Genomic DNA, 60,948 nt, shown 5'->3' with positions numbered 1-60,948 from the left:
CCCGCGCACCAGCCATCCGCAGCACACGTCCGCAGCTGCCCAGCATACACGCACCACCTGTCGCGGGCTCCGACGCAGCGCACAACCAGCTCAGTCCACACGTCGCCCGTCCGCCGCGACACCCACACCCACACCCACCGCACGCGAAGCAGGCCGTCTCCACGCACGCCGCCGGCCGGCCGCGTCCTTCCGGAAGCGAGCACAACGAGGCGACGGTTAACAACGGTCGAACCGCCGCGGCGCCGGGCGAGCGGTCTTGTGAGTGCGGCAGAGCCGGGCGGACAAGACCTGCCGCCGCCGGCGAAGCTCAGAACCCCGCGGCGAGGGCGGCGCGTCGGCCGCGGCCCGGTCCGTCAGGCGGCGCGAGCTCGGCGCCGGTCCACTACTCAGTCTTCTTGGCCTCTGCTGCCTCGGCCTCCTCGGGATGGTCCTCGTACCTGAGCGGGAGCGGTCGGGGCGTGAATGTCACGACCGTGTGAAGATGCCGGAGCGAGCGACACTCCCAATGGACGTAAACACAGATTTCAAGCACATCAGCCACACACTCCATGGCATGCAGCACAAATTTCGCGCAACGCATCTGCACGTTCCCGACGAATCAATCCAGTAGGTCTCGAAAAAGTCCAGTCATTCGGTCCCCGGAGACCCCTTTCCGCACACCGCCTGCCCCTAGAGCGCTACAGCGGCCACCAGGGACTGCCGCCCAACCTGCCGCTCCGGCTCAGCGAGAAGCGGCTGCGGACACTCACTGGAACATGGTCTTGATGTCGCCCCGCACCAGGGCGAGCAGGAGCGGGGTGCCCAGGCACGCGGGCACCAGGTACAGCAGCGCCGGCTGCGCGTGCTTGTACACGTGCATGATGAAGATGGTGGTGAGCAGGCCGGCCACATAGGCCGCGAATGTCATATAGAAGTACACCTTCGAGCCCCGCTTCAGACTGGAATCAAAGAAGCAATGTCAGCTCTCGGAATATCTAGGCGACGGGCAATTGCATTTGCACTGGGTCACAATATTGGATAAAACAAAACAATTGCCATGAAAGCGCAGCCAGGTGTTACCCCTGACGCGTGCAATACCGAGTCGTATGTGTTCCACGCCGAGAGCAAGGGTGGCGACGGGTGCCGGGTCACCGGTTTGTCCGGTCAGCTGACACTGGTGACACCAGTGACCCCTGGTGCACAGGGTCCTGCCTCTGCCGAGGCTGTACGGGCGGAGGCAGCAGCGGCGCTCACCTCATGTCAAAGCGGAGCAGAAGGGCGATGAAGATGCCCGGAATGACGATGTCGCCCCAAGCCCAGCATGGCGAAGTTGTTGGCGGCCAGGCCCTTCTCCAGTAGATCTTGCGGGAAGACGACTAGAAAAGAACGTCAGGATATGTCACGGGGGTGGCGTGCAGGCCAGAGGCTGCGCCCCAGTGAGAGCGCGTGTCAATGACACGGCCGCGCGGACCTGGCTCCCTGGCCACTGGGTGACATCCTAGTCTCCGCACCGCCCCCTCGGAGGGGCTGCTGTGGAAACCCCTCACCGCGCAGTGCAGCATACATTAACACAGACACTCATCGTTCAGCCTTCGTAATGGCCGAGTTCGGCCCTGGTCTCCAGTGCGTATGTCACAACCTTCCTCTCCACACTGCACATTGCCAAGAGCATTGAAAGCCCGTGGCTGGCATTTTAAGACAGGTGTGACGCGTTAATCTGTTTATCGCCGTCGCTGCTCCTCCGCTTCTGCCTCCCCCTCCCCCCCCCCCCCCCCTCCACACCGTAACCACTCTGACGGCGCGGGGGTCTCACAGGGAGCCCACCTGCCCCGTCCCGGCTTTCACGTACGCTTGATGGGCGCCTCGAATGAGCGGGCGACAGTAACCATGACGTCAGTGCCGAACACCCAGAAGATGTCGTAGATGAAGAGGCCGCCCAACAGGATGACGCCCGTCAGCACGCTGTTCAGGTGCAGCATCTCCACCCCGTTCACGGAAAACGCCAGGCCGAAGATGTTGTTAGCGATCCAGTGCTGAGGGGAGACGGGGGGGGGGGGGAGGGTCAAATGGGTGCGGGACGAGAGCCTGGTCACACTCCCAACTCATCTGGTCAGTGCGGTCTTTGTCCTATTCTCAGCCTCCTGATCTTTGCCGGAGCCCCTCCGTATAACAGCCTAGTCCCATAAAAAACAACAACAAATTGAACTTCACTGCTTCCATATGGAGCTGGCGGCTCCTGACCTTGAACTGCGACGCCACTCTGCCCGGCTCAGCCAAGCCCACCTTATAAGCGAGCTTCGCCATGTCGGAAGCATTTTTCTACACATCGGTCTGCATACGCTCCTGTTCTATGGATGGGGGAAGAAGACACGGGAGGAGAAGGTCACGTGTGACGTGGCCCACCCGGTCCTGGGGTTGGGAGTTTAACGTCGGCCGCGCGACTGACGTGACTGCTCAAATGACTTATATTAAGCATGGAAAGGACTGGCCGTGAAACAATTCGAACGCCACACTTCTCGGGCCGTTTGTGCGCCTCGGACGCCGATCTGGATTTTCCGGCGGGTCTGTTCGGATTTAAGACGCCATTTACGAGGGTCGCACGCTTCTCATGACCTTCTGTGGGCTCGGTGCGACCAGCAGCACAAGGATTTTTCACACCTACAAAAACCTTTGGCGGTCTTCTGGTCAATTGAAAACAAATAACCAGCTATGCCTACGCAAAATGCAAAGCTATTTTGCCTTCGTTGTAAAGGAAGATCATCTGCGATACAGTATGCCACACGCGAGGACCGATACTTTGCACAGAGCTCTAAGTTCCTCGGGAATCAGCCTTATATGCATTTGGAGGCATACTTCTGCTTCATTCCACCGCTTGATTACGCCCAAAGTGGGCACACCGGTTAAAATAGACTTCAAAGAACAAAACGTCCAAAAAACTGATCGTTTTCAATATGTGTCCTCCCTCCATGTATGACTTATAATACGCCTTACCGCTGCGCACACCCAACGTGCGCCTACGACTACAGCTTGCAGACGGGTGTTGCCCGGGTTTCTTGCGGCTAGTACTCTCCGGGAGGGTATTCCCCGACTTCGTTGCGTACGCGGCCCCCTGGCGAGTACGTCCAGGGATCCCCAGCCGGTCACCTCCAGGCGGGTATTCCCTGACTGTTGCGTACGCGGCCCCCTGGCGAGTACGTCCAGGGATCCCCAGCCGGTCACCTCCAGGCGGGTATTCCCTGACTGTTGCGTACGCGGCCCCCTGGCGAGTACCGTCCAGGGATCCCCAGCCGGTCACATCCAGGCGGGTATTCCCTGACTGTTGCGTACGCGGCCCCCTGGCGAGTACGTCCAGGGATCCCCAGCCGGTCACATCCAGGCGGGTATTTCCCCGTCTTTGTTTTGGCGAGCTTCCACGAAATGAGTGCTTTCCAGTGTTCCCTGTAGTCAGCTGCCTCCAGAAAGGCATTCGACACGTTTCTTGCACCAAGCTACCCGTGATTGGTCAGGCGCAGAACAATGGGGTGATGGTGACCCCACGGCGGTGACGTCAGACCCAGAGCGGCCATGACGCGACTGCTCTGTGTTCATGCCGTCGCCGGGGACCGAGCACATCGACACCACTCCTCTTGGACAAGTGTGCTTGAGCATGGGGGGCGGACGGGGGGGGGGGGGGGGGGGGTCAACGGGCACTGTATCGACAGGTGTGGCGCGCCACGAGGCACTCACAAACACTGGCCAGTACGCGACGCTGCACATTTCTGAAGAAGCACGGCCATACCGCTCTTAGCGGGTGATCTCGTCTTCATCCGGCCCGTCTGACCATTCCGCCCCCGTCTCCCACCGTTTGGACGTCACTCCTCCTGCCTCTGACCGCACCATGTCGTGGCCCGCATGCCCCCCCCCCCCCCCACAGCCCCAGCGGCAGGTCGTAACGACTCCTGTCCGCGCAGCGGGCGCGCGTCACGACTGAGCGCCGTCGCTGAGCTTCCATACTCCCGAGATGCTCGCCTAGACCTGGTGTTCTCACATCGCACGATGTGGCGTGCTTCAGTTCAATGAGGTTTTCTCAGAGAGCGGCGGCATCCAAAGCCTTTTGGGGTTACAGCGTTTCGTGCGCACCACGAACAAAATGCTGTTTTTTGCAAAGTGGGCGAAGGTCCGGAATCCTGTCCCATGATATGGAGTCACCATGACGGAACAAAAAAATCACCTTTCCAGTCAACGAGCTTACACGCATAGTCGGCGCCATTCCGGGCGCATTTTTTTCGATTTTTTTAGATTTAATCCGAGCCTTTTTAATGGGTGAATTTCTGGAATCAAAGCTCACCCAAAGCAGTGGTTGTTGTGCAAGCCCTAACCCCTACCATCCGATCGCGCAATTTCAGGTCAACAGCAGAATTTGGTGGCGAAAGCTTAGTGTGGCGCATTGTTCGGCACGGTCCGTCCCGCTCTCTGACGTCATCTGGTTTTTATCGCGGCCGCTGCCACAGGCCGTTGACCATACCTGTCAAGGGCAAATAGCAAGTGCTTAAAGCGACTACTAAAACTCACCACGCCACGGTTGGGTGACTGAAAGGCACGCGCTCTAACCAACTGAGTCACCGGGACGGACGGGAGATGCCGACCGACAAGGAGGGCCGGGCCGGTGTGACTCCATCCCGGAGTGAACCCGAGCCCGAGGGCAGCGCGGGGCGGGCGACGCAACCTTCTGGACGAGGTACCAGACGCCGACGGCAGCCGACAGCGCCAGGCTGACCAAGTCGTGTGTGCTGAACTTGAAAGTCGATGAGATCCTCTGTGGCATCCTGAGTCAACCTCAGGTGGTACTGGATGAACGGCACCGAGGCTGGCAGCAGTCGGCCGACGCGCTCGCTGATAAGGTGCGTCAGCGCCAGCACGCCCAGCATGAAGAAGTAGCCCGTCAGCAGCAGGTTTATGTACTCCTTGCTGAAGATCTGCAGCATAATGTGACATGGTTTGAGGGATGCTGCAAGACTTGATGAGATGTGAACTTGGACTTTTCAATAAAGATTTTGAGGTGGTAATCATGATGGTAAACATTGCGTGGTAATCGTGATGATACAAACTGTATTTGCAACAAAGTTCATAAACAAGTTAAAAGAAGCAGCTTTTCTGTTACCCTTGCTTTATAAGTGTATGGGATGTGTTCAAAACTTCAGACATGGATGCCTTAACAATGATTAACAATGACAACATAAACTTTAATTAATGATTTTCCTGCCAAAGCTTTTAAAAATTAGACAACTTACCTTAAAAACAATGTAGATTCCAAATAATGCACAACTGGCTATAATTGGAAACATTGCTGCATCCTTTCGGGTCATCCTCTCAGGTTTCTCTCCTGTGCGTTCACAGTTTTCCTGAAAGAAAGACATCAACATCAGCACCTATGAAATCACCCAATTCCTCTGTCAGGTGGACATAGGCTTGCAATGCTAGTGACTACAGACATATGTACAGAAAGGATTGAGACATTACTATCCATTTTCATAGTTTATTGGGCTCACATCAATTTGGCAGTGTTGCATGCACACAGTTTGTTTGAAAATTGTATTGTTTCTTTCTCTTCCTACCACAGGAAATGTAGGAGAGGGAGGGTGACACTTCCCTCCATCAGTTGATTTCCCATCCCCAGCCACCATGTACAAACCTGTGAAAGCACTGGCACACTGTCTGCACTGCCATGGATGGCACCCCTTTAATATTATTATTTCCTTAAAAGTTCCATCAGCAAAGTATGCACATTGCTGATATCCCAGTGGGCTGAAAAAAGTTCTAAGTATTTCCACATTTCATAAAGAGCTGTATGCTCTAGCTCCTGAAACCATGTTGGCCTGCTGGTGCAATGGGTGGACAGTCATGGGCCAACCAGGACTGCACTTCAGAGAAGACACCACACATGCTGTGTTCAGTCATGGTAGGGTCATGCCACAGCCACACTGATGCCATGATGACTGTAACTGGAGCAAGGTTTCTCTGCATCAACTTGAATACTTGGTGCCATCCCAGGCTTGCATATCAGCCTTAATATGGACATTTCAGAACTTTGAGCCAACAACCCTCCATAGCCTTCAGTGGTTTCCAATGACTTCACACTAGTGGTTTCCAATGACTTCACACTCAGAGCTGCAGACACTTTATGCTGAGGTTTTCCACCACCATCCCAAAAACAGACCCCCCATAATGCATGTTACACAAATTATGCACACAAATTCTGAAAAACAGCAAATCCCAACTGCAATAACCTTGCTTACATATCCTGTTAGACCTGCATGCTGTGGATAAGCAAAGGCAAAACAAATACTCACTTTCTGGTCTGCATGATGCTTGATGGAACGAAAGGACCCAAAGAAGATAGGCAGCAATGCCATAATGACCAAGCTGCTGTAGGCAATCGCCATTCCCTCCGGGGTAGCCGGAATCTTTCCAGTACCATTTTTCACAGCTTCCGTGATGTTCTCGACAGTTTCAGTCACATTTTCCACAGTTTCCACTGCTATGTCGTCCATGGTTTCTTCTTCGAGTCACGAAGGTTTACGGCAAATGGGTGAGCGAATATCCTCAATCGCTTGCAATGACAAAACCCGTCAACAGCTCTCCATATGCTGACGTCCGCTTTCAGTTCCGCCGGTAAGACTGCATGGGCCAACGCGGGGTATATACCGTATGGACCAAATACTGAACGTGTAACAAGCTGTGCTGCCAAATTTGAAGATTTGCTTTGGGAATCGAAATTTTTTAGCAAAGGCGCAATCCCCTCGGCATCAGTCCTCGGATCCATATCATATTGTCCAAGGTACAGAATATCCAAAGATACAGAATGTCCAAGGAGCAAAATTCCAAAGGTAAAGAATGTCCACAGTTCATAATGCCCATAGCACACAATGTCCAAAATGAGAAGCAACTTCCAACATGGTGCAGAGTGGAAGGGGACATTGTGTACCTTTGGGCATTAGGTACCTTGGACAATAGGAACGCCTCCCCAGTCCCTCGAGGCTTCAGAAGGGCATTCTGTGCAGCACAAATGTATCAGGAATCCAAAAACAGGGCCCCTATGGCGACGCAGTGAACCCCTTGTCTGAAAGCCTCTGAAGGCCTCTTACGCCTAGATATGGTCCCTCTATGGCGAAATTCCGGCTACGTCACTGGTGTTTTCATAGTTTCTGAATGGAAAGCAGAACTTCGAAAACTTATTTCTCGCCTTAGACGATATACAATTTGAAGATGATGAATTTAAAAAATCCTACACATTGGATATTCTGTACTTTGGACCCTACGTACCCTGGACAATGGGAACACCATCCGTCCACACATAGCCGGTTGTATTGTGATTTGGGCTTAAGGGCGCGTCGACAGCCGCGGCCATGTTACGCCCGTTACATTTCGTTCGAGCCGATCTAAAATATATCTCCATTTTTCCGGTATTCTTCCGAGGAACAAGGCTTTTACAACTCCCTTACCGATCTGGAAACGATGTCGGAAGGCGGGGCCCGCGCGTCACCCGTTAATTGCCCGCCTACGCGCCCGGGCATACATTTTGCACGTTTCTTCGCCTCACTGCGTCAAGTCTGCGTGTCTAGGAAGTGTCTGGGAAACCAGAGGTACGGGGTTCGATTCTGCGCGGTGCCCACCCTTCGTACCAGGGTGAGAATTAGGCGACGCCATACAGCATTATCAGCTGAGTGCGTCGTAGATCCCCGATGACGACGGAAACAGCGGAGTCAAACTCATCCAGCACATTTTAACATCACTTTATTGTTCACATCAGACGACCTGCTCAGCTACTCACATAACCTTGACGATGCAATTTCTAGCGTCATGAGGTGAAAGATGAGAATGATGCTACCCTTTTCGTGATGCATGACAGTGTACAAACAAGAGACGCCGCATTACCCGGGCTAATTCAACCGAATGCCAACGGACAATTTGGGAACGAAAATCAGTGAAACAATACAAAATAGAGTACCCCAACCTCATGCAGCTTGCAGCGCGTGGGTGCTCCAGTTCTCTCCAGCTCCGCAAAGCGCGCGCCCGCCGCCGTCCGGCAACCAATCAGCGTCGGGAGTGGGACACATTCGACCAATCAGCGTCGGACACGTGACACACTGCACGAACCAGCGTCGGGAGTGGAACACGCTCCACCAACCAGCGCCGGACGTGGCACACAATCGACCAATCAACGTGCCGGCACGCGGCGACCAGCAGTTCAGCCACGATGGATGGGGAAAATGCTGTACGTATAAAACCAGTTCGGCGATCCGTCGGCTCTTCACGCTGTGGACATGGGCTCGGGGGCGGCTGCGGCGGCGGCCGTGTCTCCGGCGCCCGCCTGCTTGGTCTCCTGCTTGACGGCGTCCTTGGCCTCGGCCGGCTTGACGTCGCCCTCGTCGGTGGCCATCTTCTCCGGAGAGCCACCCTCCGTCCGCAACTTCTTCTTCTTGCCCGAGCTGGCGGCACGGACAGCGCTGTCACACACGCACGCACACAGAGGACGGCGTGATGACGACTCAGCGGCACCGAGTGTGGCACGCGCAGGGAAAGTAACGATGCCGCGATCCGCAGATACATAGGTCAACACACTGATAACGTCATGCGGTGACAATCGAAACGATGAAGTGCTCGACATTTGTGTCGGCGCTGCGCGCGCGCGTCCCCGAGCTCACCTCTCGTCACGCCGACCACCCTCGCCCTCGTCCTCGCTGTCCGAGAACTCGTTGTCGCCCTGTACCCGCTTGTCGGAGGCGCGGATGCTGACGCGCTCGTCGGGCGCGTGCGTCTTGTCCTCGTCTTCGTCCTCCTCCTCGTTCACGGCGTCCTCAGGAATATTCTGGGCCTGATGGCGGCCAGGAAGGGTCGGCACACCATTCCGGACCACGGACACGGCACTAATTCCACGTCAGCGGTGCTAGTACACGACATAATCAAACCAATGTGGGCACACTCCACACTTGCGGGCCATCACTCGCAGACATGCCAAGAACTCAAACACTACGTGCGTACACTCAGATTCAGCCATATGATTTAATAAAATTACAGCGAAAGCGGTAGAGGAAACACACACACGGTTGCTGCGGCGGAAAACGCTGAATGATGACAGCTTGGCAGAGGAAGCTCCCCTGTAGTGTAACAAAAGGAAATTCGCCAAATCGCATTGCCACCACCATAGGGACATCCAGCTATCCCTAAACGATCGCGAGGAGGAGATGAAAGGCGCGCGGCACCTGGCCACTCACCTGCACTCCTGGCGCGTGGGGCAGCATGCGCAGGTTCTCAAACAGTCTGGTCTTGATCTTGTCCAGGTACTCAGGCGTGTTCTGGTTGGCCATGTTGGACGGGCTGATGTGCAGCTTGAAGTCGGGTCCGAAGTACTCGAAGTAGTCGTTGTAGGGCAGCTCGTTGGCCACATCCACGTTGAGCGCCACGGCCGTCTCGTAGGTCCAGCAGCGGGCCACGTTGCGGATGGTGTAGCCGCCGCCGCCCAGCAGCAGCAGCGGCAGGTTGTACCGCTTGATGAACTCCACGCACTTGGCGACCTGACGGCGCACGTCAGGTGGCCGGTAGGCAGCTCCGACCGCTCGGAAGGGCGGAGACCGTCACAGGGTGAGAGGAAGCGCCGCAGTCGGCATGCCGGTGCGGCGGTAGGCAGCTCCGACCGCTCGGAAGGGGCGGCAGACCGGTCACAGGGGTGAGGAGGAGGCACCGATCAGATCGGCTAAACACGGCGCGGCCCGGTCAGGCAGCACCGACCGCTCGGAGGGGCGGCAGACCGTTCGCAAGGGGTGAAGAGGAAGCACCGACCATACCAGCTGTAGACGACGAAATCGGAAAAACACGTGCAGTCACGTAGATAGACGAGCGCGGGCGTCCAACATCGTTTCGCAAGCACCACGGCTTTGCCCTGCGAGTGACAACGCGATATCCAAAGAAATGGTGCATTTACGCACGCGGTCATGCAGACTTCCACAGCTTTTGCAGGTCATTAATTGGGTGTTTACGGGCATCCATCTTAATGCTTTCCTCTGCCGCGTTCCAACATCCCCCCCCCCCCCCCACACACACACTAAAAAGTGTTGCAGCCGCCTTTAGCCTCTGCCTGTCGAGTCATAGCAGTGCTCTCACTGCCACCTCACCTTTGAGCGCCAGGTCAAAGTGACCTTGACTGCTGCCCCCCCTTCCCCCCCCCCCCCCACCTTCTGAGTGCAAGCTGAAGCGACGTTCTGATTGCCCGTCCACCTTTGAGCACAACGTCAAAGCGGTGTTATCATCGCTGCCCCACCGCTATTGAGCGTGTGGGTTCGAGGAGTAGCTCCGACCGCCTCTCACCTTTGAGCGTGAGGTTGAAGCAGCCGAGCCGGTCGCCGGAGAGCGAGTCGGCGCCGCACTGCAGCACGATGGCCGACGGCTGGTACGTCTCCATCACCTTGGACATGATCGGCACGAAGATCTGCTCGTACACGTCGTCGTCGATGCCGTCGCGCAGCGGGAAGTTGACGGCGTAGTACTTGCCGCGGCCGGCGCCGATGTCCTGGAAAGCGACCATTCTCGACACGGGACGCGGGACACCGTCGACCGCGTTGGTCCGTCACACCAGCAGGAGCACACTTCTACAACCTTAGGTTCGTTCAAAGGCGACCGTATTTCTAGCTTGAGGGCACACACGACAAAACCATGACCTCCAGCGCCTGCGCTGACGACGGCGCCAAGTGGTCTCGTTTCACAAGTCGCTGTCGCCAAGCGTCTGTCTGAGCATCACGCATCACACAGGGCTGAAACTGCCGCGACGTCAGAGCCGACACGCATTCTGAGATCCCCCACCTGAGAGAAACACCATCCGAACATGGGACAACCGCATATCCCAATAGTTCCGCGGCGCCCATCTCCCCGGGTAGTGCTCCCAGCTCGTGCGGGAGCACTCCGACCGGCGCGGCCGCGCCCACTTACCCTGAGGTCGCCCGTGCCGGGGAAGTACTCCCCGTACTTGTGGAACGAGACGGTCATGACGCGGTCGGTGGTGTAGAAGGCCTCCTCCACGCCGTCGCCGTGGTGGATGTCGATGTCGATGTACAACACCCGCTGGTGGTACTTGAGCAGCTCCAGGATGGCCAGCACGATGTCGTTCACGTAGCAGAAGCCGGACGCCTGCAGATCAGCCACAGAGCTCATCACATTTGGGAAGGCCGACAGCCCTGTCTGTCGCACGTAAAACTTGAAACGCACGGAAGGTTCACCCCGGCGCCAGTGAGAGTGGCCGGCAGCTGCGCGTCCACGCCATAGGACAGAATGAGACCACCATGTGTAAATCGCTCAGCCCCTAGTCCGTGGCCGGGTTTCCAGCTGCGCGAACCAGGGACTGAAAACCTGAAGCTAAGATGTTTGTGCTTAATCTTTACTCACAAGGCAATGCAGGTGCATCAATGCCAAGCAGCGACCCAACAACAAAAGAACGTTTCCCACGTTCCAAAATCGTGTACGCTTTCAGCACAACATATACTTATCATAGCATGAAACCAGCTGTCTGGCGTCCCTGGTTTGGGCAGTTGGACCGAAGCGGGCTCAGCCGCCTTATCCGCCGCTTTTTCGCGCGATAAGGGCGGTTAACAACAGACTTTCCAAGTGAATGAACGATTTCACAACGAACTGTTCGCGTGGTGTGGACCTCCTTACAACACGTATATAGTTCTGTCGTAGTGTGGGCCGCCTCATACAACAGACTATTTGGCGCGATGTGGGCCGCCCTACAACGGACTATTTGGCGCAGTGTGGGTCGCCTTATCTCGGACTATTTGGCGTGATGCGGGCCGCCCTACAACGGACTACTTGGCGCCGTGTGGACCGCCTTACTACAGACTATTTGGCGTAATGTGGGCCGCCCTACAACGGACTATTTGGCGCGACGTGGGCCGCCTTCAAACGGACTATTTGGGCGCAGTGTGGGTCGCCTCACCTCGGACTTTTTGGCGTGATATGGGCCGCCGCTACAACGGACCATTTGGCGTGATGTGGGCCGCCCTACAACAGACCATTTGGCGTGATGTGGGCCGCCTTACAACGGACCATTTGGCGTGATGTGGGCCGCCCTACAACGGACCATTTGGCGCAGTGTGGGTCGCCTCACCTCGGACTTTTGGCGTGATGCAGGCCGCCAGCCCAGTTGACGGCGATCTCCGCCGCCTGCTGGTTCAGCTTGACGGCCGCCGGCCACCGAGCCGCCCGTGGACAGCTGGCAGAACTCGTACAGACCGTCGAACACCGGGCAGTCCTCGCCCACGTTAACTGCGGGAGCGGGGCAGCATCAGACAATGGCCGGACAGGGGCGCCTCGCCGTATGTCCGGACGAGACCCACTCCACACGACCACCGGCGTAGGAAGGAAGGCGCAGCTGAGGAACACCACTAGGAATATGCCGTGTGAATACAAACTAACTGGCACGTTAATACAAATACAAAATATTGATGGTCAAAGAACCATAACTAGTTGGTAAAACTGCTTTTAAAGTCAAAATATACCACGACACTGAAATGCATTTTAGGAAACTACTTCTTAAATTGATCTTCAGTGGTACCGTCGAGGCATAACCTAGCATTCAGCATTATTACATTGAAAAATCCTGGCTGGAGCACTCACATCTCTGCATTTGTTTGTTGTACTCGGACATGTTGTCTGGTCGTATGGACCGCAGGAAGCGGATGTAGTCATCGCTGTGGAACTTTGTCATCTCTTCCTGGGTGGCCTTGTGCGGCCGCTGCGGCGAGGAGGACACGGTTTAGTTGCGTCACGGGACAATGGGGGGGGGGGGGGGGCACTATGGGTGCGCCGTGGATAGCAGCCGACACCACAGATATGAGCTCGCCTATGTTCCAGCGAATGATACACCCACTAGGCGTTTGTATGGGGTTGCCTAGTGCCAGCTGAGTCCTAAGGGCAGTAGTGAAAACGACATAAGTATATGAAATACTGACGAACAATGAGAAGGGCACGATTATCATGTATTACCTTGCACCAATGCGTACGAAAAGGGCATGCTGTCAAAGCACATGCTTTTCACTAACTGCGTCGGAAAGGGGAGGTCTAACCGGATATTGATCAAGGGAGTCAAGTCCCCCCCCCCCCTCCAATATTTTTGATAATTCATAAGCACACTGAGACATCAGCACACCATTTTAAGTAACTGACAATTGATCAAGCCTATGTCTTGCACTTAAATAATTTTGAGGTCACAATAGGCCAAAACTGAGCAAAAGATCATTTTTGACAAGTGTAGTTGTGAACAGATTGGCATACAAACTGAGGCAACACTAGTATTTGTAAACAGAAAATGTGCCCCAATTAATCCATCATTCATATGCCCTGTTGTGTTGTTTCAATAGTATGCATCGAATATTGGAATGTGAAATACGAAAAATATTGATAAAGCATGAATGCCAACTTAAAATATTCAACAACACACTACAAATATTTGGCCTCAAACAAATAAATCACCAAATTTGAATAACATACCCTAGATACAACTATGACGAATGCATGCATTTATTTTCAAGCAATTATCTGTAACGATGACTGAGTTATAGTATGAAATACAACACACTGTCAGTGCCCGGGTGGGCCAGGACCCGTGGCAGCGGGCGGCGGGACTCAGGTCTGCCGCGGCAGCAGAAACCGCCAAAGTTTGTTGTGTGACCCGAGACCGCATACCATACCGCTATCGGTTCCATGACATCAGTGCTACAACAAAACTCAAACAGGCAGAGGCGTTACATTGCTTCTGCTGCCGACTTACACACGACATTGATGCTACGCCACAAAACTTATACTGCAAAAGTCATACTTGTCATTACTCTACTGCAAATACTTGTAAAGCCACTGCTCATACACGGCATTATTTCTACCGCAAATACTTAAACGCAACTTAAGTGCTACAGCAAACTTGTGGTCAAGTTTTTATAGAAGTGATGGCTGGTATACATCTTTTGCAGCATAAGTTTTGACATGATGTACTCTGTCGACACACAAGTTTTTGCAGTAGAGGTAATGTCGCGCACAAATGAAGACTGCATGAGTCTTTGCTGCATAAGTAATGACGAGCATAAGTTTTTGCAGCATCAGTTTTGTCATGCTGCACTCGCGTCGTTTATGAAATTTTGCAGTAAGAAATGATGCAGCGTTTAAGAGAAAATTGGATAAGTTTTTGCAATAGATGTAATGGTGTGTATAACCTTTGAAGCATAAATTTTGATGCACAGCACTTTTGTGTACAAGTCTTGGCAGCAGTGCGAACGTCGCGTATGAGTAAAGTCTGCACGACTTTTCACAGTAGAAGTAATGCCGCGCATAACTAATACCGCAGCACTCCTGTCAGCAGGAGGTAGCACCAATGTCGTAACAAGGGCGCTACCGATTGGTATGTTATATTTTTTAATCTGGCCTCGTCGCTTCTGAAGACGAGCAGGGGTGAAATCCGCAACCTCCGGTCAATGGTGTGCCGCTGGGGAGCCCGGCGAAAGACGAGCAGACGAAAACACAACACAGTGATAAAATCAACTTACGTAGATCTCCATTTTTCTGTAGAGACCATAGTTCAGCAGAAGGTTGTGGGTCATGCGTATCCGGTGGGGTTTCATGGGATGACCTTGACCATAGTAATAGTTTCCGACATCGCCTGTGAAAAAGAAAAGTTCGTGATACATGACCCATGTTCCCGACTTGAAGCGTGCGATGAACACGTCGAGCAGGCACTCTGGGCCAACAATAATGTCACCCGGCCAAAAAGAAAATACGACACCTGTGGGAGTCAATGAAAAGCAGATGTACCAACATTCGCAAACAAAATCTGCAATGCAAGAAATCTAAAATTGTTGCAAGGGAACCTGGAAAGAATTTCCAGCCACACACATGTACCAAAGACACGCGAACACAGGACAAAGACAGCTTACTGTTTCACACTTGTCACCCACACAAACATGGGAAAGCTCAGAGAAAGCACACAAACAGCTCATATCCACCCGCGGAGCATGTGAAAGGCGGCAAAGAAAATCGCACGCGTCTAGTTGGTGTTCTCTGACGCACCCAGGCGCCGCCCAATAGGCCGTCTCTCTTTCGCCAGCAGCAGGGGTGGCACCAGGCCCTGGCACGCACGAGGGGGAAGGCACGCCCCAAGAGGACGTATGCGTCCCTCCAATGAGCGACAACCTTGGCATGACGCTCCCAGCAATGGACTGTTCAGTGTGTACATCAGGCGGCCCAGTAACAACAAATAACCATAGAGCTCCTCAGGATGGGAGAATCTCATGCTGCAATAAGATGAGACCTGAAACACACTGGTTGTAGCATGACAGCCAGTGTATCAGACCCATGAGACAAAGTGACCCTCCAAAAAGTAGTATAAGAAAACACCAATAATTCTGAGTACCAAAACCCAGTGAAGAGACTTGCTTCCAATCAATGATGCTTTAAATGCCTGAGCCATCTTTTCTGCAAAACTAGCTTTCCCTATGCATCACATATGATGTAGGCTTATCTGCTGAAAACCTTTGGTACTATGCCTTGTTGAAAACAACACATCCATATGGTATACCTGCAATGAACTGGCTTGTAATACTAGGGGCCTGCTAGGACTCAGCCATTATGACAATGGTTTGAATTATGTTGACTAAAACTGACAACACTTACTAATCAACTAATTTGGCAATACACTATCAGCACAATATCTGCATGTCTATTGCCTGGAGAAATGACAATTGTGCAGTTTTTGTACAAAAGTGATTGTGGCAACTGGGGTCTTAAATGGCAATTCTATCTCGGCAACACAATAATCAAGACTATTTATCAGCTAAATTTCTCAGAGTACAACATTTTGCATTCAGTCCAGCAATAGCCATTGGACACTACATCTTGGATTACACAACACCAATACACTATGTGTACTTCACACACTATCACATGCAAGGGACCCCAATCCTCAGCTTTTCATGACCTGGTGAACAAATTTGCCTTTGATTTGGCTGACCCAATGGTGTCAGATGAGTAGTTAAGAGCTGGTCTGCCCATTGAATTAATGACAATGTTACAATGAATATTGTCCACTGTGCAGCAGCTTGATGCTCTACCCTGCAAGCTGGGGCCAATCAGCTCAGCACAGCTGCCTATCAGGAGAGTTATTAAAGAAAGCCTGACACACTTATGACATAATATCAGCAGCTTCTACAGTGCCATCAAACAGTACAAATGGGTAAATGGTTCCAATGCAACTTACCAATCACAAGATTTTGGGCCAGGCTAAAAGCTAGCAGAAAGTTCTGAGGCAGGTATTTGTAGAACATGATAGTTCTGAGGCTAGCATTTGTAGAACACAATATGCCAGACATTCTCTTACCAATCACAAGATTTTGGGCCAAGCTAAAAGCTAGCAGAAAGTTCTGAGGCAGGCATTTGTAGAACTGATAGTTCTGAGGCTAGCATTGTAGAACACAATATGCCAGGAACATTCTCAAGTACTTCACAGGGTCAACACAAACTCCTGCTGGACAAATAACTGAGGAAAATGCCAGGAATATCCCTCCTGGGTAACTCAGCTGGTATAACGCTGGAACTCGAAGTCAGAGGATCCCAATTCAAATCACAGTAAATCCAAGAAGAAATTTAGCCTGACACACGCACATGACTGAAAGCTTAAACGGAGTCCTAGCAAAACATCTTTTCCCTTTGCATTACTATCCTTGCCCTCAATCCTTTCATTAACCAGGAAAATATTATTCAAAATGAGATCAATGGCATCGGCATGTCTACACAAAAATTTCACCTGTGATCCACACATGCATCTGACACAAATGGCAAGACAGGATATTATAATCAGATGTTTTTCCCCAGTGCTGGACATGCTATGAGACTGGCTAGTCAAACATCTAATAATATGCAATCTGTTTAGATATATCTAGTAAGGGGAAATGAGCCCACACCATGGCCTTGTCCCCCCCAACAAAAATCTGTACAATTTAGTTCGCCCTCTTCTATCTGCTATCTCACCAACACCTTGTCACCTTGAGTTTCACGCTACAGTAAAACATTGAAAATGACCACCCTAAGCATCCTTGATGTTGCTATGATGCTTAGGACACTGACATTTATCACATGGCATTTATGATATGGCACTTATGACACTCACACTTGACATTCCATCATTTATTAAAAAAGTATCAGACTTCAGCTTGGCATGCAAGTATTATGGGCAATCATTCAATAAATATATTTAAAAGCTGACAGCCTGTCAAACCTGACACACTGGTTATCCCAGCATTGGTAACTGAGGTAATTTCCCAACACCTCCTATCTTTATCTTAGAACTTATGATGCTAAAGCAAAGAATAGTCAGACATAAGGTAATCTCAAATAAAACTGCACAGAATGAAACTTTCAGGCATAGTGTAAAGCCAATGAGACTCTGTTACATTGATTGATCAGTCATCAGGCATACACTTATAAGCATCTATAATTTCAGACAACTGCATGTCAGTTATGCCTCCTTTAAAGGAACACCTAGGCAAGTGTGATAGAATCAATACTTATCTCAGTGTTTAATGATGCCATATTATATTCTATATCAACAATAATAAAAGCAATATTCCTAACCTCACACTTAGATGCATTTAACTGGCATGACCATCATCAGCATATAGCTAAGCAAAGGCTGAAAATTGGTTGTACCCTAAAATTGCATACAATGTTTTTAGGAAACATTCTCTGGCATAGCAAGGATGTGAAAGTTTGGACAGCAATTAACATAATTTTGATGATGGCTGACAGAAAACAAATGATTATCCTAAAGTAATCAGGCCTTATGCAAATCTGCAGACCTGCCTAGCCTGCAATGCAGTGAAAATGCACCACATGGTCTAGAATAAAGATATAAAAAGTGTACAGGGTGCTACAGGGCTGCAGACTAGTTCACGAGACAGCTCAATGACAGCTCTAGATGACTACATAACACTGATGCACTGAACCTGGCACACACATTGTGAAAAGTAAGGCCAGGCTAAGAAGCTGACTTTGGAATATCATAATATATGATAATTATTGCTTTGAGAACTGAAATTATGCCTGTCCAGTATCATGCACTCAAATGAAAGTTGGAATGTCACACTATGCCATACATGTTGAGCATAATACATGGGCTTGGAGTTCAGGCTATGAAGGGTCCAGAACTCTCAGGAACCTGTGTAATCTCAATGGAACATTCAATGTATCTAAATGGACTTTCAACACAGATTCCCCATGGATTCCCTGTGGCACCCACCCTTCCTGCCAGGGTGAGAGGCAGGCGATGCCATATAGCCTCAGCAGCTGAGTGTGTCATAAACCCCTAATGATATGGCATGAAATCACATTTAGCTAAATTCCAGTTTTAGATAAAAAATACAATCGAAATTATGACAAAATCAAGAGCCTCTAACAAATGCTCCAATAAACTGAGCTGCACCTCTGGGCCTTACATGGTTTCCATGCTAGCTTTACAAAGTGAAGCACTGCATCTTCAGATCATCTTCAGAAATATAACAAATGCATTCACGCTAAAGAACTGCAATTCCAAAAAGCGCACCAACAAAGATAATATTTTGGGGTTAGGCCGCATTCGAATGCACTTATTTATAAATTCAAATGCCGTTTCAAAGGGTTGTAGACAACTACGGCGCAAAGGCGCCGGCGTCCAAATTGAATGCACAGCGTCTACATCGTCCACCCCTGGGGCAACAAATAAATGCCAAAGTAGCCCAAACATTCCTATTGAGACAACTCACTGTCGTAGTAATAGCACACCCTCTTCTTGCTGTGCGTTGGCGCGGCCATCCCTCCAAACCACCCGGTCCCCTGCCGGGCAAAACACGAGAGGAGCGAGCAGTGACCTCTGTGTCTACTTGTGCAAGTTGCTCAACCGGGCTACAAAGGGATTTTTTTAGTGATCATTCCGAGATACGAACTAAGTTTCCGTTGGATATCTTAAATAAAAACAACATAGAATCTTCCCAGGAGATAATTAGTATAAAGAGATCGAGCGGGTTCATATCCTGCAGGTGGTGTTTTCGAAATCCTGTTCACGTACTTAACCCAAGTAATTATATCGTTCGAAGTGTTTGCTGGTTTGACAAGTATACGTTATATCGAAAACAATTTTTAAAATAATGTATAGTTCATGTGCTTATCTAAAACTATTTTTGGTTACCAATGTATAGCGAACCTCTTGATAATTCATGACAGACAATCTTGAAGTTCTTACTACGATTATCGCGCACTTGATCAGTTGCGAGGACATTCGTTGGGAGTGGGCTGCGCGTTGCGGCAGGAAGTGGGGGAGGCGGGTCTTGGCGGCAGGTGCGCATGCCGTTTTTGGAATTGGGAAGGAAAGTACGCAGTGATTTTAAAGACAGCAAATAATGCCGAGAAAATCGATGCCTCTCGCGCCGCGAAGACCGACTACGATGAAATCGAACTCAATGGCGTCGAAACTGAACCTTGCGGTTTGGAACCGTTGTAAGAAATCTGCACACGAGTGGATGTCGATGTGAGGATTATTCATTTGGATGAGGAATTAGATTTCAGTTTGCAATGTTGCATAATGGGCTGTTGGCACATGTCCTCATGACTATCAATTAGGTTCCTTGTGCAAGGAAAAATAGTGCACAAGCCAGGGCCTCACTGTTTCATCTGAATTGAACAACTCAAGCACCTTGTGTGGCATCCTAGTTTTTAGTTACTGCATGCCTCACTCAAATAATGATTAACCCATGTCAAACCACCACTTTCTGCCTGCTGATAGGCATAGGCATTGCCTTTATGGCCTCAAGATCATCAAAGTGTTGGCTGGACAATGGTGACAAGGAGATAATATCAATATGTGAAGGCCAAAAACCAGTTGGAAATATGTGTTGCCTTATCTGCCATGCAACCATTGGGGACTGCTTTCCCTTCCATGGGTCAAAGGACCTGGTGAGAAGTGTCACTCTGAATGGTAGCAAAGCCATTCTGAAGATGAAGAATCTGTCCATCTTAAGTGAAGAATATATTCAGTCACTTGTAAGCTTTGAAAAGCATGCTGACCAGCAAGCTGTTTTTGCAAATGCACTGCAAGGTCTTGTTGCCTTTGAAATAGGCAATGATGATAGTATGGATGTGCAGAACCTGCTATGGCCTTGGCAGGACATCGCTGATCTCTTCAATGAATCCAAATGGCTGGAACTGAGGCAAATCCTGTGGTTTGCTCACAATGATGAGTTCAAGTTGATGCAGCTGCACCAGCACCTGTCAGTGTTTCCAGAACTACTGGGCACCTGTGGCAACATGTATGCCGTGCAGCATGTGGCAATCCTGCTAGACAGCCCATTGCTGGACATGCTGCCTGCCTTCATGGACATTTGCCATGCAGCCCGCAGTGTGAGCCGCATCCTACAGTACCTGCGCCGCCTGGTGACTGCCTTCCCAGGTGGCCTGCACCTCTGTGACCTCAAGTGGAGCCACTTTGGTGAGGCCCCAGATGGCCGACTGCGCTTCATTGACCTGGATGCTGCCTTCCTGCCAGCCAAGATGGCCGCTACACAGCGAGCGACTGACTGCCGCGCCGACGCCGACTGTCACTTCTTCGACTGCCGTGGCACGTGCGACCAGCGCCGCGGCCGCTGCCGGCCGCAGGTCAGCGACAACATCAGCAATTTTTGCCGGCAGCTGGTGTGGCCGCGCGCAGCGCTGCTGCCTGGCCGGCTGGGCCTGCTGGGCTGGTTGCTTGACCCCGAGGAGGCGGCGCTGCTGGAGCGGTGCGCCGAGGGCGGCGGCGCGACCCTCGCTAGCCAGGTGCAGGAGCTGCTGGCGGCGCTCGAGGACAGACTCTGCGACGCCGGTTGAGCAGCGGGCCCGGCAATGGCGAGGGCCTGTCGCTGGGGCGATGCCACCGGGCAAGCGGAGTCGTGCTTGGTGCTCGGATGGTCGGCAAGCTGTGATGCGACTTGGCTGAGTATTGTTCTGTGAAGTGCGCTTATGATTACTCGGTACAAATCGTTATGGAGGCATGTTGTGTGCACAGGTATTTGGTTAAACCAATGGACTTCCATTATATTTCATATTTTGATGAGGGACTAGATATTATCTTGATTAGAGAGTCTTCCGAAGTGGTTTGTTTATGGCTGTATGGCTTTTTTGCTTCCATGTAGATTAGGACCATTTCAGCCACCAATGATCACTTCTGAACTTTATGATTAAAGGCGGTGTAGAGTGGTGAAGTGAGACTGCTTGCATATCAGTGTTCTGCTACAGGGCCTTATCCTGCGCAGGGATCCACTTTCGCCCGCGGGAGCTCATGTTGGGTCAGAGGAGGCGCGTCGTAGCCGGCTCGTGGCTGATGCATAGAGCTCGCTCCCGATAGACGGGGCGCTGCGCCGATTCAGGACGAAGCGTGAATGAGGGAAGAAGTATGGTTCCGTTCTTTGAAGAAAAAAAGTTGTCTTGTTATTGCTGCTAGTATCACATTGTTCCCACGCTGCCTATCCAAACAGTCTGCATTATCTTGTGATGCATATTCCACGGTCAAATGAGCTTAAGATGTTTGAGCGAAGTCCCCTTTTTGCACTGAACTGGATGCGCGGTGAATGGTTCATGAATGTTCTGCACCAAAACGAAGACTGGAAATATTTGCAAATTCACGGATGCTCGTTGCGCCTGTCGTGGTACAACGGGCATCACAGTGACAGTGCCTTTTTGGTAATACCTCGTTGGCTACGCGTTAAATGCCCTTCATGTTTGGTTAAAACTGTCGTAAGCTTAGAGCCAAAGCATTCCTGCATTGGAATGCTTGCGCTGGTTGCTCTTGCATTGCGTTGTATGGCACTGTGTCGACGCACAAACTGTGATTACCCTGCTCCGTTTGTATATGTGCCGTTTGGTGTCTGTTGTTTGGCGCTGATGCTGTGCTGTGTCACGGAGGTTGTGGTGATCGGTGATCGAGCCGCCGTGGCTGCGTCGTGGACCAAATACATTTTGTGATATATCTGATCACAAATCTTTGAATTAATCTAGCGGGCCTTTCCAGTGCCGTCTTTGCTCGAACACAGTGCGGGAGAAATAACAAATCTAAGCACGAAGACCACGTCATGTCTCAGATTTTAACGGCAAAGTTGTGCTGGGGATTGGCTGATGCATGGAATCCCCTTGCCACGATGTGAAATCCCTGTGACATGTGGATCACAAGGTATGTCCCGAGGCCCCTTCATATCCTCTTCGTCGGAATGTTCTTAGCGCTGCGGGACATGCAATAAAGTGCGGAATATGCACAACGTATATATTTTCGAGATTACGCGCATTCGTACGATGGAACAGAAAAGAAAACTGGTCTAAGTCAATTAGGAACAGTGTGCTCGTGACCTGGGTTAAAGGTCATCACTTCGGCATCACACAGTGATCGTTCTTAATCTTTGATAGATCGAGTTTCCATAGCAAGAATAATATCCGAGGTTACGAGTATCTAAATAGGCTTCCCATCGCTCAAAGCATGGCCCTTGTCACTCATTTGGCATTCGGATCTCACCTAGATGGAGCGTTTGTCCACCAAGTGGCATGCCACTAGTGCATTTTTGATTATTCAGGTTCCTCTACAAATTGGCAGTAGTAATTTGGTGCGTTGAAGCACCTAGTGCGGGTTAAGGATCAGCTGTGTCTGGTCTATCGGTAGCAATATATATAGCCCGGTCTGTCCGTACTACTTGACGCACGCGTTTGGCGTCACATCGTCAACAAAAATTTGTGAAATATTACCATGTAACATAGTTTTGCATTACAAAAGCTATAAAACGCCGGCACTAAGTGACAATGCTCGTGCAGGCGATGATCCAACAAGCTGTGAGCGAACAATGTTTCTACGCAACGCATCCTAAATTTTACCCAAGACGTTTAGATACCTGATGCACACTGGAAAATAAATAATATCACCCTTTCTCCAATGGCTGTGAACTGGTCTCCTGTTTTTTTTTGTTTTTTTTTTAATCACCCAAACCAATATCCCATCGTTGCTTGACAGCCGATCTGCTTCATTTGAAACAAACTGACATTGTTTTGAGTGCTTGAAATTGTCTCGGCTGTAGCGAATCATGCGGGGGGATTCTCGGTCATGCCCGCGATCTCTGACTTTTTATGATGACCGTCCCGATATTGATGGCCATTTTCTATGTGCAAGGTTCTCACATGTCCTTGACTCGGAGAATGTGCCGTAATAGCACGGGTCAGGCTCTGTCTGGCTTCGGCTCACTTTACTATCCCGGCTCCCGCAATGCCGCCACATGCCGTCTCTCCATGAGATTTACCTCCTAAAGTCACGCTCAGCAAGCGTTCCAAAATCTATGCATTGATGAGTGAAGTCACCGCCCACACGGGGTGGTCAATGTGCCTCCCACGGAGGTTTCCCAGAATATTTTTTCGAAAGGTAGACATAACCGAGCTCAATTTTGTTCCTCTATCAGCAATCACGAGCCTATTTTATATAAACATTAGATATAACGTGGCCTGCGGCGCATCTATCCGCTGCGGGCTACGTACCGCTTTTTCCGGCGTGCGAGAACGGTTTTGTTTGTCACATTAGGCCCGGTCACTCGTTCCTGACACGCGCGCCCGGAACATCAATAGGAGTCAGTCCTTAAAAAAGCCGACCCCGGCAGAGGAATACACAACCACAGTCGCGAATATAGAAACAATCATGGTGGCGGAGACAAATACAGTCGAACGGATATTGGGACGGACAGCGGCGTCGGGAGACCGTATCCGCCCGCGCCGACGGCTGGGCGCTGAGCGTCTTCGCCTCAGCAAAACGTAAGCCCGGCGGGGCATTGCCGACCCTTAGGCGGCTCCCTAATGTCCCGGCCCCTTTATATGCTTTATAACCCTGCGTTGTGTTTGTGTACTCTAAAAAAAGTTCTGCAGTAATGTACAGATTACGTACTCGTATACCATTTCTGATCCGTTGTGTCGTGTGCACTCCTTCCGTATTTGCATCGTAGCATAGAAACCACCATCCTAATTTACAAATATGCCGCTAATTTGCGGTGTTAAATGGAGTGCTTACCCCGCCCCGGGTAATGGTGTTAATAATACACTAACACTACCACATGTCAAACCACATGAGTGGTTTCGGTCTATATGCTTTGGAGTATTTTTAAAGCAAGTTTTGTTATATGCATTGTTAGCTGCATACCACAGCAAAGACAGCGCGTCTGGCCTTTTTGGTTATTTGCGCTTGGCTCCGTTTGGTGCGGTTCTCGTTTTCGAGGTAATTTTGCCGAAGTTCACCTATTTTCTGATGTTTTGATCACGTGACGCACAGAGGAATGCATAAGAATTCGGTTTTCATCGTACTCCTGGAATGCACAGATCTCAGGTATTTAAGAAATAAGATTTCCATGCTGCCTGGTCTAATTTAAGACAAAATTCTGCATGGTTGAAGGTTTTACGACTTGAGTAGGAACGCATCCTTTTGTAATTATGGCCGCGGCCATATTCTGTAGTGGCATATCAGTGTTAATGAGCGATAGCTGTGCATACCTTTACACTGCTGTTCTGCTTCGTGTTACGTTTAGGGTAAAATTTGCCAGGTCATGGTCACTGCACTGGCTGGGCGCGACATCCGTGCGTTGGATTTGGTTCGGAGAGTCAGCGATGACTACGTTCACGATACTAAATCCATGTTCACCATAACACGATGACTCATATCCGCTGAATAGATGGAACGCGGGTGCAGACACGGCTTAGGTGAGCGAAAAAATGGCGAAAAAAGCGAAAGAAAATCATCTCTAACGAAGGCAACGCACGTCGCACCTGGCTTGCCGACTGAATGCATTGTATACTATGCATGGCAAAGGTTTCATTTACGGCATTCTTGCGGAACGGTCTTTACCACGCGCTTGCTGACAGGATGCCCGCCGTAACACGCAGACGTACCGAGGCCTTTGCCGATTTACCGGAACTGGGGTTCAGCCTCAGACTGCCACGCCAACTCAGAGGGGGGCCGTGTACTCGGGGTGAGAAACCGGACCGTAGGGTCTATCTAAACGTAGCCCATCAGCCCACGGCTCTATGGCTGCGGGCGCTGGTTAATCAGCGCCAATGCCGCAGCAGATGCAACGTCAATCCTGGGACAGGGCGATTACTCCCCAGTTGCTGCCATCGCCTGTGAGGGAACAAGTCAAAGACAAGCCTGTCGCAGTCAGGTTGCAACGAATAACCTCTCGCCAAGATTACAAACGTTAGCAGTTTGCCTTACAACCATTCTGGGTTCACTTGTATCTTGATCCAGACTCTTTCTGCTTTCAAGCTATGCCCAACGGAGTTTCTCCAATACTGTGTGCAATAGCTAGTAATGCTGCCCAACACTCGGGCTTGTGAGCAGGACGTCGTCTGTGTGCACGAATACGGGCTCGAAGTCCCCTAGGACCCTCCGCATGACGTAATACAAAAAGTACGATGACTGCATGCACCCAATGAGCATTCGCCGAGGGTAGGACGTTTTTCCCAGCGCGTAAAACGCAACAAATTTGCTCGACTCCTCTGAAAGCTGTAGATTCCAAGGCGAAAGTGTTGAAGCGACGTTCCACCCATGCAGAGAAAAGATAAACTGATCAATTGTGAGGAGGACAAACTGCCTGGGAACTAAAACCCCCAATCGTCAATATGATGCCCTGCATAATCCGAACTCATTATACCAGTTTAGAATCAAAATGATGGGAGAGTTTCAATGGAAGTGTTCCCCTCCTCGAGCGTACCGCACGCCTGTAAGCCATCAAGCTGCGACCTCAATTCGTCTTCACGGCCCCATGGAATTTGGTGTACCAGTATTAAACGAGGCCGGGGGCAGACCCAGGATATCGTCAAGGGGTGGGGGGGGGGGGGGGGCGGGGGCACGCAACATTGTGGATCCTCATAGAGTTTAGCCCCCCCCCCCCAAAAAAAAAGAACTCCGACCATCATAGTTTTTAGTTCTCTCAAGATTCTTAATGTGATGTTTCTGTACGGAAGCCCATTTTACTGTGTACATCCCTAGAAAACAAGTCTTGCCAAATATACACATAATACATATACATGGAGTTTATTCATTTTCTCCAAATCATGGCAAAGTCTATCATTTTGAGACGAAGTTTGGTTGGAAAAATTGGCAAAAGAAGCTGAATTTTGCCGCTAAATACCATTAAAATTAAGCACGAACTTGATTGCTAGCATCTTTGCAGCTAGCCGGCTGGTCGATGTGATCAGCTGCTAGCTGATGACTAATGCAGAGTTTTCTCTTTGTTTGTTATGAAGAATTACAAAATATCCTAGCATTAAAATGTATGATATAAAATGGATAATGATGTTACGCATAGGATGACAAGTATAACAGCTGTCGCAAGTTCGATAACTAACCAAACTATCATACACTACGTTAGCGGCACGTAAAACTGTCTTCAACCATTGCGCGTAAAAATTCATCGGCGCATATCCGACTACTGCTCTGAGGCTGAGGCATCAAAACCAACAGCGACGAAACCTGAGCGATTATGGATCCCGCGGCAGGCCAACAATGAAGCTTCCATCAACTAGTATGGGATCCTCAAGAGCACGCGAAAAGAACGCAAGACCGGAATGTCAGGCCTCTGAACAATCCGGAGTGCCCTGACAGGGTGACATATAGGAGCTCGGCCAGAGCAAAGGGCCCTTTGAGGAAAAGGGCCGGTGATTCGTGAACGCACCCAAGACCAGTGTGCGTGAATGAATGTCCTGTGCGATCAAGGGTGCCCGGGCAGGTTAACGGAAAGGGCCGCGATGGGAGTGAGGGGTTCTCCACAAACGAGATCAATGGGAAACATCCCCAGATGAATATAGACTGTCTCTTTGCGTCGAGTGGCTCAGTGCCTTACCTTTTATTGGTCCCAGCAACAGCACAAGGGCCTCCGAGCAAGTGGAAAGAACCCAACACTATCATTAAGGGCCTCTGAGAAGCTGAGTTTACCGCGACTTATGGGGCCCCAACAAAGGCGTATAAAGCCTTCCGGGCAAATGGGAAGAGTACGTGGAGGGCTCCTGATCGATGAAGAGTGCCGAGGTCTGTTCGTAGAAAGTGTTCAACAGCAACGTAAGGCCCTAAGAGAAAATGCAAAGAGATCAAGGGCAACGTGAAAGGTTCCTTAGCGATCGGGTTGACCCGGCAAGCAGACACATAGGGCTCCATAACAGGCGACGCCTCTGGACAGCGTAACGAGTTTGTCTACTGATTGGCATCATTTTTGCTTGTGATTGTTCTTGGTCGTCTGGATGCCCAAAGACGTCCAATTTTGCTTTGCTTTGTGTTTTAATACTGCGTCCGTTTGCCCGGTCATGGTCCCTTTTAGTGCTCACGGGTCCCCTGGGGCACAAGGAGGAGCACGGTTCCATGTCCTCCTCCCCCCCCCCCCCCTCTGGATCCGCTGCTTGTCCGAGCAGTTTGATAGATGGGGCCCCTACAAGAACGTGGACAAGAGCGTGGTTCTCCCCATTCAAATATGAAGTACTCAAGTCTCATTGTAGATGACTCCCAAACGATCAAGCGTGCCAGAGTCGTTTATCAGAAGGGGCCTCAACAACAGCGTGGGGCCCTCCATTTCAATAAGAAGTACCCAAGACCCAGTGAGGAGGGCCACGAAAGATCGAGTGTACCCGTGCAGGCTATCAGATGGCCTCTGGCAGGCGTGTAAGGCCCTGCATTTAAATAACAAGAGCCAACGTGCAGGACCCCGAACAATCCAGTGTGACCGAGAAGGTGAGCAAATGACCCCCAGCAGGTGCGTATGGTCCTCCAATTAAATAGAAAATAGCCACGAAAACATAGAGGGCCCACAAACGATCAAGTGGGCGGAAGCAGGCTAATAGGCAGGACACGGTCAAGGGCATTGGGCCTTCCATTCAAATAGGAAGCACCCAAGACCCGATGTAAAAGGCCCCCGAACAACCGAGTGTGTCCGAGCAGGCTACCAGACGGCCTCGGCAGGGGGGGGGGGGGGATTGCCCTACATTCAAATATGAAAACCCGATGTGCAGGACCCCGAACAATCCAGTGCATCCGAGCAGGTTAACAGATAAGGGCCCGGCAAGAGCATAGGGCCCTCCATTCAAATAGACGGTACCCAATACCCAATTTGGAGGGCCCCGAGCGGTCGAGTGAGCCCAAGTAGGTTAACAGATGGACCCTTGACAAAAGCGTAGGGCCCCAAGCAAGTGACAGAGCATTAGAAGGGCCCTAGGCCAATGTAGAGGGTCTATGAGCATATCGCGAATGTGCCGGTAGATTTGCAGTGACCAACGTGCGGGACCCCTGAGCAACCAAGAGCACCCCGGCTTGTCAAAGTAAGGGCTTGGCGTGAAAAGCGTTTCGGGTGAATTGAAAGAATCCATGGGAGATCCCTGATTGACCAAGAGTGTCCCGGCACGCTAGCAGGAAGGGCCCCAGCAACAGTGCAGGGCCCTCCGAGCAAATGCAAAGAAATCAAAGGCAACGTAGAAGGCTCCTTAACGACCAGGTTGACCACGCAAGTGGACATATAGCGCCCCCGGAAACAGCGTAGGGCCCCTGGACAGCGTAAGCAGCTTGAGACCTCGCAAAGTGTGTGTTCAACCGACTATGGCCCCCTTCGGAGCCTATGGGCCGCTTCGTGGCCCAAGGGAGGACAATGACCCCGTGCTTTTTCCCTCTGGTCCGCTCCTAACCGAGCGTGTGCTCGCTCTTGCAGCTCTAAGTTTACCCGGCATTGACTTGGAAGAGGGGATCAAATCAGCCCTCTATCCAATATCCGCAAAAATTCAAAAACGTTCGGAGATATCGCTGCGGATTTGCAGTGACTATCACTTGATGAGTTCTACGCCTTTTGTCAAAACAACAATAATGAGACCATAATAAATCAAGCGTGAGTGACGTCAGAGCGACGTCATGTTTGTTCACTTCTTTTACAAAAAGGAAAAGCTAACAAAAAAACACAGCCGTAGATAAATCAACATGCAAGCCGAACGAAAGAAGATACTTCGCATATGTAAGTGACAAATGTGAGCCAATTAGTCCCTCATTCATATGTCTTGTCATTTCGGGGTGTCAATATTGCACGTTGAAAGATAGGCTCAAATGACAAAAATATTTATTAGCAGTAAGTTACTCAATGTTTTTGGTCTCAGACGCAAAAGCCTGGGAACGTGAAAAAAACACGTCCTTGCTACGGCTGTGAAGGATGCCTGTACCAAGTTTCAAGCAATTAATTATCTGTAACAATGACTGAGTCATGGCTTGAAATGCACCGCAACGCATATTGCTCGTGCTCAGATGGGCCCAGGCCCGCGACGGCGGGTGGTCTGGCTCAGGTCTGCCGCCGCGGCACGGTGACGGGGCGGCGGAAGCCGTTTATCAGTTCCGCACGCGGACCGATGAGCACGCGACTGGCGGCGGGGTTGAACGGCATCAGTCTGCGCCGCCGGCAGGACTAAACCGTCGAAAACAACGCAGAAGTCGATCCAAGCGCTTATTCACCGCCGATGGCACCCATTTGACCCTGACCTTAGATGGTTTATGAATAAGTAGCAACTCTAACTCACTTGCCTGATACCCGAAATTGCGGGCAAGCTCCTCCACTTCGCATTTAAATGGTTCAAATATGACGCAAATAAACGGATAAAATAGACACATAGACCAGGGTTTTATATTTTATTTGCACGGCACATCACCTTGGCTCTTGGCCTGGTACGGCGCGAACAGAATTGGATGCCTTCCTATGTGGCCTGCTTGATCAGTGCGTAGTGATTTCACATAATGAAATATGCTTCTGAATGAAATGTTGTGGGTGTGGTCATCTATTCCAAAGTAAGATTTTTAGAATTCGACCTGGACCTGTGACCCTAATACACACTTAAGCTTAAGCTTGTTGTGTGATGATAGACCTTACGCCACATCGCTATCGATTAAGATTTGATTTTTTTTCATTCGGGCCGGCCGTTCTTGAGATAAGTGGGGGGTAAAACCTGCCCCTCCCCCCCCCCCCGTCTAATGGTGGGTCGCTGAGGAGACGTTCAATACCGGGTTTATATCGCCACCGTTTTTCGGCCCATGTCTGCAAAGTCGCAGGAAAAAACCCTCCTGAAATGATCTGAGCAACGACGCCAGTTTGTCTTGCTGAAAGCCAGTGGTAGGGGAGCCAGCTGCAAATTCTGATGACACCTCATTGGTGTTTTTCCAGGACACCGGCCGTCGTCAGCTGACCGCGTTCACTTCTGCTGTGACGTCAACGGCGATTTCCAAGCAGACTCGGGACGACGTACTTCAACAAGCTAAATCCGCTCTGCACAGCCACTGACGCGTCACGTGTGCACGGTGATCAGGCGATCCGATCGGCTACGAATGCACGTTGAGATCTCTGTTGGCGTAAACGATGTTATCATATTGTTGCATATTTCCTATTTTACAAATATTTTTCAAAATGCTTTTCTTAAATTTTTAAAATGCACATCTCTCACACATATACATTCATATCATACACAGTCGCATATTTCATCCGTGCTTGAGCGTTGTCCCCACGAACAAGTACTCTCTCTCACACCCGTCAAAGGCCTTGACCGCCAAGCATGGCTGGCTGCTGGAGACAGACACGGGCCTCCCGACTGGTGTTTACGGAGCAAATTCAACGCTACGTTGTTCTCTGTAAGGAAAACCCTTCCCAAAACCACATTATGCAAAAGGTCATGTGCCACAATGAGCCCAGTCGCAGTTGTCACTCATTTCACCCGCCCCACCTCCCCCCCCCCCGCAACCGATATGTTGAGGGAACAGATACCCAACGCGTTTAGGTGATGACCTGAAACTGACAGCAACCGGGCAGGCGGCTCGAGCTAGACGTTAGGAGCAATCGCACTAAAGACGTGGCTATCAATGAGACGCACGTGACTGCCAGAACCCAAGAGCGCATCGTCTACCAAAAAACCGCTAATATTTACGTGCGTCGTGGGGAGCACTGCCACTCCTTTGCTAGCCTGACCGTTTACCCGTTTGGGCAATGACTAAGTGCCCGAGCCCTGCCGGGACCTCCATCGGGGCTTCCGCCGACGTTCTGCAGTGGATGTGGGAGACCATCCGCCGTCGCCATCTGAAGACGAACCGTCGACATCGCGTCTCGGGCGCCTCCGCCCACCCGGTGGACCAGCGCGGCACGCGCCGCCGTCTGGTCAGCAGCTTGGAAATAGTGATTGGTGGGACTTCCGCTAGGTGACAGCCGACCGCTCCGGCGGCCGCCCAGCCCCGCGACCAGCGCTGTCTGCCGCGCGGTTAGGCGACCGCGAACCGTAACGCTCGTGGCGCCGGTGGTCCCTCGGTGTGGCGAGGTCGGGACCGCGTCGAGACGACGCCGGCGATGACGCGGAGCGTTCACACCGCTCCGTGTGCGCTGATCTATTCTCCAACCAATGCACGTACGGAGAACGGTGCAGCTCCCTTCACAGTGAGCGGGAGATGAGCTCCTCTCACTTCAGCTCGTCGACAGCTGCGTCGGACGATTCCACGCCTTGGCGCGACAGCAACATTTTCTCTTTAGCTGATAGTCTTACCAAAAGATGTCGACACCTTGTAGCTTGGTAGACTGGAGTGCAGGTCTTCCTCACACAACCAGCGTCATCAAAGCACTCTGGGAAAACAGCCCGATCAAGCCGCTTGATGAGATCAAAATAATCCGAAACAGACGTGGTGCCTTCCTGAGCGGCTCTTAGCTGAACGGCTGCCAATTCCGGTCGTCCGGCATCGAACGTTGTCTTATGACGTATCCGTTTGGTCGTTGCTGCCCTCTGCGACCTGCACAGCATGTCCTCAGCACCTTACCATCATGATGTTAGAGAGCTGTTCGGTAGGGATACCGCCCAGTGCCATCAGACGATGGCATTGGCGGATGGAGCCATCGAGTGGCATGGCCCCATAGAGGCATCAAAACTATGTTCAAGTTGTAGGGCGTGACTCCGAAATGCCAAAATGGGTCCTTAAAATTAGATAGTGGGCCCCATTTAAGCCGTAATCAGCCCTTATCAGCCAATAATGGATGGGCCCTTTACAGGCCAGTTGGACTCCATAGAACCAGAATGGCCCCCCTGCAGGACAAAGCATGCCTCCGCAGTCAATAATGGGCCCTCTACAGGCTTGAATGGGCCCACCTCAGGTGAGGATGAGGCACATTCGGGTCATCGACAGGTCAGGATGGACGTTTAAAGGCTTGCGCAATCCCTTTGCAGTTCAGGATCGTTCCTCATCGTAATAGAATGGGCCATCCACAGGCTCTCCAAGTTGGGAGGGGGGGGGGGCCGCCCCCAGCTTTCAAGCTGGACGGGGGAGGGGCGAGCTACCCACCTTGCTCCCGCTCCCCGGTTCTGCGTCCTTGCAGACCCATCTCAGGCCGAGAAGTCGACCAACACAACACGAACCATGGCTGATGCAGAAGTAGTGGGAGTGGGCAGCTCGCTATCCATGGCAAAGAATCCCTTTCCCGATACCGCTGCCACCATGTCACGGCACATTCCGGCTGACTGGTCACGTAGTCCTCATTCACCTGAGCATCACACGCAACCTGAACTGTATTCACACTCCTCACCACGTGCACATTCCCCGCTGATGGCGGCCCCAAGCGCCTCAAGTCATTCTCACTCCGCAGTGGACAGTGGCAGGTCCGGGGCGATAACCGGCATGACAGCCATCGCTCATCCGCGCCGCCCAAGTGCAATTGGGGTCAGTCAACATTAAAAGGTAAGCTTACAAGTTGTGAATGACATAAAACTAAACACCTGCTCTTTGAGATGGTTACATGGCGTGGCAGGCGCGCAACCAGCGTCTTGGCAAAGTCAGCACAGGGTAGACAGGGGGTCCCAAAAAAAGCAAAAAGCGCTGGATATGACCCATTTATAAATGAGCGCATGGTTGTCTTTGCTATTTGCTCATTTTTTCTTCTACAACTGGAATAGAAGCCAAGAATTACCGCGGCATAAATCCCGCCTGAATTTCATAGTCAATAAACCGAAGAAATCAGGCGTTCAACGATTGCATGAAATAAATCGCCGGCGATCTCCATTTTGCAATTGCCTATTGGACTCTTTCTTTTTTATTGGACTCTTTCTAAACCGATGCAGCTCAGAGGCTTTGCCAGAATCTTGATCTGCGCTGAACAGAAGATATTCAGACACCCACCGCGAATGTAGATTGAAATGGGTCAACAGCTTGTGTCAACATGGCCAGGCCTTGTTTTCCCATAAATGTTCAACATTCACTGAGAATCGATTTGTGACACAAATTATTTAGCGTAGTTTTGAACATGCGCGCTCGCAAATCTTCGCAACAAAAAATTGACTCAGGCGTTGCAGTCTCCGTAGGCTGCGTAGCGTCGGCACCACGGCTAATACTAACCCGTTGCCAACGAGTGGGCGCAAATGATGACGTATCCGAAAGAAGTAACTTTTTACGCTTTAGGACATTAAATCGTGCATTTAAAAGGTAATCTGGGCGTATATTTCACAGGTGCGATCTTAAGATTGATGATAAGAACGATGTGGACTTAACAGCACCGTTTTGCGGCGCTGAAACCTGTTGATGGAACTGGAGAGGTAAATGGAGAATTTCTGTTGTTCATGCTGCTTAAGCTGTTAACCTGTTCAGAGAACAACCTCAAAGCTGGAGAAAAATCACACCCAATCTAACGTTTGAACGTCACGAATTAATTTTGGAAGACATTCGGCACCATCATTTCACAATGGTCGCTCTCGCGCACACGGCGCCCGGCCCCTGGTGTTACTTGTAATGGCCTGCACCGTTCGGTTTTACGGAAACTGCTTATCATCAATCGATTCTGCAAAAGAATAAATTTTCTCAGGTAAACGTGAGATAGCCTGGTTCGTTTTCAATCTCATTTCGACGTACTACTCAATATTAATGAGACCGCTTATTTCTTCTCGGGATAGGGGCCCTTTGAAAAGAACACTAGGGGACACATAAATGACCCCTGTCAACGGCTGAAGGGTCATTCTGTCCCACCACAGGGTGTCTTCCAACTGCCACTCTGGGGACACGGGGTGAAATCCCCTGGCCGATCCGGAGGCCATTGGAAGGATATATCATATCACATTGGCCCCATTCCTGGCGCGGGAAGCCTTCTGACCCGCACAGTCAGCCCTCGATCGACGCACGAACCTTCATTGACACAACAACACCACTAATCGCCGCGGATGGTCCCATAATTGGCACATGGACTTCAGTTCGGCTTAACGGACTCATACTGAAATTCGGTTGGTGGGCCTGCCGTTCGGTGCTGCGGGCTCTGCTTGGCACAGGATCATTCCATTATCTCAACATGAGCACTCATCATAAGCTCCAATGTTTCCTAAAAGTGTATATATATATATATATATATATATATATATATATATTCATGCAAATCGCTGACAAAATCCCTGCCGGTCCTGTCGCTGCTTGGGCAAAGGGCCCAAGAGCTCAGATCGAAATGGAACCGACTGTTCGGTGTTGGCGATCCCAGGCCAAAATACCGAAACGCTCTGTCCCAAGGATTCAGATCGCCACAAGAGGCTCTCATACTGACTTTCGGGCCGTTCAGCCTTCCAATCGGCCCTTGATCTTTGATCTCCAGGAACTCCGGCCCCTCTTCGGACCTCTTAAACGCCGCTTCTGGCCAACTCGGGGCCAGTTGCCACCACAGGGCCCCTGATAGCCACTGTAGCCCCTGACCGACACAGAAGCCCTTTAACCCCAAACATTGCAAATTGCGAGATGCGGCCTCGTTCCTGCGTGGAAAATGGGTCCAACGGCTCAGACGGGCATGGATCGGATTGTATGGCTCCGTGTCGAGGCGCTGTGTAATAGGGATAGACAACCATAAAAATATGGCCCAATTAAAAGCCCTTTGACTGATATTTCACGCCACAGCTCCACGAGTGGGGGGCCTGCGCTCAGGGACGGATCCAGAGGGGGGGGGGGGGCACGGGGCCACGCCCCCTGGGGCCCTGGAGGGGCCCATTGGCTCTGAAGGAGCCCCACAGCCGCCGAACAGGTGCAGTTTTTTAAACACAAAACGCAACAAAACTGGGTATCTCTGGACCTCCAGGCGACCAAGAACAGTTATAAGCAAAAGTAAGCGGCCTATGAAAAGTCAAAACAAAATTCAGTGATTGAAAAAGTTGTGAACTGACAATTTTAAGTCTCATTACACTGCCTAGGTGTCCCACTGCCCCACGCTGTTTCCCGGGCACCTATACGTCCACCTATATGTTGCAGGATTGTTACCATCATTAAAGAGCATTTCACGTTTCCCTTCATAGCGTTGCATCTGTTCGGAGGGCCCTGCGCTTTTGTTGGGCCCTTCCTGTTAGCGTGCCGGGGCACTCTTGTCAATTATGGGCCCTTCCACGGATTCTTTCCACTCCCTAGAAAAGCTCTGTGAGCTATAGCCGGAGTCCCGTGTCTTAACCTACCAGGGTATTCTCGGTTGCTCATAGGGCGTTTACGTGGGTCTCGGTTAGCCTGCCGATACACTTGTGATATGGTCATAGGCCCTCTGCATTGGTCTAAGGCGCTTCCAATTATCTGTCTCTTGCTTAGAGCCCTATGCTCCTGTTGGGGGCCCATCTGATGGCCTGCTTGGGCACTCTCACTCATTCGGGGACCCTCCACACAGGGTCCTGGGTATTTCTTTTCTGAATGGGCGGCCCTACGCTCTTGTAGGGAGGTCTTTCTGATAACATGTTCGGGCACATTTGATCGTTCGGTGGCCCTCTACATTGGGCCTTGGGCACGCATGTGCTATCCAAATGGAACTCTACGCACTTGTCGGGGGCCCCCTCTGATCGCCTCCTCGGCCACACTGGATTGCTCGGAGGCCCTGCACATTGGTTCTTGGTGTTTGAATTTAGGGCCCTCTGCTCCCATGTGAGCCATCTGATAACCTGTTCGGGTACACTCCATCATTCTGCGGTTCTCCGCACCGGGTTTTGGGTACTTCTTATTTGAATGGAGAGCATTACACTCCTCTCGGAGCCCCTTCTGGTAAGATGCTCGGGTCCGTTCCATCGTGGAGGACCTAGCATCTGGTTTTGAGTACTTCCTTTTTGATTGGGGGCCCTCCGCCTTTTCGGGGATCCTATCTGCTAACCTGCTCTGGCGCACTCGATGATTTGGGGCCCTCTACATCATGTCTTGGATACTTCCTTTCTGAATGGAGGGGCCTACGCACTTGTCGGGGACCCTGTCTGTTCGCCGCTTCAGCCACACTGGATTATGACCCTATGTATTGGGTCTTGGTGTTTGAATTTAGGGCCCTTTACTCCTGTCTGAGCCACCTAATAATCTCCTCGGGTATTGCCCGTCTTTCGGCGGCCTCCACACGTGGTTTTGGCTGCTTCTTATTTCAATGGAGGCCTTACGCTCTTGTCGGGACCATTCTGATAAGCTGCTTGGGCACATTCCATCACTCTGGGGCCATTTGCATGCGGTCTTCGGTGCTTCTCATTCGAATGGAGGATCCTATGCTTTTGTTGGGAGCCCTATTTGTTAAACTGCTCGGGCACACTCGATCATTCGGGGCCCTCTACATTGGGTCTTGGATGCTTCCTATTTCAATGGGGGGCTCTACGCTCTAGACGGGGGCCCTATTGTTAGCCTGCTCTGACGCACTGGATCATTTGGGGTCCGCTCCATTGGGTCTTGAATGCTTCCTATTTGAATGGAGGGCCCTACGCTCTTTTTGGGGACCTTATCTGTTAACCTCCTCCGGCACATTCGATCATTCGGGGGCCCTCTACATTGGGTCTTTGGTGCTTTCTATTTGAATGGAGGGCCTCACGCTCTTGACGGGGCCCTATACGTTAACCTGCTTGAGCGCACTCAATCGTTCAGAGCCCTACACCTCGCGTCGTGAGTATTTCTTATTTGAATGGATGACTTCGTGTGTTTGACGGGCCCCATATATTCAGCTGCTAGGGCCGGTGGCGGACGCAGAGGGGGCGGGGGGGGGGAGACACGGGACCATGCCCCATGGTCCATGCCGAGGGGACCTAAAGGCTCCGAAGGGCCCCACAACCGGCCGGACGGACGCAGTTTCCTTACAACAAAAACACAACAAAATTGGAGGGCTTTGGGCCTACAGAAAACCAAGATCTACTGTTAGCAAAAGTAAAGAGTTTATACATAAACTAAGTTTATTGTTCACTGATTGAGTGAACAATAAAAAATGATGGATTGAGCTGATTACATCGCATGCTTTATAGGGCTGTGCCCAGTAAGATGGATTTTCGTATTCATGAAATGCATAAAAAAGTAAACACACACACACACACAGCACACACACACACCACCACACACCATCTACTACTATAGCACTACTACTACTACTACACTACACTACACTACTACTACTACTACATCTATATATATATATCTATATATATATATATATATATATATATGTGTGGGGTGTGTGTGTGTGTGTGTGTGTGTGTGTGTGTGTGTGTGTGTGTGTGGTGTGTGTGTGTGTGTGTGATGTGTGTGTGTGTGTGTGTTGTGTGTGTGGTGTGTGTGTGTGTTGTGTGTGTGTGTGGTGTGTGTGGTGTGTGTGTGTGTGTGTGTGTGTGTGTGTGTGTGTGTGTGTGTGTGTGTTGTGTGTGTGTGGTGGTGTGTGTGTGTGTGTACTAGATTGTCTTGTCTTAAAATGTTATAAACGAAATGCAAATATGTTTTTTTGGAGGCGGCCGCAGACTCCAGTGGGTCCCACACTGTTGCGTGCCCCCCCCCCCCTATTGACAAAATCCTGGAGCCGCCCCTGTCTGCGCTACTGCGGCGTGGAAACAGACACACGGAGGTGAAGATTCCGTTGACGGACTGAAGCCTAAAAGTTCCAGCCCTCCTCCTCACACTTTGAGGGAAAACTGAGCCAAAACGGGCGTTAGCCCTGTTTTTTTTTGTATTTTGGGAAAGACCATAACATTTTCACCGCTTAGCCACCTAATCCTAACCCATATTGCAAAACTACACCTCTTGGCACACATAATGCATTATCGTCGGGGAGGGACCAAATATCAAGTTTGTGAACACCCTAGCTGCTCTCCTGCGAAGCTATTCAATATGTTGTACAAAGGGGTTCTATGCGGGAAAAATACGCCAGTTTGTTTCGTCCCAGCCCGGGAACGTTATTGGTGCATAAAATGAAGCAAATTTCAGCAAATTTAAACAAAAAAGGCCTAGGACTCGGCTGCAAAGGGTATGCAGTAGCGTCATCTATCCGCCGTTTGTGTTTAAGACCATTGTTGAGAGGCAGCTTTGGTGTTGTGTCCATATTTATGATTATATTTTTGCATATAACGCCATGAGCAACGTAAAACGCTTTTACCACACGAACCGCTTGTGCTTGACATGCGTCCAGGGTCCATAAAACAACCCGGAAAATTGCCTTTCCCGTTGTTATTTGGATCAGAGTCCTTTCGATCGTGAAAGGTCCTTTCAGGGCTATAGAATGAAGGAGAATGGATAACGGTGGGCAGGACTGTATGCGCCGGGGAGGGGGTAACCGCCGAGCCCTGGCCCGCGCAGGAACCCCTCTGCGAACTATGCGCCGAGCACCTGTGCGGGATCTTCCTCTAGGGGCATCTCAGCCCACTCGTGCTGACGCGTGCAGCACGACGAGCGAGACGTCCCGAGGATTCAGGATGAGGCAAGAATGAGGATAAAAGGGTCAGATGGCCTTTCCTCTTCCTATGTAACGCATTTTATGAGCGACTTAATATTGATATTCCATTTATGAGGCATGACGTCATTTATCTCGAATTGCATTTTACTTCAATTTGAAGCCCATTCCCTCGAAATATTTAAGGCCTTGCATTCATGACACCTTGACACTTCGTACCGAAGGATCGTAGCATGAACGTTGTCGCGCCCTCTGCTGAGTTCTCAAGCTTAGACTACGGTAAAAACATGCCGATACTCAAATCATCCACTCTTAGGTAAGAGTTGAAATGTGAGCCTGTGATATTTTCTTTATGATGTTCCGGTGTTTGCTGACACTAGGAAGATATATATCTGGAGTCACTTGTGGCGCTAGTAAGACGTTAAAAATCGATGTTTTCTGGATATCCCCGTGGTCGTTGCCGTCGCGATATTTCAGGAACATCGATGAGTATTTTTTCTGCTGATGAATGGTGCGATGTAGTCAGATGACAGTGTGCAAAAAATCTTGCTACTGCTGGATGCTTACACATCAGTGTGCATCAGTGTGCACACTTAGATGCATCAGTGTGCTGAACCTGGTACATGCATAAGCCTAATGCCTTGCACCGTATTAGCATCGGGCCAGATTGCTTTGACTTTGTGTATTAGTTTCACCCAAGGGGTTTTTTATTATTTCTGCCTGAAGTAACCTTCACAATGTTATGGTTTCTTGGCACATTGGCTCTATACACTGCATTTGCTTGCAACTGTGAGCCTATCTGAATGCCCAGATTTGTGGCATGAAGATTTGTGCTGAGATTCTTTTACAGATACCCTGGATAATACATGGAAAAATGTAGACAAAATGCAATGTTCTTCAGTGTAGGATCCATTTGTTGCGGTTTGGGTTAGATGCCACATTGTCCACCCCAAATATCACTTCTTTTGTCACTGGTTTTGAACCTGATCTCATCTCTAACCAAAGGATCACTTGTCAACACAAAATAAAAAAAAATGCTAGATTTAGATGGTAACTGCAGAATAGAAGGGTACACCTGTGAATCCACATCTTTATGCTGTCAGTTATGTCTAAGCCATGCCACAATTTCTGATGCCCATATTATACAATGTGCCCACATGTTGGTGCAAATAAATTATCCACTGCACTGGATTGATAAATGGGTGCAGTTGACTGGCTCACACATGCATCAAAGTCTAGCCAGGCTGAATTTCACTGAATTTTGAAATGGTTTTGCCTAGAAGAAACATGGGGTATTTTTTGTCATTTGAAAATGGCTTTACAACATTGTGATTCCTTGAAACAATGGCTTTCTAACTGCTGTGTTGGTGGTAACTGCCAAAGTTGGGATGGGACTTGTGTTGGCCACTCAAATTTACAGTGTGCATGCACTGGAGTGGTTGCAGTGATGTAACCACTGCTACACTGCATATAATATTGCAAGCTGCAATATGTGCAGTGGCATTCCAGTTTAATGCAGCACTGTTAGACAGTGTTGGCTATGTGTCTTAGGGATGTCTAAAATGTATTGGCTGCCTTGAGATGTAAAGCTGCTTAAAAGAAAAGAAAGTGGGAAAAAGATGGTCAAACCTGTAAATCAACACACTGAGATGTGTTGAGTACAATGCTAATTTCAATACTGTCAAGTTAAGCTGTCTTTTGTTTGTGAATCAAGAAATGTTTTCACATTCTATGATAATTTTAGGTGGCATTCAGACTTTTAAAACAGATAAACTGAGCATTGAAAGTGCAGCATCATAACAAAGCATAATGTCTAGGGTATGCAGTCAGTGTTACCACCTGTCATTCTCCAGACAAAGAACAAATATTATGCTCTTTGAGTATATTTAAAAAAGTCCACCCTTTTGATTGGATGGACTTCTTGGATCCCAGGCCACACCCAGCCATACTTGTGTGAGCCATGATTCCACCATCAGACCATTCAATTCTGGGACAACAGAATTTGCTGTGGATTTGCAGAATGTGCTTATAGTGAGTATCCTACTCTTTTGCAATATTCACTTATGGTTAGATCAGATGCATACAATTTTATCAGCAACTCCAGCCTTCTGGAAATCCCTCTGATTAGATCAGAATTTTGATTTGGAGCAGCTGCTCCTGTGACAGAAATCCCATTGAACCCCTTGCTTACCACAATGAACATGATGCATTTAATTTGCCTGGGGTTTTCCAACTTTTGTGTTCTGTAATGTTTGCAACTTGCTAAGTTTTCAAAAAAGTGTTATAAATGCTATAATAGCTGCAACACTCCATCTAGACAGAACAATATGGAAGCATGGAGCTATTAGTCTGTGAATTTGATGAAATGTTGTGCTATAGTTTTACTTCTCCCCTGTGACATTTTCAAAAGCAGCTCTTTTTGAGGGGTGCTTTGGCTTGGGGATGGGACATGTCACATGGACAGTCACATGGTCCATAGCAATGCACTGATTCAAACTTAACCAGTGCACCTTTCAGTAACAGGCTCTTGCTGCTCCCTGGGCCAATCACACACATTCTTTTATTCACACCAGTAGAGATGTGTGTGGCAGGTGTCATGACAATGGTCATGGTGACTGCAAAGAAGAAGCATAATGCTGTTATGAAGCATTGGCAGTGTAATTTGGACTTTAAAAATAGTTTAAATTGATATCCTTTTTATGTCTTGACTGTGCTGCAATCAGCTATTACTAGACATAACTGATCCTGAGGGCTCACTAGAGCATGTTTTTGAAATAGGCCCCAAAGATGGGACACTCCCATAAACATGTTGTAATGCTTGGTGCAGTCCAAGCTGCTCTTTAACAGTCATCCTGCCCACTGGCATTATCTGATGTCCACTGTAGGGAGACATCTGCCACAGGCAGCAGACCATGTCAGTCAGGGGAAGTTAGCAAGGGTTAAAGCAACTTGACCTGCCCTGCCACCTGTCATGTAATTGGAATGTGAGTGCTCACAGGTGTGGGGAGGAAGAGGAGCTGAACAGTGAAATATAACCTAACCTTACCTCAAATATGCCAAGAGCAGGTTTCTCTCCAGATTTGGCCCACTTTCTTTCCATAGTTGGGGGGGGGGGGGGGGGCAGAAACCCAAGTTGGGTGGGGTGGGGGGGGGGGGGGGTGGGGGGCTCAAGCCCCATCTACATAGGGAACTGCACCCCTGCATGCTCACCAACTGGGACATCAGAACAGAGTTGTGGACTTATTTTAATATTGCAGTTAAGTGCAGTGAAAATTTTCTGACCTTACCACAACATGTCAAAAATTCATGCTCATGTGATAATTCACATATATACCATTAGAAAGGTGTACATCAATTGATGAATGGCTTCCTGATGAGGGTTTTTCAATAGAGCTTGGCTTGGAAGTGTGAGCAGTAGTAGAAGTAGTAGTAGTAGAAGTAGTAGTAGTAGTAGTAGTAGTAGTAGTAGTAGTAGTAGTAGTAGTAGTAGATGAAAACATCAATCTGATGGTATCAGAGGCGTAGTTCGAAAATATCAAGAAATCGATCAGAGGTGTCCAAAAAAGAAATGGATCAGAGATGCTGTTCGAAAATGTCAAGAAATCGCCCCATGGAGTTTTAAGTGTACAATTAAGGTCATAACTGAATGATCAGTGTCATGTTGGTGGTGGCAGGCAGCGCGGCTATACGGCAGTAATCCTGACACAACCATACATATTCCTAGGTGCAGCAGTACCAAACAAAAATCACTACATTGAGATGAGGGGTACCATGAGTAAAAACGATGAGATCTAGAGTACTGTAACCTGAAAACGGTCACTGTGAAATAAGATTGGTGAAACCAGGAGATCTAAGATTTAGATTAGGTACATGAGCCGTTATCAGATGATATCCTCTGGGACTCTGCAAACATTTGTGCCCACGCCGTGCTCGTGGTGTCCCGGCTTATTCCTGAAAGTAGCTACTGCTCTTTGACCAAAAGCAATCCAATTTAGAAAATGCGTTCGCTGTGGTTTGAGCGTTTTTTAAAAGTTTCTTTACATTCCAGTTACTGTGGCATCCTCTGGCCCGAAGGTTTCAAGCGAAATTAGTCGTTACCTTTCCCACGCGATGCATACGAAGTGTTCACGCGTTTCGAGGTTTTGCTTAAACGAACGTGACATCATGTGGTCCACTCTAGCGTGTGAACAGGCGGGTAATGCAATGCAATTGAAGGTTGCAAAGTTCTTTGTAGCCTGGGTCATGTTTTGCTCCAGCACGGCTTTCATGGAGCCGGCAGGTGGCCCTTTCTGTCCCCCCTTCGCTTTCCTCGTAATCCTTTTCTTGCTCGTACCCCGAAAGTCCGGAAACCTCGCAACCTCGAAAGCCGATGAAATTGCACCTGTCTATAGCGGGCCGGTTGGGCCCATACGCTACTCATATATATATATATATATATATATATATATATATATATATATATATATATATATATATATATGCACTTCGATTTTCCTTCTTTCCATTTGTAAAATGGCTCAAATTGTGATGTTGTTGACGAAAGCAGTCAGATGTAATCGTTCCATGGAAATTACACCGACTGCTCATTTCAGGAGTTGTATCATGTCAGCACGTTCGTGTGCGGTACCTGGCCGGGTTGTCGTCACACTAGGAAGCCCCAATCACCAACCAGAATCACCGTGCAGTGGCGATAAATTCCATGTGTCATAAGCGAGACTCGTCCCAAAGTCGTCTTCCCAGACTACTCAGCGCCTGGACATGCGCCCTCTGCCAGCGAGTTTGGACCTCAGACTTTGCTTGACTAGCGGAATCCAGATCGAATCCAGCGTAATGGGCTCTGATTCAAGAATAGGTTCCATTTTGACCAGATTTGGATTCGTACTCGGATTCATCGCGTCTGTTGCTTGGCTAAGTTGAATTGGGAATTAACGCACATGCGGGTTTATCGGAGCATCAGAACTGGTGCGTGCGGCACCTATTGAAGTTTTGTTCTGCGCGCGCACGCATTCACACACTTATATGTGTTATTTACTCATATATTTTAGATACCAATTTATCTTGGTTAATTGCTACCTGCTTGTCTGGCAACCACAAAAGCTCATCCAAATTCGGAATCAGATTGAGCAATTCTGACGGCTGGATCCAGACTCAAACTCGATTTCAATTGTCAACATTCTCTTTGCATCGGATTCGGTTTCGACTCCATTCGCCTTGGTTCGGATTTGGAACAGATTCCAGTCAGCTGTGCGGCACATCACACAGTGACCGGTCAGCTGAGCGCCTGATGCGTACCGCGGACCACGTGACCCGGCCTGAAATAGCCGGCGGCGCGGCCGTGGTCGTCGGCCCTGACCCCCAAGGTCAGCTGGCCGCGGCCGTTGCCGGGCGGCCGGCCGGCCGGCCGGCCGTCGGCGCTGGCGGCGTCTGACTTCAGTGTTGTGCCGAGCCGGCTGTGAGTGGGGAGGTCGCGGCCGGCGGCGCCGCCGGGGCAAAGTCCGCGTGGCTGGCGGCCCCCGGCGTGCCACGCACGCGCTGGCCGGGGGCGTTGTGTTGGTGGGGAGGGGGTGGCGAGGGGTTGTTCATTGGAGTTTTCGGGCGCGTCGACTGCAGTGGTCATTTTGCGCCCAAGGGGTGGCGAGGGGACCAGACGGCTTTTGGCTCTTCTAAATTGATCGCCTGGGATTATTTCATAGGCAGTGGGGAACGCCTTTCGCCTGGCATCCTCGCTGGTCACCTGATACAGAAGGGTGATAGTGGCCCATGCAGTGCAGGCATATGCACAGCTGATCCAGCGTGGCCGGGTGCTCGCGTCACTGTCATGGCTGGCGCGGCTGGCTGTGGGTTTCCTCTGTGTGTGAGCGCGGCGAGTCCTGGCGTAACGTAAGCAGTGCAAAATGGGTCCGACTCGACTGGACGCGGCCAATCCGGATGTATCTGCATTATAATCTACTTTTGTAGTCCGATTGGCGGTATTTGTTTCTATTTCTCGTTCTTCTATTACGCGCTCGATTTTGTTCTCAACTTTGTTTAACACGTACCTCATGGCCAGCGAGGGGCTACCAATAGGTGTCTTCGTTGCTGCAGTGCTTTGGACCATAACGTAACGACCGAAAGCAGGGCACGCGGTGGGGGCTGGGGCATGTCTATTGTAATTGGTACAAACAGTGGGGGTTTGCACCTGTTGCACTAAAAAAGTATTGCCAAATCGTATGGGAAATATGTAACAGCTTTTTGGCTGAAAGTGGCCTTAGTTTTTCGTTGACATGACTGGTTGATGTGTTAATTTTGAAGTGGCATTTTATGGATGGTTTTAACTGAACCCCATGTGCTACGTGCAGTCGTATGCAAAGATTCGTCAAGATGGATGTTGAACCCAATGTCGTTTTTTACGACGAGAATGGTAACATACGAAAAAGCAGAAGCAGTTACATCAAGTAAGTGGCTCAGCGTTTATGGCGTGACCTACTGACAGTGTGTAAATGGCCTGCGTAATATATATATGTACATAGTCTTCTCCGATATTGACAATTGGTGTTGTTGATTGGGGCTCAAGGGCGCGGCGACTTCTAAGGTCATTTTGCGCCGTCTCCAACAGTGAGGGTGCATATATTGGATCCAATATTGAGTCACTTCGTGTGAGCCGTGCGTCGGTGCCCGTGGGTGCGGCAGTGACCGGTGACCATTGGTCGTCGGGAGAGCGGTGGCGATGAGCCGGCGCCTGCTCCGCCGCATGGCGCGGCCGTGCGTTCCGCGCTCGGCGGAGCCGTGGCCGGCGGCGGGGCAGGCTCTGGCTGGCCGTGGCCGCGCGGCCGGCGGACGCGCCCAGGCTGGCCGCCGGACTGGCGACGCTTCGGGGCTGACCGCTGCCCGCGCGCGCGAGTACGCGGGAGCGACGCATTGTGACTCGAGTCGGGCAGGCCAGAACGGCTGCCAACGACGAATGCGGACCGCGCGGCGTCGCTGGAGCAGCGGCCGCCTGACCGACCGCTGCCAATTCGGGTCGCGGGGCGACTAGAGGTCATCACGCGGTCCTTTGTCCTCTGGCCAGGCCGCTGCCAACGTCGCACACAGTGGCGGCGGTTCGCCTAAAGGTTGCCGTTCGTTTAATCAGGCTTCGTCATGCCCTCCGCCGTCGTAAATAATCGGCAGACCAGAACTCCGGCCCATGACACCTGAGCTCGCCTCCTAAGGTGTCAAGGCACCTGGAAGTGGGAGTGAGTTAGCTCACTTGGGAGGACGTGCGCTTCGCAGCCGTAAGTTGTGAGGGTTTGTCCGACTCCCTGTCGAGGGTTTCACCGCCCCCACCCCACCTCGCTGACATCGAGTTAGATTTTGACGCTTAATGACGGGAGCTGTTGAGTGCGTCACATTGGTCGTCAAGAGTTATATCACAATGCCTAGAGAGGTCATCTGGAATGCCTATAGAGGTCATCCGGGCCCCAGTCACGCCGGTCACGCATGACACCGCCGGTTGAAATGATGGCTGTATTTTGCTTATGGGGCTGGGATATGCTTCCTTTAATCACGTCTTCTAATTGGGCTCTCTGAGCTCAGTTGTGATCGCCGCGGCTCGTTTGAAGACGAAGATGCCCCATGTTAGTGACTACGCTACAGGATTTCAGCACATATGGCACATACTGCACATTACGGCACGCGTATCTCGGAGGTGCTGCGTTAAATACGATGCATTTACAGCACATGCGCAAATAAATGCTACCTCTGGAGCCCGGCTGTACCATGATTGGCTTTGCGGGTTGGGAAAATTTACTCTTAGCTGATTTTTGAAAGGAGGTGAGGTTTGCAAAGCGTTGCGGTAACTGTTTGGTCCAACTGGTCTAATGGGTTTTGTGGCCAGCCGGAGCTTTCTCTGTGTGATCGAATAATTTTACAGCATTGCCATGACTTATTGGGTGACTTACGTTTGCGATTTGGTAGATAATGACCCATTCTGACCCAATCGATGACATGCAGGTGCGATTCAATCGCTTACACACGTAAAGACCACGATTTTTCGGTGCCGTCGCATATTGGCGTGCATCGCTCGGGTGGTGCTTACGGGTCATCGTGATTGGTCGGTGGCGTGTACGGGTCGCCGTGATTGGTCGATGGCGTGTGCGAGTCGCCGTGATTAGTCGGTGACGTGTACGGGTCGCCGTGATTGGTCGGTGGCGTGTACGGGTCGCCATGATTGATTGATGGCGTGTACGGGTCGCCGTGATTGGTCGGTAGCGTGCAGACGACGACGTGCCGGGTCACCGGTGGATCGGGCCCTGTGCTGGGCACCGGCACGATGGCGGGCGGAGTGGCTCGATCGCCTCGATCGTGCTCCTGCCGGGGCTTCCCCGCACCAGGGTCATCGATTGGGCGCTCGCCCACGTCGGTGGCCGGCAGCTGACTGGGCAGTGGGGGGGGGGGGGGGGGGGCGTCGGTCGCCCTGGAGACGAGGCCGGAGCGGCCCTCCTGGATACGGGCCTTGCGCCTCACTCGCCGCCGTTCGCCACCCGCCGTGACGTGGCGCTCATGCGGGTCAGGTGGCGGCGGTGCCCTACGGTGTGATGACCTTCGCAGTTCTCCCGCACCACACTCCGCGTCCTCGACATGTCTCTGCCGCTCTGCGTGCATGCCTGTCTGTGGGACTGAGTCAGTGGCGCGTGAAGAGAGGGGGTCAGATGACTGAGGCCCCAACGAACTGACAATTTAATGTTGCCTATTTGAGTATTGACTGAAAAGAAGTAATTTAAAATGGCGATGCTGTCCTCCCTCAAGTTGATAGAATTTCCTTCGCCTCTGCACACGATCGATTGCCTTCGCTCTCCGTGTCAGTTTCTGTTTGACTCATGCCTGGGCGGATCAGTGGCCTAGAGGCTGCAACACATGACTCGTTAAAGGTTGTCATGTGGAATCCGTAGCCCATTTGCCGTCTCGACCGACAGACGCCAATTGAGCTGTGATATGTGCACGGATAAAACAAATTCACTGCTTGCCAAACTGGAGTGGGCACATCAGCATTTCACATTTCTTGTTCTGAGGCGGGGGCTAACGGAAAGTGGAATTTAACCTGGCGCGTGTGTTTTTTTTTTTAGCGGGTGAGTGTTCGTTAGTCCCTGATGCTGCCTTCAATAGTAGTGATTACGAGTCTGGTTTGCATACATGCTTGACAAGCAGGTATAGGTTGAGAAGTGATGGACCTTCAGTGATGTTGACATGGCGGTGATGAGGACCTTCAGTGATGTTGACAGGCCGGTGAAGTCCAGGTCATCCAGAGCTGCGCAGGGGCTGGGTGACTTAAGCGCCAGCCTTTAGTTTACCTTTAACCACTGGTCAGGCGCTACGTCCAGGGCAATGATGCTCGGATACCTGTTCAGAATCTGCCTGGCAAGTGTGTTCCGCATCTGAGTCTGAACTGACTTGTCTACCATCTGTGGTTGGTTAGCCCCTTAGTGAGTGTGTGTGGGGGGGGGGGGGGGGGGGGCGGGGCGAACGTAGCCCCCAAAATATGGAAAGTTGTGCCGTTTGGAGACAGCCTTTTCGTGATTTAGCTGGAATATGGAGATGCCGAGAGAGTCGCCGGGTGTGGGGGAGCGAGGCTACTTTGAGGCGATTGAAAGCGCCTGTGCCGCCGTCGTCAGTTACCCGGGGTGGTATAACCTGACATTACAAATTATACTGGTCCTTCCCATGGACGGCATAGGGGCCAGGCACGCAGCGCAGTCTTCCTCTGCTCGGGGAAATGCCATCTTTTGCAAACTCCTGTGCAGCTTGACCGAACTCCGCGAAATTACCCAGTATCTAGCGTAAACATCCTGCTCGGGGCGGGGGCATGGTCCCATTCCCTTAGCTACGTCCTGCCTAAGACCCGCAAGACCGCCAGGGATGATAGAATCGGGGGATCAGAATCTGTGAAATCACTTGCCAGGAAACTTGGCACAGCTTAAAGGGAATGTTTCACACCTGGAGACATTGAACCAAGCGTCAATTAAGATGAAAAGGTTTACTTAAAACTGTTTGTATACTTTATGGAAATTGCTGCTCTAGACAACACCATTTCCTTCTTTGGTAAATATGCTCCGCAATGCGTCGGTGTTTGATTGCGTCATCGTACCTTGCACAACATTGAGCGAGGCCAGCTAACGTCCGTTATGCCTGGAAACGTGCTCACCAACGCGAGATATGAACGACATGACAGTTATATTTTTCTTGACCTTGACCGGCGCATGGGCGGTGGAATGACAGGATATCAGTGACGTTTTTTAACTGTCATGCATTGCAAGTTCATCTTGAAATACTCCCCCGCAATTACTCTTTCACATCTTTGAAGCCTTTAAGGTCAGGAACCAGAGGGTTATAGGTCTTAAACAGGGCATGACCCTGAACTGCATCAAAGGCCTTCATTATGACTATTTCAGCTCAAAACCTCATACAAATGTGACACTCCCTTTAGTGGTAAGTATTTGCCTCAAAAGTAAATCTGGCCATTTTGAAACGTTCGTACGGTCCTGCCATTCGCGAGTTATTGGTGTAAGACATTGGACCAACGTGTCATGCCCACCACCCCCGAACCGCCAAACTACAACAAACGCTGTGCAAAAAACCTTTCGTTGTTGCACACAGTTATGGTTAAGTGGTGTTTTCCTCCAAGTCAGTACATATAGCACATGAGTTATTGCGTCATGAACGTTGACCCAAGTAAAGGCATTGCTTTTGGCAGCAGAGTGTGCCCGTGGACCTGCGTGTTGGACATGGGTCGCCGTGCGTCGGCGTGCTTCGAAAGCGTCGCCCGGGCGACGGTGCGCGAGCGGCCGGTCATTTGTCGACGGCTGCGTGTGTCGGCTGGCGCGGCGCCCGCCCGTATCGACCGGTCAGCGGCGGCCGCCGGCGCACCTGACGCCCGACGGCCACCGCTGACCGACGCGCCGGGGCACGGTCGCCACCTCCTCGGACCATGGCACTGCGATGAGGGCGCGCCGTTCCGGCCCTCGCTGCATGGGTCTGGCGTGCAGCGGTCCATAATTCATCCGGTTGGGTGTCCAGGGTGTAAATGTAAAGTCACGCCACCAGAATCCCGGCTCCCCCGTGGCCTCCGCACGCGATTCGTGGGCGCTGATCCGTTGCCCTTTGACCTCGAACTCGGACATTTGACCTGTGCGACCCACTTGTCAAGCCTGAGGCGATTACACGCGGGTTTATCCGCCATCCTGCCCGTTGCTGAGTGACCGATTTTGAGCGAGTGAATGGCAACAGGCAGCAGGCCTTAAACCGGGGGTGTTATAGTGTGAATCGACATGCTTGGCACGCCATTGACCGAATGTTGAAACGTTTCTGGCGTGTCGAGCCACTACCTTGCTCTGTCGCTAGCAGCCGGTGGGGGCCGCAGGCCCCTCCGCAAAGGCCGTTGCCGCGCATCTGGTTCGCCCGGGTCACGTGAGCATGGTGTGGGCGGCTCGTGTTCGGCGGATCTGGCCGCCAGCCGGCGAATAATCCGGCGGAGATCCCCTCCCCCCGGCGCTCGGGTCCACTGGCCGCGCGGGCACCATATTGCGACGGTCTGCAGGCGGCCTGACTCGGTGTTGCTAGCCCTGCGCTTACATAAGGCAGTACAAGACGTGCCCTGGGCTCTGTGCACGCCACGGGCTTGGTAGTGGTCAATAATTGATCACGGAAATGCACCGCGTGCTCGGCCAGGTTGGCAGAGATGCCCCCAGAGACTCCTCCTGGCCATTGGCAGAGGCGTATGACCGTATACAGTTCTGTGTCTAGCTAATCGATGTGCATTTATATGTGTCGATGGGAGTCTCTTGGTAAATCAGGGAATTAAGGTCGTGTCCAGATTATCGCCAGCCATATCTGATCACCAGCAGTGCTGTGTCGGCCAGCTGCCTCAGCGGATGTGCTGGGCCGCCTGGTGGGCCCAGTCTGACCCGGCTCTCCTCTGTTTCAGCATGAGCATGCCCCACTACAGCGTCCACGTGGGGGCAGCGCGGCAGCACTGGGTTTGATGCCCCCCATGCCGCCAGAACTGTGTCTTGTAACGAAGAGGGCAGCGGCGTGGGGAAATCTACAGAGCCCTTTCTGCCAAATCAGCTAGTGAGTTCGACGCGCCGTGGCGGCCAGCTGTGTTTGTGACGGCGGCCCGGCCGAGGCGCCTTGTCATCGCCGGGTGTCTTGCGTCACCCGTCTGCGGCTCCCCTATTGCCTGTCGGGTCCGGCCGATGTCTCGTGACCGATCAGCACGGTGGGCTGGCGGCCCGCGCGTCGCCACCGCCGTCTGCTCGGACGGCGCGGTGGTCGATGGAGCGAGCCGTGGACGTGGCGGCTGGCTTTGAGAAGTCGCTGTTTGGCTGTACTGGAATGTGGCCGCGTCTCCTGCAGCTGGCTGCACAGTTCTTGTCGGTGGTCCGGCTGCTGGCAGCCTTGAGGCGATGTATGACGGCGGCTCCCATCTGTTATTGGCCGAGATCGGCACGGTCTGTGCAATGAGCTGCTGGTCTCCAGTGGTCGTGCTGCACAGTAGGCCAGATTGTCTTCAAAACGGCCAATATTTGAGTGGGACGTCCAAAAAGGGCCATGCCATTTCTCCGTATGCTGTTTTATGCGCTGAGTCCGATTGCTTGGAACTATTTTGTCGTGCGGGGAACAGAAAACCCGGGAAAAGGATGAAATGAGTGGAAAAACTCGGTAATAACATCCGGTACTGGTGTTGGTCGGTATTCTCAATTGGAGCCATAAAACAAAAATCAGTGAATTGCTTGCCATGAAGGAGTATCACTGGAAGTCAGCTTTAAGGGTCTCATGATTAATTCACTAACCTTCTAGGTCGAGGCATTGCCCCGAGTTTTGGGAGAAAGGTTAAATGTACGTTTGAACAGCAGCAGAGCGAAAACCTGAATGCGTTGAGACATTGGATGACCGCTAGAGAGTTATGCAAAGTTTTACGACAACATGTTCTAAGCTCAGTGGTATGCCAAACATAATTTGTAGTGAATTTATGTCTGGTTAGTCAAGTTTGGCGGCACGCCTGGGTGCCGTGGAAGTTTTTGATAGGGCATACCAAACTAAAAAATGCTCCCCAAGTTCAGATTCTACGACGTGAAATATTTCAGATGTAGCACAATACAAGAAAGTCTGCGTAAGGCAACAGTGGTCCGTGACCTCGGTTGATTTAAAAAAGGCCTCTTCCTTGTAGACAAAGTAATGTTTTCAGACTGCACCTGCTCTTGCAACAGTTCTCGTCTTAAATTGGCGTTATCTGTTGCAGATCGTGAGGTTTTACAACCTACGATTTTTAGCCATTTTGAACTCCCCTCTCACAAGTTACGCGCCGGCCAAGTTATGCGAACACCCTACCCTGGTTACGCTGTGTCCCTTCTGCCCGCTACTGAGCTGGAGGTGCGTAACAAAGCCGGGCATTTCGCTTGTCATGAGAGGAATCCGACTGTATCTGGCTATAAGGTTGGGTTTAGGGTTAGATTAGCTTTGGTTCAGGTAATTGTCATTTTCAGTCAGTTTAGTAGATAGGCTGTAGTAGTATAAAAGTCTCGCCGCGTACGTAGGTCTAAGTAACTACGTCAGACCTGGTTCCAATTTGTTGCCGGATAGCTACAATTACCTTGACGTGCCACAAAAACGTTTTAAAGCTGTCAGATGTAGTTTTGATGGCACCTTCATTTGTTCAATAAACTCGGAGAACTCTCCTTTCATCATGGTCCATGGGATTGCGCCCTCGAACAACTTTAAAGCACTGCTGAATCAGGAACTTAGATTGCCTGCATACGCACAGATCGACAGAGTCGACGCGCATGCGGGGCACCGGCCATAGAGGATCGTATCGTCCGAACAGCGTCACGCCACCGAGCTGAAGGCGCGTACTGGTGCACTGGACCACCTCTTTCCCCGGTCACCCGAGTCCGCCCTTGTGGCGTGGAAGTTGCGACCCCGCTGGGCGGTGGCTGGACACCCACAGCACGCAGACGAGATGCCCCGGCCGCCTCAGCGCCTGGCCTCAGCTGACCGCGGTCAGCCCGGCGCCCGCAACACCACGCGTAACACCCTCAAGTGGAATTGGCTCAAGCATGTGCAACTTTTGTCCTCATTTACTCGATTCAGCACCACTTTTTAGTGTCGTTGGTGCAAAATCTCCCCGGGATTCGATGGATTTTTTTTAGCTCAACATTTATTACTGGTAGCCATTTTATAAATTGCCAGTTAACACCATCGACATATATTGCTAAAATTTTAGTTGCAAGCATTCTTCTCGCAGCCACCATGAGTAAGAAGACCCAAGGAATGTCTTGATCCGTGGTGCTATCGCTTTTTAATGTCACGTTTGGATTTGGAGATCATGCGTTCCAGAAAGATTTTGTCGTAAATTAAAAAGAGCATTACTATCCAACGCGCTGCTATTTGTCTGCATTATTCTAGGTTAGGAATTTTAAAATAAACCTGACTTTGTGATCAGATCGCTGTTTTGATCGTGACCTGGCGCATTGTTGCTGCCAGTGCAGCGCCGCTGCGACCGTGATAGGGGTACTCAGCGTGTTATCGCCTATCTCACGTTTGCTCAGTGTGCTATCGCCCATCTCACTGAGGCCGCTTTTTAGTACATAATCGAGCGATCGTCACGATTGCACGATGATTTCCTCCCTCTTACCTTTGATTGTCAATCAGGGTCTAATGCCGGGAACGCGTTCTTGTCTAAAAGACGTACCGATCCACGTTTTAGCTAAGTCGATACACTCCCCGACAACCGTCAAGTCCTGACCGTAGAAGGATCTGTTAGCACAGTTTTGTGTTGTTCCTTGAAAGTTGCACAACATCCACGTTGGCTCTGCACGCGTGATGTTTTCGTCTTGAACGGCCTGCGGGCGGTGACAAGTCTCTGACGGTTTAAGAGCCATGACCTTTTGTGTGACGTTCTGTGTGACCTGGAGGACCGTTATGCGCATGCACACCTGGAGCGACTCTCTCCCAATGTGACGCCCCGAATTCAGACATAACTCTTCGACGTCTGCTACAACCGTCGGAAGGTGACGTAATGCCGGCTTTGACGCCCATTTGGGTCTGTTACGTGCTGGCGTGGTTGTGCGGTGTTGCTATGGCGACGGGTCCAAAAAACTGGCGCCCTATTGATCTCCGCACAACCGAAGACACCAAAGGGCGGCCGCCGCTGCCGGCTGCGGGCCACAAGTGCTAGGGCCGTCCGACCAGCCCCACCGGGCGTGGCAACGTCTTCGCGCGTTAAGTCGCGCGCGCTTTCCCGAAGATGTCGCGTCAACAACGCAAATGCGCGCCCGCCGGGGCCGGTGCGATCCAGAATGGTCCGGCCATGCCGTGTCACCGCCGTTTTGAGAGGTTGTGCGGCGTGCGTCATCACGCGATCCTCCCACGGGGTGCCGACGATGCCAGTGATACCGGCGCTCGAGACCTGGAATGTCAGCTGGCTCATGAGATATTACGCCGGGCTGTCACGTCATGTGCAACAGATGCTTCGTTTAGACGTACGAGGTGTACGATTCGCTAGGTTAAAAAAAAACGCCACTCGGTGTTTGTGCGATTTCATTTAAAATGTTGGATTCGCTGGGTTGGCGGAAATGCAACGTGCTCAGCCCTGATTCAACTGTTTTCTCGTTCGAATTTTCGTTGCGTAATTGTAAGTACAGCGTGGACCGGAAAACAGGGGTGCAGACGCATACCAAGAAATGAAGGATCGCACTTTAAATGCATTCGTGTCGTAAATTCTCCCAAGAGAGTCGGGACGGCAAACGCAAGATTTCACCAAGTTTGAGGGGCCACTGCCCCTTCCCCGCCCTCTGCACCCGACACCCTCGCCCTTGCGGGAGTGACGATTGATGTAGTCTTACCGAGCATTCTGATGGGTCGTACTGGGCAATATTCAGCCAGCCCGCACTACCGAAAGCTCGATGAGCTTGACCTTCTATACATTCAAAGTTTATGTTCGCGCGTAAAGCCCCCCACCGTCGCCATGAGTCCTGCCTCTGGATAGCTTGACCTTTTAACACCGCGATAGAATTGTCTAGCTGTATGCCGATGTACGATGTCGTACGATGTACGATGTCGCCCTGAGCCGCCGGAGCCCAGCTGACCTGGGTGTGTGACGGCCCTGGAGCTGAACGGTCGCACCGCCCGTCGCCGTGCGGCGCCGCCCGCATCCGGGCCTGGTACTGACGCTACCCCGGCGGACCTGTGCGGCAGGAGAATGAATTGGCAAACATCGACGAAAGCCAGCCCGTCAGGATCAGCATCACCATGACCCTGACGACGACGCTGAACGCGCGCTGGGAGACCGTTCTCTGGCGGCAGCGTCTCTATGTGCAGGTGCCCAATGGGCTCCTGCCAGACGGCTCCAAGGAGGGGTAAGCGACCACATGCCGCCCGCCCCTCGGCGCCGGGCGCGGCCCAGTGGGCGCGGCCCGGCGGCGTGGGGAATGGGGCGGGACGTCTTCGGGGTGGCGTTCCGTGCTGACAGGATGTCAGATAGTCAAAGCAAGCTGCATATTCGTGTAATGTTCTTACGTTTGTGTGTCACGGGTGTTTATGCGATCCTTTTGTATCGCGTTGTGGACATTTGCGTCACTCCTTACATTGTACAGTTTCCTCGCTCCGAGCGCATCCGCTGATGCGGGGTGTCGCAGGTGAAGACACGCGCTACGTTGTTGACATCGCGCTATCTTAACTTATCAGTCATGAAGAGACCAGTTGTCATGATCCATCAATTCCTAAGCAATCAGCGTAGACCCAGTAGGTACTCCACTGAGTTTGTGTCCCAAATGCGATGGCCCCTCTAATCCCGCGAATTCGTGGAATCAGTGTCGGTGGGGAGGGGGACACCCAGCTGATTGGGCCGGCTGCTGATTCGAGTCCAGTGATCGACTCTAACGGAGAGGCTCTGTCCTCTGCACTGTATCCTGGCCGGTCTGCGGACCTTGTCCTCTGCACTCTATCCTGGCCGGTCTGCAGACCTTGTGCTCCGTGTTGTGTCCTGGCCAGTGTGCAGGCTCTGTCCTCTGTGCTGTGTCTTGGCCGGTCTGCAGGCTCTGTCTTCTGTGCTTTGTTCTGGCCGATCTGCAGGCTCTGTCCTCTGTGCCGTGTCCTAGCCGATCTGCAGGCTCTGTCCTCTGCACTCTATCCTGGCCGGTCTGCAGACCTTGTGCTCCGTGTTGTGTCCTGGCCAGTGTGCAGGCTCTGTCCTCTGTGCTGTGTCTTGGCCGGTCTGCAGGCTCTGTCTTCTGTGCTTTGTTCTGGCCGATCTGCAGGCTCTGTCCTCTGTGCCGTGTCCTAGCCGATCTGCAGGCTCTGTCCTCTATGCTGTGTCCTGGGCGATCTGCAGGCCGATCTGTGTTTGGACTGGTCCACGCGCCTTTGGATGTTTGTATGTGTGGGGAGCGGATGGACTGGTTCACATCCAGAGTATTAGTGTTTGTGTGGGTGCGTGTGTGTTTCGACTGGCGAAGGCGACGCTTTCCGCGATTGGAACTAGGAAACTGCGTCTTTCGGAGGCCTTGTAACAGATACCCATAACCGTACGATAAACATACATCGATGAGCAGATCAGACACGGCAGTCGTGCTGCTGGTCCAACAAGCCCTACCAATGACACATTTCGCGGCGTCTCACTTGTGCAGTGATAACACACGCAGGGGTTACCGCGTGAACGGTACGAACACGTGAGCTGAAGGAGTTAGACGCATTCCTACATCACGCCGCATGTAAAGTCTCCTTTTGGAAGTCCGACTTACGACGATGAGGCTTACGGGGCTCCACGTGGAAGTCTTCTCACGACAGTTCGCCAAGTGAGATGGCCTGGACAGTGACTGGCTTGGGCTTGGCCAGGTCACGGCCATGTCAGTCGACTAAATCACGAGTTTCATGACATACGGCTGGGGCGATTGTGAGCAAAGTTATCGCAGACAACACATGTTTTATAGTGGTCACGGTGGCTCCCGCCTGTGTATTTGGGCCGGTCTCCCCGCTTCGGCCATGGCTTCTGAAGGCTAGCCCTTAAAAAGGCAGTTGTCTTCGCTCGGACAGATTGCTGGTTTCGCCATGGGTCGGAGGCCGTTGAGATCGCTTTGTGGTTTGCATTTTTGAGGCGATGCATTCGCTTTTAACCACATGTGCCCGGTGCTGAATCTAAGTTCCTGACCCCCTTCATGGAAACGGACGCATCGATCTTGGTTCCGACTGGTTCTTCCACAGACACTAGGCCCTGATTTCTGGATCCCTTCGGTTGTTTCACGTGGTCCAAAGCGGCCATGCAAATACCAAGCGTTACTCAGGACAGCTTGAAGCAATTACGCTTCGTGTTGCTGAAAACATCACACAGCTGCAATCAGTGGGTGCAAAGATGCAGGTTATAGAGGCTGTGACAGCTGTGGTTTGTCGAGTCATGCCGGGTCGTTCGAGTGAACATATGGTGGCGGTTCGAGCAGCACTTGCTCGGGGTGGTACGGTAAGACAGCACAGCGCCAGTCAAGGAGGTCCGGACACTGTCGCGGGCACGTCGCGCGCTGAGTCGAGCCTCTCCCCGCCCGCCTCCCGCTCTCAGAGAGCCGCCCCAGTCGAGCGGCCGACATCACAGGCTCGTGACGACCTTCGGTGACGTGTAGCCGCGCTGCCGGCCGCGACTGCGACGTTGGCCTGGCGCGGCCGGCGCCCGGCCAAGCGCGGTCACTCCAGGCGGAAATAGCCGGCGGTCGGCGCGCGCGCTCGCCGCCGCGACTGCGCAGTACCGCGGTCACCGTGTTGTCGCGCCGGGACGGTTATCGCGGCGGCCCTGATCTGTGTGGCGCAGCGACGGCGACCGGCGGACGCCGCTGACACCGCGGTCTGGCGGCTGTCCTGGCTGGGTCACGGCCAACCGACGTGGCTGGGCCGCGGCCGGTTTGTTGATCGTTGTGGGGGTCAGTGCGGCGGTGCTGGCGGAAAAGAACGGCACTTCCGCTTGCGCTGGCCTATTAAGCTCAGATGTAGTAGAGTGCTGGTGGAAAATTGGCGCAGTGACGAACGTCGGCCGTCGGTGAAATCAATATGTCCCTTTGTCCCTGACGCACAGGCGCAGACCCATTGTCACCGCCGTCTGCTGACGTGGGGTGTTGCAATCAATTCCCGCCGCTCCACCCCACCCTCCCCTCTACCCGCCGCCCTTCTCGACCGTTCGACGTTGTCATTGTGGCGGACGGTGGCAGTGAGGGCCGGGTGCCCAGCGTGCTGTTTACACGTATGGCGTCGCCTGGGACAGTTGGCCACTTGCCAGAGCGTTCGCCGAACCTCCGCGTCATCTCGTCGATCAACGCCCGGCTACCGCAACGCCACCTATATGAGATGACGTCACGTTTTCTAGCGTTTTCAAGCGTTTGTGTAGTGACGCGATGGCCAGCCTTTACCGTGCGATACGCCAGTATTCAAAGTTTGCTTTCAGAGCTGATTGTCGCCCAAAACTATAGCTGCTGCGTTCCAGTTAGTCAGCTGCGTGATACTTAACCTGTTCTAGAAAACAACGCGCGTGTGCTACATGTTTATCTCATTTTTGCAATTCGCGTTGACCCCGGTTTACTTCGCGTTTATTGCTTCCTTTGAATGTCCATTTCCTACACAATTTACACCCGATCGACCATACCTATCACATTCATCATGAGTTTTACTCTGATCCATGTACTTCGCCGTCTCAGAACGTTGAATAACAGTGCGACGGTGGCCGGCAGCCCCGCCGACCTGATGACCTCAGGTCAATAGGTCTTCCTCCATGTTCTCCCGTGACCTCCCGTGTCATGCCTCGTGTCGCGTTCCGCCGGCAGATTCGTGTCCCTTCTGGAGTTCGCCGAAGAGACGCTGCAGGCCAGCCACGTGATCGTCAGCCTGAGGAAGGACCGGCCGGACCGCGCCGGCCTGGTGCGCACCTTCATGTTCCTCGGCTTCGCGCCCATCCCGCCGGGAAGCGACATCATCCCGGCCAGTGGCGACCAGGACAACCTCTACCTGGCCTACGCCATCGAGTAGCGGCGCGCGCGTGACGAGCGGCGGCGCCGCGCGCCGGCCGCGCCGCCGCCGCCGCGCCGCCGCGGCGCGCGCCGTCCGGCTCGCATGACGGGACCGCGCGTCCCCGAGGCTGGGGCCGGGCGGCGCGCGCGCGGCGGCCGGCGACGGCGGCGCGGCCGGCGGGCGCGCCCGCCCCAGCGGTGTTCGGCGTCGGCAGGCCCGCCGACGGCTGTCGATTCGGCCTCTGGTCGACTGTGCAGTGTACCAGTGTGGGGTTCCCCTCGGTGCGCCAACGGGCGGAGGGCGGTGGGCGCGAGCGGTGGCATCGGGGCCGCCTGGTGGCCTGCAGCCGGCCGGCCTGGTGCGACGGGACCCTGACTGGGCGGACTGCTCCAGTCCAGTCTTGTCCCGTGTCGTCCAGTGTAATCCGGCTGAACGGAACAGGTCACTGGTCTTGTCTAATGTCATGACGGTCTGGTCTGGTTAGCTCGTAACTGAGCGAGTCCAGTCAGATCCAGTCTGGTCTGGTCTGGTCTGTTCTGGTTTGCTCAGCATGGTCTTGCCTGCTCCAGCCCTGCCTGGTCCGGCTAGGCCGTCGCTGGCGGCCGTCAGACAGCTCCGACGCTCCTGCCCGCCCCCCTCCGTCGGTTGTGCTGTCATCCGGTTAGATTACAAAGTTCTTTAGACACTATATAACCAAGAAAACCACAAAAATATAAAAGAAAAAACTTGGGAATGGCCTGCACCCGTGGTGATGGGACAGGCTGGAACCAGCTAAAAAAATCCGTATCACATCGGTGGTTTGGTCCATCCCATTCCATGTATTTTGCCCTGTGTTATCTCGTGGGTTCACTTTGGGCGGGACCGCTTACTTGCAGAAGGAAGCTTGCTTTTGTTTGGTATGTTAGCGACCGACATCTTCTCGCTCTATTTTATCTTCTGTAATAGTTGTCTTACGAATGTGTCACGTTATGAGCACGACTCCAATACAAAATTAGATAAATGATGGTGTCTCTGTACCGGTGGAATACCCCAGCATCTATTGTTCGAGACGTTTGTGTGTCCCATGGGCACTGACTGTCGGCCACGGCGAGCAGCTCACTGTGGAGGGGTAACACTGCCTCTGGAAACGTCCAAGATGGAAGCCGAACAGGCGAACGGCTGCTGGCATGTATGCTGCACAAAACAGCCGTGCAGATAACGGCCATCGGGATTGCGTCGATGCGCGCGAGGCAGGCAACACCAACATTTCGCGGTCACACATATCTTCCTTCTCATAATGCACTTGAACGAGGCGCTGGCACGCACAAGCGAAATATAGTCATGCTCAGGATGAATAGTTAATTTATAGAGTGGACAGACATGAAACTTTCATTCATGAACGGATCGAAAACTTCGGAGATCGGTTTAACGTGCTCGGAAAAAGCACCGCTGTCGGCGATATGACAATAATTCGCGCTGTTTTCATGGGCGACCCCGTCCGATCCAAGTGACAGCCAACCGGACTGCCTCCTTTCCAACCAGAATGGTGAAAAACCAAGCTTTCTTGGCATATTTGGAAACAGCGGGCGTATGGCACGCAGCCATTGCTGCGCCAGATTCCATGTTTGACATTCCATGAACATTGTCGATAATTACTGGCTCATGCCGTGTCCAACCACACCCACACCCGTTGTTCCACACCCGTCGAGCTTGACGTGTTTGGAAACTTCCTTGTTCTTCCACCAAACGTTTGCTTGTCGCGGGACGCTGCGCTTCGTTCCGCAACGGAACGAACCTCGCCCGATCTTGTTTATTTGACTTCAAGCGCTGATATTCAAAGTTAGATGATGTCCATGCTCATGCCTCACGAGAGACGGGACATGAGAATGCTTGTCAGGAACGCTGAAGTGCTGCCGATTTGTGCAATTCGCGGTATACATTGCCGGGAATTTGCTTAACCCTTCTCTAATACATCCAGAGCATATTTCTTGTCGTGGCGCGTCTGTGACAAGATTGGGGAGCCGGGCCAAGGCCATCAGTTATATTTTGGGGCATGTTTATTGCAGGGGCGGGGCGGAGCTGGTGCGGTTAAACCAGCCAAATTTCGGTAAGTCATGCTGGAATCGATTACTTTGTGAATGTGTGGGTCATGGTTGAGTGATCTGGAGGGCATAAAAGCATGACTGGAATATCGATGGGTCGACCCGGAGAAATAACAATTTGCTCGTTTTTTCTGATGTTAGTTATGCCATATGTCTGC

The 60,948-nt window shown here is 51.6% G+C and overlaps 4 protein-coding genes and 1 pseudogene across 5 annotated transcripts in view; 3 read left to right on the top strand and 2 right to left on the bottom strand.

Moving 5' to 3' along the window:
• Window positions 1-257: 257 nt before the first annotated feature.
• LOC119114774 (minor histocompatibility antigen H13-like) lies at window positions 258-6,641 on the bottom strand. Its single transcript, XM_037238808.1, is given in 9 exon segments — window positions 258-437; window positions 750-938; window positions 1,234-1,289; window positions 1,291-1,355; window positions 1,829-2,012; window positions 4,685-4,759; window positions 4,761-4,934; window positions 5,250-5,360; window positions 6,309-6,641. Coding segments are annotated over 9 exon segments (1,110 nt in total). The 5' UTR covers window positions 6,510-6,641; the 3' UTR covers window positions 258-382.
• Window positions 6,642-7,735: 1,094 nt separating this feature from the next.
• On the bottom strand, window positions 7,736-18,909 carry LOC119114779 (histone deacetylase 1-like; annotated as a pseudogene).
• Window positions 18,910-19,328: 419 nt separating this feature from the next.
• On the top strand, window positions 19,329-22,026 carry aln (divergent protein kinase domain 1C). Of its 2 annotated transcripts, none has more exons than XM_037238806.1 (2): window positions 19,329-19,518; window positions 19,805-22,026. In XM_037238806.1, exons 1-2 carry the CDS (start codon window positions 19,422-19,424, stop codon window positions 20,881-20,883), a joined length of 1,176 nt encoding a protein of 391 aa, XP_037094701.1. In that variant the 5' UTR covers window positions 19,329-19,421; the 3' UTR covers window positions 20,884-22,026. The 2 variants fall into 2 exon arrangements, with proteins under 2 accessions (XP_037094701.1, XP_037094702.1); XM_037238807.1 differs by having other exon boundaries at window positions 19,329-19,549.
• A 22,121-nt stretch (window positions 22,027-44,147) lies between these two features.
• Window positions 44,148-59,712, top strand: Oda (Ornithine decarboxylase antizyme). The gene is made up of 6 exons (XM_037213145.1): window positions 44,148-44,166; window positions 45,053-45,148; window positions 50,653-50,798; window positions 54,924-55,084; window positions 58,526-58,751; window positions 58,890-59,712. The coding sequence occupies exons 4-5, from the start codon at window positions 54,978-54,980 to the stop codon at window positions 58,725-58,727; spliced, it is 309 nt and encodes a 102-aa protein (XP_037069040.1). The 5' UTR covers window positions 44,148-44,166; window positions 45,053-45,148; window positions 50,653-50,798; window positions 54,924-54,977; the 3' UTR covers window positions 58,728-58,751; window positions 58,890-59,712.
• A 976-nt stretch (window positions 59,713-60,688) lies between these two features.
• Window positions 60,689-60,948, top strand: part of LOC119089928 (sorting nexin-7) — a 10,508-nt gene continuing 10,248 nt past the window's right edge. The window contains exon 1 of the mRNA XM_037212733.1: window positions 60,689-60,795. The gene's annotated coding sequence lies outside the window, so the exon portion shown is untranslated. The remainder of the gene's footprint in view (window positions 60,796-60,948) is intronic.

The sequence above is a fragment of the Pollicipes pollicipes genome, unplaced genomic scaffold (assembly GCF_011947565.3).
Source record: "Pollicipes pollicipes isolate AB1234 unplaced genomic scaffold, Ppol_2.1 Scaffold_3087;HRSCAF=3621_pilon_pilon_pilon, whole genome shotgun sequence".
NCBI lineage: Eukaryota > Metazoa > Arthropoda > Thecostraca > Pollicipedomorpha > Pollicipedidae > Pollicipes > Pollicipes pollicipes.
The sequence above is the reverse complement of the archived record's forward strand: the minus strand, read 5'-3'. Positions and strand labels throughout refer to the sequence as shown.

Coding starts and splice junctions, on each gene's coding strand:
- aln (XM_037238806.1), top strand. CDS start 19,422: ATGCCGAGAAAATCGATGCCTCTCGCGCCGCGAAGACCGACTACGATG. Junction 19,519..19,804: donor CCTTGCGGTTTGGAACCGTT/GTAAGAAATCTG, acceptor GCCTGCTGATAG/GCATAGGCATTGCCTTTATG.
- Oda (XM_037213145.1), top strand. CDS start 54,978: ATGACCCTGACGACGACGCTGAACGCGCGCTGGGAGACCGTTCTCTGG. Junction 55,085..58,525: donor CCAGACGGCTCCAAGGAGGG/GTAAGCGACCAC, acceptor TTCCGCCGGCAG/ATTCGTGTCCCTTCTGGAGT.